This window comes from Parasteatoda tepidariorum, chromosome 11 (genome assembly GCF_982258835.1).
Source record: "Parasteatoda tepidariorum strain Cologne lab strain chromosome 11, Ptep-v5.0, whole genome shotgun sequence".
In the NCBI taxonomy this organism is placed as follows: Eukaryota; Metazoa; Arthropoda; class Arachnida; order Araneae; family Theridiidae; genus Parasteatoda; species Parasteatoda tepidariorum.
In genome coordinates this window covers 86,773,790-86,837,503 of record NC_141765.1, presented here as the reverse complement: position 1 = coordinate 86,837,503, position 63,714 = coordinate 86,773,790, and the positions used below count along the sequence as shown (strand labels likewise).

General features: G+C 29.6%; 2 protein-coding genes across 4 annotated transcripts; one reads left to right on the top strand and one right to left on the bottom strand.

Moving 5' to 3' along the window:
• Window positions 1-18,707: 18,707 nt before the first annotated feature.
• LOC107450480 (flavin-containing monooxygenase 5) lies at window positions 18,708-60,416 on the top strand. 3 transcript variants are annotated; one of them, XM_043040649.3, is made up of 4 exons: window positions 18,708-18,882; window positions 21,658-21,718; window positions 54,186-54,857; window positions 58,802-60,416. In XM_043040649.3, exons 3-4 carry the CDS (start codon window positions 54,204-54,206, stop codon window positions 59,711-59,713), a joined length of 1,566 nt encoding a protein of 521 aa, XP_042896583.2. In that variant the 5' UTR covers window positions 18,708-18,882; window positions 21,658-21,718; window positions 54,186-54,203; the 3' UTR covers window positions 59,714-60,416. The 3 variants fall into 3 exon arrangements, with proteins under 3 accessions (XP_042896583.2, XP_042896582.2, XP_071043407.2); XM_043040648.3 differs by lacking the exon at window positions 21,658-21,718 and having other exon boundaries at window positions 18,709-18,882; XM_071187306.2 differs by lacking the exons at window positions 18,708-18,882; window positions 21,658-21,718 and adding an exon at window positions 32,686-32,854.
• Window positions 38,965-42,288, bottom strand: LOC122269090 (uncharacterized). The gene is made up of 4 exons (XM_087154519.1): window positions 41,307-42,288; window positions 41,096-41,214; window positions 39,684-40,897; window positions 38,965-39,583 (listed from the first exon to the last, which is right to left on the bottom strand). The coding sequence occupies exons 1-4, from the start codon at window positions 42,286-42,288 to the stop codon at window positions 38,965-38,967; spliced, it is 2,934 nt and encodes a 977-aa protein (XP_087010645.1).
• Window positions 60,417-63,714: the final 3,298 nt, after the last annotated feature.

Here is a 63,714-nt window from a genome sequence, read left to right as displayed (position 1 = left end):
CCTTTAATAAATATTTTTAGCATTCATCTCTAATAAAGAAATTAAAAAACTGTGCACATATAAAACATCAAAAATCATGAAAGCAAGGGAAAAAGATTATCAGATTAAAAAATTTTGAAGTAGTCGGAATTTAAGACATTAAAACCGTTTGGATTGTCGCTTAAAGTTTGAAAATATTTCTATTAATCGCATTTCAACTTCTCTCCAACAATCAAATTAGTTTTTGATGTTTTTAATCTCGCTTTCGGCCTGGTTTTGAACTAGGTAAGTTTTAGATGACGAGCAGTGCAGTCCTATGACCTTATGCTCAGTGCTTTTTTGTTCAGGCCTCCTCAATCAATTTGTGCTGCTTCATATTTATGCGTGACTCATAGCCTTGTGCCAATGAGTCCACATTGCTTAGTACACTGACAATAGCCTACTGCCCTGACAACAGATTTTTAAGAGCATGTGAATGGGTTTAAGAGCTTGGGGTGCTTAAGTTTAATCTCCTTTCTTTTTACAATCCCATAGTTTTTTACTACTTTTAATCTCGTCTTCAGTTAATTTTAGCCAGGCCGCCTGCGGATGCCGACCTGTAGCTTTGGGCTCAGTACTTTTATGCAATCAGGCCTTCTTTACTACTCAATCAATTTGTACTCTTCAATCAATTATCCTTGCGTAACTCGAGGCGTTGTGCTAATGAATGCACATTGCTTGATGCCTGCTTGTAGGCTACTGTCATAGCGGCAGGTTTTCAAGAAGCAGCGAATGGACCTTACGAGCTTGGGGTAATTAAGATTATATCAATTACCTTAACCCGAGCCGCGATGGCTCAAGGGATAAAGCGTTCGCCTTCCAATGATGTAAACCAAATTCGAATCCCAGTGATGGCTGGTCGATACGAATCCGTGTCAGGTTTGCACCGACCACAGTGCTGACGTGAAATATCCTCAGTGGTAGGCGGATCATGGGTTAGAGTCCCTTTGCCATTAGGTTAACTGAGGGAGATTCTCGTGGTCTTCCTCTCCATGTAACACAAATGCGGGTTAGCTCCATCAAAAAGTCCTCCACGAAGGCAAATTTCCCATTACTTGATCCAGGAGTTCCCTTGTCTTCCGGATTGGATTCAAAATTACAAGGCTACGGAGTTGAACATTAGTAGTCGTAAACCCAAAAATTGGGTCGGCTGTTCAACGACGGTTATAAAATTATAAAATAAAATTGCCTTAACCTCACCTTCAACACCGGCGATACGTCAATATTTGATGCCGGTTGTCTTTTTAGATTATCATTTACGATCTCTTACTTTATGACGATGATTACTGTGTACATTTTCTATTTCATGACCTTGTGTTGAATAAAATTTAACAAACTTTATTACCCAAATTTGACTATACGTCACGAACCAATATTCGTTTAGTTAATAAAATCATAGCCTAAGTGTTGAATCCAGAATGTGGTAAAATTTACAGTGTTTCTGGCTCTATGGGAATACCAAAAAGCTCGGTAAATTTTACCAAAGCTCAGATTTTGGTAAAATAAACAATAAAATATGGTTTTTTAATATACCTTAAAGCGTGGCATAAAAGCCATTTATTCGGTTAAATTTACTTTTAGTTCTGTATCTTTTTTAAATTTTTGGTAGTGAGAACCATAATTTCGAAAAATAAAATTTCTGATAAACCGTTACTATATGAACGGAAAAATTACCAAAGGAATGATTTAAATACCCTATATTTAGGTACTATTAAACAGAATTATGGATTTCTTTCTACCAGAAATGTCATTACTATGAAGTACGTTAATTTTAACAGAATTTTTTTCTTCTTGTAGAGGTCAGATACTAGAATATTTTGAAGTAGCGAAATGAATATTTATTTGTCACCACATCAGCTGACATTTACATGATTTTAAATTCCTACAAATTAATTTTAATACTTCGTAACGTTTGGTAACAGAAAATTCACTTAAGACAATTTTAAATACGTAAAGAAAATTAATAATTATTTGAACTAACGTTTAAACGAACTTTTTCAAAAATTATCCCCTTTTCACTAGAATCACGTTTTAAAGAAGTGAAATTCAAATTCTTATAGTTAATTGTAAAATAATTTAAAGTATTGCGCTATAGTTAAACCTAAAATAATTGAAAGAACTTTTATTGCACATGTAAAAAATTTCAGGTAAACTTTAAGTAGTATATGGTAAAGAAATTTCTGGTTTAAAAAAAATTCTTATTGATGAAACAAAAATACATGGTTTTCCAAACAATCCTTGGCAATTTTTACGTTTATATTGTAACGGTTTACTGGAAATTCTGATTTACAAAATGATAATTATATTTGCTACATATTTGGTAGAGAATGCGAAACTGAAAAGTAAATTTTACCGAATAAAGGTTTTTTGTGACATGCTCTAAAATACCATCATAAAATTACCAAACTTATCTCATTTTATAAAACCATATTTTATTATTAATTTTTCCAAAATCGTTACCAAAGTGCATCGGAAAAAATTATCAAGCTTTTTGGAGTACCAGAAATACGGTAACCATATTCTGGTAGTTTTGACCATAATTTTTTTCTCAGTGTGTAATTAGAACAAAGGACAACATTTAAGACTTAAATTTAATGAGCAGTGAAAATTTATTTCTATATTTCTTTTAAGCTTGACTGTTACATCAGTGAACTGCTACAGCAATTAACTGTAAATCATATATGCTATTTTTGGAGAAAATGAGCATTTATACATCACTGAGCAAAATAACTTCTGAAAACAAATTATGACTTTACTAAAATGTACAACATCAATAGTAAACAATTTGAACAGGAATCTCGATTTCAAATCATAATCATATGAATAATAATCACATGAAAATATTAATTTCATTTTCTCCGATCTGAATCGATAATAAAAATTTAAAAAAAAATTTTGAATTCAAGTTGCATATCAACAAACTACACATTGTTTATGATTTATTAAACATATACCACAATGGGTGACTTATCAGTGATTCACCTTCAGAAAAAATATTTATCGTTATCAATAATGCTCTCAGTTTTATTATGAAGTTTTAGTTATTTTATGCAATAAGTATTTAAAACAATAAGGCCCAAATTTAAATATGATAAATCTTTCATGGACTTTATATTTCAGTTTTCAGTTTTAATTAAGATACAAAAATATAATAATTTCATATAAACACCAAAAGTGTCTTCGTTCTTATCAAAATTACAGTATTCTCGGAAACTGGCAATTGATAATACGTTTTGCTGATACCTCTATAAATGAAATATTATTATTGATACGAGCTGTTTGTTTTGGAGGCTGTAAAACTAAATAAATCTTATCTTATTTGTTTTAGACAGTGAAATCGAAAATTGCGACAAAAACTGATTATTACATAAAGCAACTAAAATAATTTTTCATTTTGATGGTGATTGTATTTCGAATGCTGATTTCAAATATGAAATCAGAGTAGTTTATCTTGATTACTTTTGAATCTTTTATGCAGATATTTCATATAATATATCTCACTGTACAACTAGTTCATATTTTATAACAAAAGTAGTAACTATAGGAAATTGCGGAAAGTTGAGTTTATAGTTAAAAGATGTTTTCAAATTCGAACCAAGACTTTGAAATCATCCTAACCAGTTTAAAATAATTTATTACAAATTGAAATAAAGCAATTTTTCTCGTCATGTGATTTTAAAGATATTTTTGTGGGCATATGTGACGGCATGTTATTTGTCTTCGACAATTTAGACGCATACTTAGTCGAAAAGAACTGCCTAACACTCAAAATATTCTCTCAAATTAGCGCAAACAGAAAAAATGCTGGTAAAATTCCTATACTGTACGGTAATGACATTTCCAATAAAAAAATCAAAATAAACATAATTCAGGTCATGAAACCAAAATATACGGTATTTAAACCATTCATTTAGTAATATGCACGGTAACGGTTCACCGGAAATTCTGAATTTCAAAATTGTAGTTTTTATTACCGCACATACAAACTGAAAAGTAAATTTTACCAAATAGATGGTTTTTATGCAGCGCTCAAAGGTACCAGGATAAAATTACTAAATTTTACCACATTTACCAAATTTTATCACATATTATAAAGGCATATTTTATAATTAAATTTAACAAAATCATTACCAAAGTGTTTCAGTAGAAACTGCCGAGCTATTGAATATTTCCATAGAGCCAGAAGCACGGTAAATTTTATCATATTCTACTTATTTTGACCATGCTTTTTTTCGCAATGCGGAAAATATCATTTGCTGATAAAATAGTTTGATAAGAATGACACGGAAGTTAATTTTGCACAGAATATAATTAATTTTGCACTAAGAAGAATTAATAAAAGTTAAGTTTGAATTACATACAATAAAAGCAAGAACAAATTAATTAAGTAAAATTAAAAGCAAAAATAGTTGGACAAAGTAATAATAAGGTATGTTTGAAACTAGAATTTTTGAATAAGAGGATTGAAAGAAAAAACCTATTACTTTACAGCTATTGATTTTTTTTTTCTTTTTTAAATTTTTTTGTCAAGAAATTTTTGTGAAAATATTGTTCATAAATGGTTCAAATTTTATATCTATAAAATAATGTCTTTCACTAGAATAATTTCAAATTTTTTTCTCAAGCTGTGAAAAACCACAACGAAAAATGTACTTAGTGCCTTAATATTCCCTACCTTGTAAAAAATACACATAACCATAATAATATTATATCCGCAATAATATGATTAGTCAACTCCAATCATTTATTTCTAGAGGAATTTCTAGAATCATTTGTTTCTATCAATAAAATATACTCCTGACAGAAACGCCCCGTAATTACCAACTCATCAAAAGAATTGTCTTAAATCAACAATCGTTATCCTTGCCAAAATCGTTAAGGATTCATTCACACATTCGTTGTTCCGTAATTCATGTGGAAGGTGGATGAACGGTAAATTTTGTGCAACTAAAGCGGAAACAGGTCTCGTGAGTCATTTTATATCATTTGTTGTTTCTTATTCTCTCAATTGTAACAGAAAAACGTGATCTACTATTTTTAGCATGGTACTTTATAAATATAAGAAGGGATGTCAATGAAAGAAATATGTTTGTAAAAAATTGGTCTGTAGTATCATTCGAGAGAAAAATGAAACTTGCAGTTTATGATTATTAGAAACACAAAGAAAAATGATTGATAAGTGTTAATGTAAAAGGCGTTCGCTCCCTTGTCTAATAAAGCACGTTAACTTCCCTATAAATAAAGTTTTTTCTTCTTCTTAAACTGAGTAACCTGTGAGAAAGGAAACGTAGAGAATCGCTTTATTAACTAACTAATACAGATTTTAGCTTGAATTAATTTAAAAAATTCAAACTGCGGGTCTCGTGCATGGTTTATAGACTATATCATACGTGGTTTCTTATTGTGCGTGCATTCTTTTAACGTGAAAGAATTGAAAAAAAAATTTCGCAATTGATACATATCACCGGTACATATTAATTAATTAATTTATACAATAAAACGCGTCTTAAAAATAAAAAGTTCAGATTTGGAGCTAAATACAATCTGAAGAAAACAGTATTTTTTTTCCTTTCATTTTGAATCTAATTTTACGAATTTATTCAATTCTACTACTTCTATCGAACAAATTAAAAGGTAAAACTTAAGTCGTATCTAATTCTGAGTATCATGCTTCTTTTTTAACTGGTATATAAAAATAATTAATTTAATTAATAAAACGCTTTTTAAAAATCAAAATTTAAACTTTGAAACTAAATATAGTTTTAATATGACTGCAATATTTATTTAAATCTGCATTCGCTAATAAATAAAGCAATTCTCTACATTTCTTTCCTCACAGGAAACGTGCTCCACAATTTGTGGCAAGGTTCATGGCCTTTTCTATAAATATGGGTGAGATATCAACGAAGGTAATATCATGTGTCTGCGAATAATTGAGGTATAATATTATATATAGTACTTGCAGCTTATAATTATTAGTAATTCAAAGAAAAATAATAAGTGCTAATGCAAAAGGCATTCTCGTGTCTAACTAATAAAGCACTTTGACTCAACCTTAATCAAGTTTTCTTTTCTTCTTAAAATGAGTAACCTGTTAGTTCCTTAAATCCAGTGAATACTTCTGTATTTCTGAATATTGCTAAAAGATGGCGCAACTAGTCCCTTATTTCTTCACAATTTACTCAGAAATTTCCTGCCTTGAATTAAAATCAAAATCTTTTTGTATTTTCTGTAATTTCGTTTTCATTAGTGTTACCGTTGCATGTCAAAATACTTATGATGCACGCAGAGAGTGAGTCCGAGGACAGTGATTGCTAAGCTGTTTTAACGGTCGAGTTGGAAAATTAATTTCCAAAATATTATTTACTTAATTTTAATAATTATTTTATGCAGATACTTACTTAAACACCTTAAAACAATATAGTTAATAATTTTATCGCACTACTAGCTGACAAAAATATGTTGCATTTTCGTATTTAGGGTAGAACGCATATTAACTTTCAGCAATAAAAAAAAAGCTTTTTTTGGGTCGGAAATTCGAAAAAAAAATCCGACAAACAAGAGATTAAACATACCTTTAACATAAAATATAATTGCATGTATGGTATTGGTGTGTCTTTAAATGACGTCTATCAGCTCCTAGTTAACCTCTCGTCCATAGAAAGTCCTACAAGCTCGATAGAAACATAGTTTGTCTATGGTAAGAACTCCCCCCACCACAAAGTCTGAGGCCGTGTACTGCTATGGAAACAAGCAATAGCGCATTTCAAAAACGGGAGTTTCTTTCTCTCCTGATTCCCCCAAAGCCAAAACCTGTCTTAAATATGACTCCACATCCCTACTTGAAATTGCTATACCTCGTTACAATAGTCACCTCCATGGGTCCAGACAAATGGCTAGGGGAGCTCTTACTTTAGACAAACTATACACCCCAGTAAATAAAATGGAAATAATTTAAAGTTCCTTTGACCCGGACCATCGTCAGAGATGCCAACTGCTCCGGACACGCCGAAATAATTAGAAATGCGGTAAATAACTACGATGTAAATTTTGCAAATATTTGACTATTTTTGCTTGCTTCTCAAGAGGCATGACATAAGTACAATAAAGTGGTGATACATATAAGCCTACGAATTATTTAGAAATAGCGGTGGATAAAAATCTACTTAATTGAATTTATTAAATCAAGAATCACAAATATGATAAACTACCACTTTAAAATATATATTTGCTCTCCGGAGCAAGTTGGCATCTCTGCATCTGATCTATGAACCGGCACTGGTCCGCGGCCCTGTGGTTGGAGATTACTGCCCTAAGCCACCACCGTTCTCTGATGGATGGTTTTATTTAATTTTGTAACCGGCATTGAACAGCTGGCCCAATTATGAGTTTACAACTATCAATGTTCAACTCCGTAGGCTTGTAATTTTGAGCCCATTCAAAAAAAAAGGGAACTCCTGGATGAAGCATCGAAAGAAATTTCCCTTCGTGGACGACTTTTTGATCGAAATAACCCACATTCGCATTACATGGCGAGAAAAGCCCAGAAAACCTCCCACGGCTATCCCAACAGCAAGGAGACTCTAACCCATGATCCGCCTTCCACTGGGGATATTTTTACGTCAGCACTGTGGTCAGTGCCAGTCGAGTCGATCAGCTATAGCTGGGTTTCGAACCTGAGTCACCTTGTGATGGATGGTCGTTATAACTGCAGTCGACAAGATTGAAGGCGATGTATGCTCAACCCATGATAGATGAATTCCAGAACTACATCACTACTGCCCTAGTTAAGGAAGGCTTTTTGTCATGAATTCCTAGTATCTAATTTAATTACATGTCATTAAATCTTTTCATAACTCTTCCTTTACCATGTATGGTTTTTAATAACGGCATTAACTCCTAAGAACACGAATTGACAAATAACAACAAATCATTATACAAATTTTTTATTCTTCCGCTATGATGAATGAAGAGTTCATATTTTACAATTCCGAAATCATCTCTCCTCAATTTGTTTTTATATGAATCACTGTAAAGTTGACATTTGCCGTCACTGACCTTGATTAACCTTTCTGTGACTCAGGCATTAAGTGACGATGACACAGATGAAACTAGTAAATGTCTATTGTATTTATCTAGCATCTTCCGCTTTCTATGAAATATTGCCCGGATTTCATTTTCTTTTCCTTTACATTTGTGAAATTGTAGGATGTTTAAAATTCCCTGCGTGATTTCACTTCGCCTATGAACCAGTTTTCAAAAATTTATTTCAATCAAAATGCTCCGGAAATATTAGATAGTCGAATTAGAATCTCGTATTAACTCGAGTTAGAATTAATTTTTAAAAAGTCCGAACGAATTATGAAAACTTCTTGACTATAGTTGTTGATGATAACATTTTTCAACACTTATTACACTCAAATAAGTGCAATAAATCTGGAAAAAAATGCAATTTGTATTGAAATAAATTTCAAAAAAAAAAAAAAACACTGAATAAACTCATGAATACCTTACATCAACTTTTTAACACTGTTCTAAGCTACAGGGAATTTTTTTTTCGATGTAAATTAGTTTTAAGTATTTAAATTTTACAAAGTTTATCCATAATCACTTTGGGTTGATTATGTAGATTTTCGCAATGTCTAGAAAAAAAGTATTTCCCTTGTATATTCCTATTTATTAAATATTTTTCATTCATTTTTTTCTTAATTAAGACAAGTCCCGCAGTGGACTGATCGTAAAGACACGGTTCCCAGTAGAACACCGAAGTCAAAAATCTCTGACTACAGTCAGTAAGCGGGTGGGTGACCACTTTGATCAGCCTGCGTAGGGACCAAGGGTGTGCGGTATCTGTCCTCGTTAAACTGTTCTACCATAAAGTGCTTGACTTCGCGTACAGGTCGTCGGACTACCGAAGCAGGGCAGCTATCCCCTCTGCAGAGGATCAAAATTTGCGATGGCATGTCTTCGGATCCTCCTCAGGGATGTTTCCCAGATCGTCGCCAATAGCCCATTGTGCAGCTCTAGTGCGACGTAAATAAAATACCTACCTTCCTTATTTAAGAGAATAAAAGAATTTTTAAGCATATAGAATGTTTTGCTGCGAAATATATATACAAGGCAGCTATAAAGCACATACAAACACGCAAATATTAAAAGTTTATTAATGTAATCATTTTAAAGTATTTATGGTAGAACACAAAGTTTTTATTTAATTATATACCATGAAAGTTTTGAATATGCCCTGTTGCACTTTATAAAACAGGATCCAAGAAAGTTTAAACTCTTTAAGATCCCAAAACTCATATTAAACATTTGTGTGGACTAATTTTGAAGTTTATGAAGAATGTTTGAGAGAATATTGAATTATAAGTCTTTCGTTAAATCAGGAAAATTCATGAGCTTCAAGTTTTTGTATGAAAATATTAAATCACGCACGTGGTTTCTTCATTTACATAATTTCGAATATTTTTAAATAGCAATAAATTCAATGCTATAGTTTTGTAGCAGTAGTTTGATTTTTTCATTTTAGAGTTATCGTAAGCAAAAATTTAATTTATTTTTATTTCTGAATCCAACTAAAAATGAGAGTTTGGTAACGAAAATAATTCAACCCACAATTTATAGAAAAATATTTATCTTATTATTTATTTATTTATTTTTTGTATATGCCATGTAATTATTCTTTTAAGTACTTAAAAAAGTTGACAATACAGGTTCAAAAGAGAAAAGTTGCCAAATACAGTCCTTTCCAACATTTATTTTACGCATTTTATTTGTATGAACAGATTAATATGCTTTTCTAAGATAGTAAAAAAAATATTTTTCTTTTTCCGAAAAAAATTTTCATTTTTAATAAAACTTCTGGATAGATAGACATAATTTTTTTTCAGAAATCCATTGTGTTTTTTAATTGAATTTCTTCTCAATATACTTTTAAAAATAGCTATGGGTTAAAGTACTTTCATTTACTTTATTTATAAAAAATTGGGCACCTGGGCCGGGCTGCGGCCCCTATCCCATACATCTAGAAATTCACATAAGTTTAAAGTGATAACATTTTGAATTTAGCAGTCGATGTGGTTGCTAATACAAAATTACAAGCACTTTGCTTGGTTAAATAAACATTTGAATATCGAAACTAAATTTACACATATAAATATAAGCTTATAAATATAAACATAATTTGAAATATATATACATAGGTTGACATAGATAAATATAATAGATATAACATTTGAATATCGAATCTAAATTGACATCTGTTGACATATATAAATATAAGTGAAATATTGTTCATTAAATACAATAGAATTTGCAAAAGAGTTTAACGTGCATAAGTTGATAAATATATATGCATAAATTAGCTATATTATCAGAAAATAACATTTGATGTAATTTAATTTAACATAAGTAAAAGTCTGCTGTGAAAAGCTCAGTGAATTTGGGTTAAAGTACGAACACTTAAGCAGACACTCCATAAGACTTCTGCGAATTATTTTTTACAGTGGTAGGTAAACTAAAGTAGATTTTTTTTAAAAAATTAAATAAAATTTAAAAAAAAAAACTTTATTCGAGCTTAAGTAAAGCATTAATCTCTTTGACCCATCATGTATTTGTTAAAATTATTTGTGCTTAGTGTTGGATAAATTCTTTAAATTCTAAATTATTAAAATATCAATACATTGTACTTGCTACCACTAGGAAAAATATTTTTTGAAACTACGGCAATTCTGTAGTAGTTAGAGTGTCTGCTTAAAGTCAGATGTCAATTCTACGACGGAGCGGAAAAATAAAAATTATAGTTTTAGACAGGTATTTCATGAATATGAATAAAATTCTTTTTATATATTCACATTTGACACTTAGCTACTTCTTACATAAATACATATTTACGAAATGCTATTTTATTTTATAACTGCCGTTGTGTGTGAACAACCAACCCAATTCTGAGTTTACAACTATCAATGTTCAATTTCATAGCCTTGTAATTGTGAACCCAACCCAGAAGACAAGGGAAAAACTGGTTCAAGCATTTTGAGAAACTAACCATCGTGGAGGAATTTTTGATGGAACTAAACGGCATTTGTGTTACATGGGAAGGAAAACCTCGAAAATCTCCGACGCTGTTAGCCCGATTGGAAAGAGACTCTAACCCATGAATCGTCCACCAATGGGAATATTTTACGTCAGCACTGTGACCAGTGAGATCCAGGTGCGAAATTCATATCGACCAGACATCACTGGGATTCGAACCTAGGACAACTATTTGTCAGACGGGAGCTCTATCCCTAAGTCACCAATTCATATATATTTATTTATTTATTTCGAGAAATATATAATTAATTTAATCCCTCACGTACAGAACAATATGGTGGAACCGCCGAATACACAGTACAGATTTTGAACAGTACAGGTAAAACTCCAAGTTCAAAACAAAAAAGTAACGATTTTTAAGCACACTTTAAGAAAATTGGAAATAATAATATAAACTTAACAGTTTAATATGAACTTTTATCAAATCAATGTGAGAACAAAAATTAAAATATTTCTTGACTTAATGTTTAAAAATTTCTCGTTATTTATAATTCTTAATATTTAAATAAGCAAGAAAGTAATTTCAGTTTTTTAGTGGTAAATAAAACTTAATTTTTTCTATACAAAAAATATATTTTAAACAATCAAATATCTTTCATTATGCTTGATAACATTTAGCAATTTCTCTGGTAACTTCATGACCCCGCAGTTATAGAACTTAAGATTCTTATCCGCAAGAAACTCAACTAAGTTTGAGATTTTTGGTGTTACTGAAATTTTTACCATTTTAAAAGCTTTTTTAATAATGAAATAAATGATAATCTAATATAGCAATGTCGGGACTGTATGGGGGATCACAAATCGGACAAGAATCGTGTTCCATCTCCAATGCGATGTCTCACACATTTTTAACAAAACATACGAAAGTATTGTAGCTTGGTTGAAAGGTAATAACGCATGCGCCATATAGCTCCGACCATTGGAATATTATTTATTTCAAAATTTGCAAAACTTTTTAAATGGTAAAAAGTTCGGTAATAATAATGTCCTGAAATTGAATTTGCTTGAGTTTCTTGCTGATAAGGACCAGGAGTTCTATAAGCGAGAGATCACGAAGTTCCCAGAAAGATGGAAAAAATTCATGGAACAGAAAGTAGAATACTTGACTAATTAAAGTTCATTTTTTTGTAAAGAAAAAAGTTGAGTTTATTTCACACCAAAAAAACAGAAATTACTTTCGTTATATTGATAACTAAGTATTTAGCAAAATTATTGCATTTAAAAAAATAACCTAACATGCTGTGTGAACTTCTAAGGACATGTTTTGCGGCGTTAAATAAAAGTTCAGCACACTGCGAAAAAAAAGTATGGTCAAATCTACCAGAATATAATAAAATTTATCATGTTTCTGGCTCTAAGGGAACACCAAAAAGATCGGTATTTTTTCCTAAGTGCTTTTCGGTAAAATTAACACTAAAATATGGTTTTATAATACGTCATAAATTTTAGTAACCTTATCATGATACCCTTGATCATGGCTATAAAATCATCGATTCAGTCAAATTTACTTCTCAAATTTGAATTCTTTACTAAATATGCGGTTATAAGAACTATGATTTTGAAATATTGGCAGATTGGTCAAAAATTTGTTACTTGTTTCGCAGAAGTGGTCCTTCGAAACCAGCTGTTCTGTCGAAATGGTTGGCCAAGTTAGAAATCAAAGAATGTGTATTGAAAAATTATGCTGAAAAGAAATTTTTTACATTTAATGCTATAACTGTATATTGCGCTTTAATCGATATGAGAGCTGCGTTGGTGCAGGGTATATCCATGAGTTGATCCAGGTTCATATCCCAGGGATAGGTTTTCGATATAAATTCTACTCTGGACTCACATCGACCACGGTACTGAATAAAAATATCATGAGTGGTAGCCAGCTCATAGATTAAAATTTCCTTGCAGTCAGGCTAACCGTTTCAGGTTTTCCACTCCATTTAACGCAAATACTGATTACTTTCATCAAAATGTCTTCAAAAATGCTAGTTTCTCCTAATGTTTGATACATGGTTTAATTTGCCTTTAGAGTAGGGTTCAAAATTTCCAGGTTATGTAGTTGAACTTTGTAAGTCGTAAACCCAAAATAGGTCTGCTGTTCAGCATCAGCAATGAAATAAAATAAAGTGAAATGTAAGCAATATGAATTATCTACGAAATAGTCACGTTTGCACAGCTGCGTCGAGAAGATAGTTAATCGATTTAATTTTCCTTTCAATAACAATTTTGTATATATATATATACCATATATATATATATATATATATATATATATATATATATATATATATATATATATATATATATATATATATATATATATATATATATATATATATAGATAGATAGATAGATAGATAGATAGATAGATAGATAGATAGATAGATAGATACATTTATGTGTATTACAAATAACTAGTGGAAGCAGCCACTTGTTATTTGGCATTTCTCGCTACGTTCGATTAAGAATTAAGATTATGACTTCTTTAATAATGTTATAAATTTAAGAAAAATTTTTTTACTCCATAAATATGCACCAAATCTATCATCATAATAATCAGCTTTATCAACTCATGCTATTTCGCGCCAATTTATCTGACGTGAATGTAGTGCTAATGATGTCACTACAAAGTATTTTCAGTTCGAGATAGAAACGCTATTTGACGTCATAACTCTATCCGATAAACGATATCCACTGTGATGATGCGTTTAAATGTGAATTATGAACCATAAACAATTTTATTTTCATAAGATTTAACAATAAAACATTTTTAGATGATTAGTATACTGTATATATTACTTCAATGGAATCTAATTTTCTCCATATTAATTGTAGAAAACAGTATATTGAATTTAAATTTGTTTTCAGAATACCATAATTTAAACATCGATACACATTTATTTTTAAATACAAGGAAAAAATTTCAGTTTAATTTTTAATGAAATAATTAGTTTGATGTTTAATAATTGATAAATTTAAACTACTGTCTCCTTTTGAAATTCAGACAATGCTTCAACACGTGGTTTTAGACGTAGACCGCTTTTTGTCTGCACATACATTGCGTAAAATTCTATAATAAATAAACAAAAACAAAGTAAAAATTTATTACTAAAAAATTTTATGATTTTAAAAATGAATACACCACATAGAGACTGGTAAACCAGGGCCAAAGCCTTTGATTTTAGCTAGCAAAATGCTAATCTCTACTTATGTTACAAATGTGTATCTCACATATACTACAACAGTTCCACATATGTAGTGCATAATGGGACAGTTAATATACATGTATGGAGCTGTTGATTTATATTTGCATATTCGTAATACATTTTATTATGAGCATAAAATGAGCACTGAGCAATACTATATATTATAATATATATTATATCTATGCTATATGTATACATATTAAATATTATAATATCTATGTTATATATATAAATTATAAATTAAAATATGAGCATATTTATAATATATAGTTGATAAATATTAAATAATGAATTATCTATATGGAGCTGTTGTATGTTGTATATATGTATATATATATATATATATTAAAATAGATTAAAAATATTTACTGCGACTTTGGGTTAGTAGTTATCATTAAATTTATCACCCAACTAAGTTAGTCGCAAAATTAAACAACATTATGGTTAAGGATGATGAGATAATTATTGTTAATAATTTATAAACAGTCGTAAAATAAATACACATATCGTTATTTTTGCTGAGTACAACGAGTTAGTTGTTCATTAAAATGACGTTATTTTTCATCTTTGCACATGACGCAATTAAAAGATTTCTAACTAATAAATATTATTTTTAAAAGCACTTAACATGGTCTCCAAAGGTGTATGTACTAAATAATAATTATAATAATAAGCAATCTATAAACCACGTAATCGTTTTAGTACACTTTTACATAAATTAATCAGTATTTCCATTTTTTTAAAATTTAAATTTTGAATTTAAAATTAACTGACTGAATGCATCACAAAATGATTGCCACAAAAAATGATTGAATATATCACTGCATCACAAAATATTTTGAACTATTTTTTTAATTCCTTATAAATAAAAGAATAATTACAATTTAACTTTAAAAATATCTTCACCTGTGAACACTAAACTACTCAAAGAAAAATGTAGTGCTAAATAGCTTTCAAAGCTCGCATTTTAATATAAAATAGTCTTATGTTTTTATAGAATAAATGCAGCACTCGTAGGATTCATTTCAAAACGTTATTGTCTAATAGAAATGAATAATGCGCCATAGATTTTTAATAGAATTCATAATTAACATTTTCAACTTATAAACCTGCTTATGCTGATTTTAGATCCTTAATGACTGTACGCGTAGGAAAAAAATCTGGTAAAATTACCATATTGTATGGTAATAACATTTCCGCTAAAAGAAATTACCATATTACTAGTTAATATAACTAAAATATATAATTAAGCCTTCATTTGGTAAGTTTTCCTTTCAAACGATAACGGTTTACTGGAAATTAGGATTCTCAAAATTGCAGTCTCTTATAGCCACTCATTTATTAAAAAATACAAAACTGAAAAGTAAATTTAACCGAGAGAATAGTTTGTTTGCCTGTCTAAGTAATAAAATTACCAATTTTACAACAAATACCTAATTTTATCACACATTATTAGACCGTATTTTATTATTACTTTAACCAAAAACATGACCAAAGCGCTTCGGTAAAAACTATTGAGCTCTTTGGTGTTTTCTTAGTGCCAGAAGCACGATAAATTTTACTATATTCTGATAGTTTTGATCATGCTTTTTCTCTCAGTATACTTTAAATAAGCAGTTAATGGTATAAATTTATGAAGCATATTACAATATTTTTTAAATTTTTTTACCGTTATTTATTTTATGTAATGTACTGTGCAACACATAATTTTTGCAACGTATCAATAACATTAACAGACTGAAAAAAATTCCAATTAATTATCAATGCTACGTCAAAACAATACTTGGCGTTAAGAATTAAATAGACACGACATTTTTCATCGCGTGCTTTTTATTTATAAGATTGACTAAGCGTATACAATTACTTTGTGCAATTCAAATACATTAAAAACACCCATTTATTCATTTATCTGAGCAGTTATTTGCCCAGGTGTTTTCGTTATCTTTTAGACTTAAGACAAAAGTTGATAAAATAAGTTTAACATACTCGACAACTCCAATAAACTTTGTTTTTTTATTATAAAGTTCGGTTCTTTAACTAAAACAGTTTTTTTTAAGAAAAAAAAAGATGCCTGTTTCTTTTGAAATAATGATATTTTTCCAAAAAATTTTGAGAAAAGTAAAAAAATTTATATATGTTCACGATTTTTGAATTTTTACATTCCATTTTTTTTAAAAGTTTTTTTGTGGAAGTTACATTTTCTCGTGTCAGCTGGGCTCATAACTCGGGAAAATCTTCATCGCTTGACATCTTTTCATATTTAAACTATAAATTTAAAATTACAATCTTTACAGAAGTATGTTACATTCTTTGCAGAATCATGTATGATTGTTAAATTATTTACAGAAGTATGTAGTTATGATGTATTCTTTACAGAAATAAGTAAGATTGTTACGTTCTTTGCAGAAGCATAAAGGATTGCTAATTATTTACATAAGCACGCAGTTATGATGTATTCTTTACAGAAATAACTAAGATTGTTACATTCTTTGCAGAAGCATAAAGGATTGTTACATTATTTACAGAAGTATGTAGGACTGTTATATTCTTTTCAGAAATATGTAAGATTGCTACATTCTTTGCAGAAGTAAGCAGGATTACGATTATTAAATTGCATTCTTTACATAAACATGGCATAGGTGAGACCGGCTCGTGTCCGAGCCCGAAACCTGGGCCCAGCGATTACTCAAATAAACTATTAGAAAAAAAAACTTGAATGCTTGCTGTTCTTGACAATTCTTCGACATTTCTTTTCCCATTCGATTCTAGATTTTCTCTTCGCTTTTTGCTTCACTGACTAGAAAATATGTTTCGTTGACTAATTTCTTATTTTAGACATCAAATTCCGAGAGGCACACCGCAAAATTAGAGCTTTATGTGACGCATCTGGTGCTTGGATTAAAATTCTTCGGGCTTTTTGATAGAACTAACCCGCATTTGTGTTACATGGAGAGTAAAACCACAAAATTCTCCCACAGTAAAAAATTAAGATGTTTTTTAATCAACAGAGAAAAAACAAATTCATTGTACTATTTTATATTAATGATATTGATATATACAGCCCTTCGCAAACTATTTTATTTTATCTTATAATCGTTGTTGAACAGCCGAACCGATTTTGGGCTTACGGCTACTAATGTTCAACTCCGTAGCCTTGTAATTTTGAACCCAATCCAGAAGACAAGGAACTCCAGGATCAAGTATTGGGAGAAATTAGCGTTCAGGATGGATTTTTTGATGGAATTAACCCACATTTGCGTTACATGAAGCAAAACCTCCCACAGTTAGCCTTAGAGCAAGGAGACTCTAGTCCATGATCCGTCTACCACTGAGGATATTTTCCGTCAGCACTGCGATCTATTGTTGTTGTTGTAGTTCCTTTACGTCGCACTAGAGCTGCACAATGGGCTATTGGCGACGGTCTGGGAAGCATCCTGAAGGATGATCCGAAAACATGCCATCACAATTTTGATCCTCTGCTGAGGGGATGCCACCCCCGCTTCGGTAGCCCAACGACCAAGTGATCACCCACACACACACTGACCGCAGCGCAGCCAGTGATGCTTGAATTCGGTGATCTGCTGGGAATCATGTCTTGGCGATCATCCCACTGTGGTCGATGCGAGCCGGTTGCGGAAAAATTGATTATATAATAAAATATCGACATAACCCGAAGATCAACCGTCGTTTTAAAATATCCATATCACCCAGCATTAATTACTGCAATACCACACACGCCACCCCGTGAAATAAACATTCATTATTTGATGTTTCATTCCATCTAGATCTAGTGAAAACTCCAGTTCTCTGAAAAACAAGATGTTCAATTTATTAGAAAGGAAATAGAAATTGTAATAATCTAAAAAAAAACTGTAATAATTTAATAAAAACATGCAATATTTGTAATGGCAAGAAATAAAAAAAATAAATGAAAGAAAAAAAAACTTGCGTTATAACTCTAACGACCATTACATTTCGTAAAGACTTTACTTTAAATGCTTAGTTTTTTAACGAAAGAAATTTGAAAAATAATTTTGAGATTAAAAAAGAAATAATAATTCCTGATTAGAATAAAATACATTCTGTGTCAATGTTTTAGGGCGGAAAAAAAGGTAAATTGCACTAATTTAAAAACACAATTATAATTATCTTTGACGTAATAAATTCATATAACATTGTCTATTAGTCATTCTTAATTGATTTACAGAAATTTTCCTTCTGTAAGTGAGAATTTTCAGTGTTTATCTCATTTCATCGATCAAATAAAACTAGCACGATGAGTCACACTTAAGTGACGCAATCATAATTCCAAATAATGTGAACTTCGGTTCTTCCTTCCGCTTTTATTTACTAAATAAAAGGATGAGTTATTTTGATTTATTATATCCCTCTAGATGGCAGCACAGTCGATTTTAAAAGTTAGACTTGGAAATTGTTTAGTTGTCAAAGTTCGGTATCGTCTGACTAACTTAGTGCACTTGTCCTTTGCAGCAGTTATGAATTAACTTCCTCCGTGAAAGCATGTGTTAATTCGGCGTTGTGATTCACTATTTGTTTTATCATTTCGGTAAGTGAACCTTCTCAATATTAACAATATTTTTTCCCCTCTTTTTTTTTTCAAAATATAAATTAAAACTTTGTGATCATTGTTCAACGAAGAATCTTGTTTAGAATCTTATTTTTAAAAAAAAAAAAAAAACTTGCGGAACATGTTTATATTTATGTTATTCGATTTTTCGCCAATTATTTCCTGACGTTGATTTGTGGTGATTCTTGTCATTTTCGCAGAAAATATTACTGCTGAAAAAAAAAGAATTCTAATGCTTAAAATTTGATATAAAATATAAATAATTATGTTCTGCCTGTCAAATCAATATATATATATATATATATATATATATATATATTGAAATTTTCTTTATTAAACTTTACGAATTGTTTATAAAATTTTACAAACTTCTTTTGTCACCCGACCAAGCTGTAACTTCCAAAATTTTTAATAAGTACTAAGCATATTATACTGTTTTTTTATATTTCATTCACCTACTGAATTGTTGTGAATTTTAAATCAAGTATCAGAAAATGTCAATTTATTATAGACCACTTTAACATTTACGTTCTGTTGAAAGTACAAAGATCTGTCAAAAAAATTTTTCTTTTTTTAACATGTTATGATTGTATGTTTATAACAATTTCAAACTGGAAATGAGCATTACATTTAATTCAAATTCCAAAGATTAAAAAAAATAATGGAAAACGTTTCTAAAATTAATCGTTTGCATATATTTTTTTATTTAAGCTTATTGTTTACTAAAAAGATTGGCAAGATTTTCAAAAATTAGATTAATCTTAGTATCTTTATTTATTGTACCTAAATCTGGGAATAAATCACCTAGCACCTTTTTAAATATGTCACATTCACGTTTAACTTTACCTGTTATTTGTTATGGTGTTGAAAGTTATATTTTCCCCCTTTCCTTTTTTGTTTTATCAATTAAAGATTCAGTCCTTTTTCCCCTTTATAAAAGTTAAATCAAGAAAATCAAATATTTCAAGCATATTGTTCTGTGTGATCTTATTCTGATAAATCCAGTAACTCATCAATGATTAATCACATTTTTTTTTTCTTTCTGCGTTTGTTTTATATATATCCTCTGACTGTAAAGACAAGAGTTAAACAATAATACTCTGAAAGTTACAGTTGTATGTGTTATCTACGTAATTAAAAGCAAAAGTTTTAAAATTGTTCTAATAGTTGGCAAACTAATATCAAATTTATAAATAAAATAACAAAATAGCCTAGATAGATGACAGACTAAAATGAAATTTCTAAATAAAATAACAAAATAGTCTAGATAGCTAGGAGACTAAATGTAAATTTATTAATAGCAAAATGTTCAGTCTTCTCTCCCTATCAATGTACTTATTATAAGCTAACAATGCTTTAAAATTAGTCTATTTTCCTTACTTCTTTTATATTTGAAAATTAGCTTAATTTTTCATTCTAATGACAATCTTTTTGTTTTAGCCGACAGATTATGTAAACAAATTATTAAAATATCAGCTTTTACATGTTTCGGCCTGTAGACTAAGAATAAAATTTTTTACATTTCATAGAATAATTAACACCATAATATGTAAGCTTATATTCTACTGTTACAAAGAGTTTGTATATTGCCTAATTTTTGATATAATAATAATAACTTTAAATATTGTCTAACTTTTTATGATGAATTTCTGATTTTAGCGAAAATGCCTCGGTTATTAACATTAGGTTAATGAACAAGATACTCTTAACTTTAACTTTCAAAAAGAGATGTATAATAATTGAAAATAGATGTTAGTCGAAATCTCCGTAGTTTTTTTTTTAAAATTTCAAAACAACTTTTGCTAATATTAGCATAGGAATTTCAATGCTAATTTTTTTTTATAAAAAAAGTCTTATTTCTATCGCTTATTTAGTTGAAAAGCTCCTTGTAGCATTAATTAAATTTTTCTACACATTATCAAAACTTTGAAATTGTATGTTCTAAATTGGTAATTTAAAAAAAAAAATTTGGAATTAAAGGTTATACATGGGCCTGAAAATTTCTGAAAACTGTATAACTACTTCTGTACAACATATGAGGATTATAGAATATGCAGATTTCCACAAATAAAAATTAAGAAAATTATTTTGATTCGAACTCGAAGAACCAGTAAAATATTTCAATCTTTTATCGCGGACCGGTAAAGTTAATTTTCACAGATACAAAATTGTGCTTTTTAAACAATTTTTTTGACCAGTTTGTTTTTGATCATTCACTTACTCTCTGCAATGAATAATATTTTGAGACTAAACCTGTTAAATAATAATTAAAATTTTTATTAATTCTAATACAAATAAAACAGAACTTGAAAGTGTAAATGCGATTTAGTGGTAATCATAATTCAGGCAATTCTCATGTCAGATTATTATGAGTCTTTTATTCGTTTAAATATACTTAAAAAAAAAAAAGAAAAGAAAATTCTATGACTTAATCGGAGTGTAATCGGTTAACTTTAAGTGGCTTCGGTTTTTCTCAGAATAAATTTTTTCTCAAAACCAAAAGAATACCTAGTCAAGAATGCTCCTAGTAAACATACTGACGTAATAAAGGTTTTTAAAAAAATTAAAAAGGCTAAGCTTATTTCATTCTCAACCAAAACTTTCGGAAGAGTTCATTTTAAATTATTAAACTATGCGCTAAAATTACAAATAATTTAAAAAAAAATTTGCTTAGAAAGTGTTTCATTGAAATTATCTTTTTTCCCATTAAATTCACTTTATCCTTTTTTCTGAAAATAGAACTTGAAATTTCAGAAAGGGTGATATACACCCGGAAACCACCCCATGCGGACTTTAGAAACGATACCATATCCTGGTAAGCGACTTTGTTAGATAAACGCATTTATAATTACTTTTATGAAACAATTATTTTTGTAGATTCTTAAATGTTTATATATTGAATCTTTGTAATCGATTTAATTTTCGAAATAACTTTTAATTCACCCTGAAAAAAAAATCCGAAAATTTCACGTATTTTTGTAATAAAAATTAATAATGCAAAACATAATTTTTTTGATAGGAAAATAAATCTTAGGAACATTTATCAGCATCTAAAAAATTTTCTGCCCAACAGAATACATTAGATGACATTTTTATTTGCATAATTTCTATACATCTTACACCACGGTGCCAATCATGTCAACTATTTGCATCCGATTCGAATGGCCTATTTTCCTCTCTCATTGTTTAGACTTCATGCTTATGTAGGTCTACCATTTGTTTGAGAATCGCTTTATCCTCTATACGTTAAGGTCACAGTTTAAATTGCTTCCCCACCTTCTCGGGATAATCCCTAAAATTAACGAAGTGTGTTTAAATGAGGTTTACTGGTAATTAGTTACAAACAATATGTAAACATCTCTTTTATTTCTTCATTATACCATAAGTGTGACCGCAAAATTAAAATTTATTAAGATTTAAATAAAGGTAGTTCCCGGAAATTGTGGTTTGTGGTCACTCCCACAGAATTCTTTAATTGTCCGTCATGCTACTCTATATTACCTAGAACTTTCTAACCAGATAAAAGTTGATTTCGATAAAAAAAGGGGGGGGGGTCCTTACTTATCACCAAATTTTGTTTTCTAATCAAGGAATTTCGATAGGCTTTCATAGAAGAAAAAAGTAAAACATTCATCGAGGGATCTTCTATTATTCAAAACGCAAACATTAGGAAGTCAAATTTCTCAAAAGCAGTGGTCGATCTATTTCCCCTTCTGAGAGTATTTGTTAAATATATGGGTGAATTTTTTATCTTTGAAACTGGACAAAATGCATGTTTAGGAAAATAAACATAGTTTGCAAAAATGAATACAGTTCAAAATGAGTCTTTGAAAAAATTGCCAATAAATAGTTATTCTCTATTTACATTAAAACTGCTGAACTATAAAATGGATTGATTTTTTAAAAGATTCAATTATCCCAAAAAAATTAGAAATGCATAAACAAAACTTGAAAAGTCCACTCTTTTCATGGGTTGCCCAAAAATCCTAAAATTTATCATTGTTAGTAAATGTGTTTAATACTAATTGGGAAATTTCTTTTTCTGAGAAACAAGCGTTTGGATTGATAAGAAAACAAAGAATTATCCTACAAACATATTTTTTTGTTAAAAAAAAAGAATTTAAAAATAAATTGAAATAACATTTTATTTCCATTTTTACTTTTGAAAATTTGTGAGATCCGTTAAATCCTATGTCATTTAATTCAATAATTAAAAGCATTGAAAAATGCATTTTTAATTGCGGTTGATCATATATTTTTCTGTAATATTCACTAATTACTCGTTACATATTATTGCTAGATTGCAAAACCAAATGTAATAAAAGAAAGTTATTAAACACAAAAAAAATCTTATTTTGAATAGAAACAATACTGTATACTCAACTAAAATACGATAAATTAGTTTAGTTGTATTCATGATAATGTCTCATCAATTTCTGCAAGTTTTTTAATTCATTCTAACTTGTTTATTCTCCGTAAGACTTCTCCATTTTTATTCTTATTTCGGTTCTTCGAAATTTCTTTTTCCATTTTGGTATTTTTTGATTTATTCCAATGGTTGACACTAGTATGGAATCGATAAACAGTATTATTAGTCCCAGCTTATTACGAATGCAATTTTCAATTTATTTTTTTCTCCTTAATAAATATGCAATTTTGATAGTGGTATTATTTCTTTACCGGCAATAATTTAATAGTCCTTGTAGCGTGACCTAAATTTATTTTTTGAGTGAGTACATTGTTGCGTATCCAAACATAAAATGTTTACACTACGTTCACCTTCACCATTATCAAGATTTCCTGAGAATATTTACTTCCTAGATTATTGTCTGCTTTGATACTCGTCGGAAAATAAACTTTTTTATGCATTCCGCCTGATCATCGTGTTCTAAATTTTGCCTTATAATGTTCTTTTAATGGCTTCTAATTGTTTGTGTTTATAAAAACCCAATTGACGCATTACGTCTGATCATCGGGTTCAAAATCTGTATTATGATGTACATTTTATAGTTTCTAATTGTTTATATTATTTATAAAAACCCAATAAACGCATTCCGCCTACTCATCGAGTTAAAAATTTGTATTATAATGGACTTTTAATGGCTTCTCATTGTTTATATTACTTATAAAACCCAATTATTTCTACTGATTGAAATTGTGCTTATAATTACCGAAACCAATATTGTGAAAAAGGACTTAAATTGATCTCTAGAATACTCTCTAGTGGCAACAGAATTTCTGAAATGGCTTTGTTCTCAACCAGGGTATTTTAGGCTTAAGTAGAATTTTCGTTTTTGTGAATTTTACTCATAATTTTGTGGATATGAAAATAAAGTCTTGTTTTTGTGTGAAAAAAAATACTTAAAAAAACAATGTGTATTTCAAAGAATTTTAGTTTTAAAACTGTAAATTAAAGACGTCATTAACTCCGTTTTTTAAAAGAAAAGTTTTGTAAAAGGTCTGTTTTCTCGATCCTGTGAACAATCCGTTTTAACGATAAGCAATTTTGTGAGGCGTCGATTTTAACGATACATTTAATCTAGAATGGCCTCTGTCCAGTAATAAGACATTGCCTAAAATAACGATTTCATGCAGCTGTTAAATAAAATCCAAGCAACAAATACCCTCTTAGAAGATTTACCATCTTCTGGTAAATACCAATTTTCACATCCACAATGTACCCATTTGTTCTTCCTTCTATTTGTTATAAAATTCATATTTGAATGTAACTTAGTTTCAAATCCTTTTGATTTAGTAAAATTTAGTGTATTATAGTCGCTTCTGGCTCCTTTGCCTTAAGTCTCCATTCAACCTACCTACTGTTAATGACTTATAGATTTCGAAAAATTTTTCCAATATTTTTTGAGCCATCTCAAAAAAGTTTATATCAAAATAAAATCTTTAAATTTTTTAACTGAGTCCTATCAAAAACGTTAGTCTAATTAATGGAATGAAATTTCACAAAAAAAAATTATTATGGTGCTTTTTTTTAGAAAAGACCAAATACTAAAAATGTTTTTGATTTGTCAAAACATCAAAGTCAAGTTAGTGGGACATATGACTAAACATTTAAACATTCCCTGAGATATATCTATTACAATGTTACATTTTATCATTTAAGCATTGATATCTTTTAAATCGTCATATCTCAAAAAGTATTGAACATGCATATTGGCTATTTAGACTTGTAATAAGGATGGCACGATTCACCCCCCCCCCCAAAAAAAAGCGTATTGAACTGGCTAATTCCGCTATTGTTTCAAGATAATCTTAGTCTTCTATCTAGGTTGGTAAGTTGGATCACTATACCTAATTTTTAACAAATATTACCGAAGTTCAAGTTTTATAATACTTATTTAAAGTCTATTATAGTTCAGTTGCTCTAAACCTTGAACTGAAATAAGTACGTTAAAAAATTATTCGCCAATTAATTTTTTTTTCTTTACCAACGTTATCTGTGCAAGAGATTGGTTTAATCCATTATTCAGCATCCCTTAACTTAGCTACTTTGTTCCCGCTAAACTAACATTCAATTCTATGTTTAACATTGTTAAACCATAAATTGGATTTTACGTGTGATATACGATGTAAAATTTAAACATCTGTTTGGAAGTTAATAAATGTCTGCTCTACTTCTTGCCATAGTTCAAAACAGCTTTTAAACAAAAAAAAAATAAAGATGCAGCATTGTTTTGATACGTTGTTTTGTTTATCATTGTTCAATGGCGTTTGACCTTTTTACGCTTGAAGTAGTAAGTTTTAAATTAGTTTAGAAACCCATGAACAGTTTCAATATTTAGTTTTTCTATTTCAAAATATGCAAAATTAAAAATCAGTTAATGTTTATAATTATATCTTTCTTTTCATTAAAAAGAACTTTCTTTTCTTTAAAAAAATCTTATTTGAATATATCTGTAATTATTTTCAATTTAAAACCTATTTAGAGGGAAATAAATTTTTTTGGTTTGTATATATAAGCAGGATTGATTTCCATTTTATTTTGTCCCGCAATAGACTAATCGTAAAGATACGGCACAGAGTAAAACACCGAAGTCAAGCATCACTGGATATGGTTAGTAAGCGGGTGGGTGACCACTTTGATCAGCCTGCGTAAGGACCAAGGATGCACGGTATCGGTCCTCGTGAAACTGTTCTACCGTAACGTGCTTGACTTCGCGTGCAGGTCGTCGAGCTACCAAAGCAGAGGAGCCATCCCCTCTGCCGAGGATCAAAAAAAGAGGGCATGTCTTCGGATCTTCCCCAAGGATGTTTCCCAGACGGTCGCCAATAGCCCATCGTGCAGCCCTAGTGTGACGTAAATAAAATACCTACCTGCATCTTTTTCATTTATTATTTTTTGGTTACTAATTGTGGTCAAAAGTATACCTCTCTCTAATGTGTTTATAAACTCTACATTTAATCGAATTTTAAAGGTATTAGAAGATTAATTTCTTTCCCCAGTAGGATAAGGGTTCCGTAATGTTGTTGAAATGTCATAATACGATTAAACAAAGTGCTTCATAAGGGCTTGTATTAATATACATTTTAGAACATTTCATAAAAATGAAGATAGAAAAGCATACGTATTGAGGAAGAGGTCGCAAATTAATATTTAAACTAGTAAAACAAATATCCTATCGAAATCTGGTCCATCAGAATTCAAGACCGATATACTAAAGCTAGCTTGATTGTTGTGCGAAACAGAGGAATTGAAAAGAAATTATTTGAAATACCATCAAGCCTCAACGGACAATTAAACAGGAATTTGATGTTCTGTTCTACCTCCTTCCTTAATTATCATTTTCAAGATTTCGATGACGTTTGTGCTTTATTCCCGTTAAAATATTAATTTGAGAAGACCACTGTGTGTGCTTTCTTTTCATCTTAAAGAGGATTCTAAAAATATATATCAAAGGTGGGCGTTCTTGACAGTATTTCTGTATTAGTTTGCTTCCAATGTCATTCTAATGAAATTTTATATTCTTTTAACGGTTAGTTAAGTAAAGAAACAAGGTTCAAAGTAGTTGCCAGGAATCGCTACAAACTATTTATTTCTTCCCTCCCGATTCTTTACGAATGCATTTATTGACTCGGTCGTCTTGAAAAGTGTAAAGAACGTTTTTTTTTTCTTTTTTAAAATTTCATCCATGTAATTTTTGATTTGTAAAAAAATAATCTTCAATTGATAGTGTTTTTGAATTGTAAACATTAGTCTGAAGAGGTTAAGAATTCTTTTTTTGAAATCTTCGAATATTTGATTGATTGTTGTTGCGTTTGAAGTTAAAATTAGAAAACTCAATGAGGTAAAGAAAAATACCAGGAAATGTAATACTTTTTGCCTGGCTTGTTTGCTAAATGCTTTCAAAGGGGGTGCCGTTATCCTTTTTAAGGTAAGATTAAGGAAATAAGTACATGCTTTTAAAATAACTCTAACTGAATACAATATGTTCGTGACTATTAGTGTATTTGATTATACCCAATTAACATTTCCCAAATTGCATATCTTTTTTGTCTTTAATTTTTCAACCTATGCTATTTAGAAATTCTGGTTTATTTCTTTGCTTTATTTATTAATATTATTATATTTTTTTTGAATGGAACACATTTTAAAGACTAACATTTTTTGCTTTATTAGGTTTTTTAGAGCCTTTTTAATATTTTATAATTTCAGATGAAGAACTAATATTTATTAGAATTCAATATCCATTTTAAAAAGGCTTGTATAACATTTTTTTATTCAACGAATTAATTTGATAACTCAAAATAAAATTGTAGACCTCCAGGGAAAAAAACAATAGCTAGTAAAAGCGTTTAGACATAAACAGAATGCATTTCTCTAAAATATTTATTGTTATATATTTTAAATTGTAAAGTGCTAAACTATTCTTAAATAGAATGAAAGTTCTCGTTTGCTATAATTATTTACGGTAGGGAAATTAAATTTTTTTGAGATACTGGTTATTACTTTTTATTTAAGCTTTCAATTATAAACTTTTTCAAGGTTTATTTATAACTCAATTATAAGCATTGTTTCAAACTTTTTACGTACTGCAACTCATTATATACAAAAGATTTTTTATTTATATTTAACTTAAGGAATTCATTATTCTAACTCTGATTTTTTTTTCTTTTATTTATTTGAACTTCGAATAAATTTAAATCACCCCTGCAATATTTAGTTTAATTGCAATTCAAACAAATATATATGACTATTAAGATAAATCTTAAAATGTATTTAATATCAAAAGCATCGATAGTTCGAACCTTGACTTGATAAATGCTATTTAGGTGATAAAATGTATGCATTTATAGATCGGATACTAGTTGTAGGTCAACAAAACAACCATTAAAATCGTCTAACCTCGAAATGTTTTTTCCTTTTAATTTTTAATATTAGTATTTTTTTTAATAATTTGCCTTAAATAAATATTAGTGTTTGGCGCTTACCCGTTAAAAAAGTAGAAAATGTCCTGTCAAAATGTGAGAAAAAAATATTTTAATGAATGCATTTTGTATTGTATTTAGCTGTAACCAAATACAAGAAAATAATTTTAAACTGAATTTAGAATTATTTTCAAATGTAGAAATCCAAAGTATCAAATTTCTTTATTGTAAAATAAATATGTATTAAAAAAAAGCAAGTAGATGAGGAAAAATGTAATTTGACTTAAATAATAAGAAATTAATACAATAGGGAAAATCGATGTTCTTTATTATATTCGAACCAGTATATTTGTCTTTATTATTATATTTCATTATTGATTCCTATTTGTGGAATTTCTACTGCTTTGAATTTATTAGTTTCTTTTTTATTTTATGAAAATATCTAAATATTGGTTAGCTATTTATTTTCTTATAACTTTAACTTTTAATTAAAATTAACTATCACTTTAACTTTTACTTTAAATATTGAAGAAATATTTAAAAGAGTTATTAATTGCTAAGATCTTTTGCAACGAAAGTTTCCCCCAGCCTTTGGTGGGTCAGATGACCCTAATTTATGATATTCCGTAAAATTTGAATTTAAATTTTTCCGGAAGGGGAATTATTATTATTTTTTTTTTAAAGCTTCAAAAATTTGATTTCGGAACAATAACCTTTTTGAGGTCGACTTTTAACAATCCATGTCCTTTCAAGACTTGTGGGTAGTGTTTGGTCATTTTAAATCTTGTTCGTCTTTATCTTATTCTTAATTCACCTGTCTTCCTACGATGTTCTTTGACCCCGGAAGTTTCGGTACTTATATCAATCAATTGTAAGTATCTGTTTCGAGTCTCGTTTTCATTAAATATTTTCACTAAATTTGGATATAAATATGGTATTTCCAATAAGAATTATGGCATAAATTTTCAATGCATAATACGCGAAGTTAAAAAAAAAAATGATTATATCAAAGAAATAAATTTAAAAAAAAATGTAATCCATCAATTCAAAAGTCTTCTGAATTTTAAATAGAAAGTAGGAAGGCTGATCTCTTGATGAAGTTAAATTTAAAGAAAGTAAATGAAGATAAATTCAAGTAAATTAGGCTCATCGCAAATCGTATGGAATTTGAAAATTTTTGTACATTTTGTAAACAATTTAATTTGACATAATACATATCATCCTGATCTAAAGTCTACATAAACAAAATGTCCGAAAGTCCACAATTATTGAGGAGCAGTAAGTTGTAGTTTACTATAACTCTACATGCTGTTTTTTTTTTTTACTTAATTTACAAGTATGTAATTGTTAAAGATACCATTTAGTTTAACATTTTTTTTTTTAAAAACTTGCATTTCTTCTGTTACGTGGTGGAAAGACCTAGTGTTCAACTTTCATAACTTATACCTAACCTTTCAGAGGGTAAGTGGTTTTAAAACACGCCTATGATCAACCCTTCTTCTATATAATTTTCTTTTTTTTATGTTTTCTTAAAGACTTGGTTTAAATCACCGTGTGATATTATTTACCTTGAGTTCTCGTTTGAGATTAGCGCCTCCAGTTTTCGAGATGTTAACTTGATCCAGTTTCAGAGTCTAATAATCACGCTTTAGTTTACGTTATGCATCTAGAAATTCAGTTAAAAATGTTCTTTGAACTTAATATTAATGCAGTGAATTTCGATTTTTACCTTATTATAATATATCTTTGCGTCACTAAAATAACTTTCTCGTGAGTAAGTATGATTTCTTCTCTCTTTCGAAAGTATGGCCTAAACTTCAAATATTCAAATCAGGTTTTTCTCTACGTTCGTATCTAATTATTTACCGACTTCCTGAAGCAAATGCAAGATGCGGCCAAGGTGAAGTCAAACATTTTCGAAGTATGCGTCATTTGGGTGAATCAAAATTGATATTATGAATTTGTATGCATATTGAGAAGTTTTTAAAAAAGTCATTCATTTCTTAATATTTATTTCTGAAACCTCACTTTTGAGTAGCGTTCTAATGTTTTAGGATTAAACATTTTCTGAGGAAAAATTAATTCGTAGCAGTTTATATTTTGAAAAAGAATTTTAATTAAAGCTTTTTTTTTTTTAAAAAAAAAAACTTTTAAGCAAATTTAGTTATTTTAAAATATTTATGAAATGGTAATTTCAAAAGTTTGTTTCATGAAAATTTTATTTTTTCCTTTAATCCCTTAACAGTGACATATTTTAGAAAAATGGACAAAAAATGGAAAATTTTTTGACTGTTTAATTTTGTTCTTTATATTATTATAAAAGTTAGAAAATGGTTTTTTATTACAGAACTAAAATTTTAAATGCAATAACTACTGTATTTATAATTTTTACATACACATAAAAAAGTAATGGATTACACACACATCTTTATCAATTAGAGCAAATTAAAAAAATTTTTGTAGCTAAATAAAATATTACTAGTAAAATATAATATAAAAACACAACAATATGATTTTCACTACATGCATTTTACAAATCTTTTACAGTATGGTATATCCCAAAACCCCCCCCACATTTCCCTCCCATCTCGCAGTGGACTGATCGTTAAGACGCGGTTCCCAGCAGATCACCGAAGTCAAGCATCACTGGCTGCGGTCAGTGTGCGGGTGGGTGACCACTTGGATCAGCCTGCGTAGGGACCGAGGGTGTGCGGTATTGGTCCTCGTTAAACTGTTCTACCGTAAAGTGCTCGACTTCACGTGCAGGTCGTCGGGCTACCGAAGCTGGGGTGCCATCCCCTCTGCAGAGGATCAAAATTGTGATGGCATGTCTTCGGATCATCCTCAGGGATGTTTCCCAGACCGTCGCCAATACCCCATTGTGCAGCTCTAGTGCGACGTAAATGAACAAACAAACAAGCAAACATTTCCCTCCCTCGACTGAAGTCGTAATCGGTGAAAAACTAAGACCACTAATGCCATCTATTAGGAAAATAGTAAATTAAGTATCCTAAAAGGCAGAAACGAACCCAGCTCGGGCTTCACAAAATAGAAAGGTTAATTTTGCTCCTGCCCGAAGTCAGTTCGGGCATCACAAATAATGCACGTAGTAGTTGCTCGAAATGGATTCCGGCGACCCTGGCAAGGGGTTAAACAAAATTCATTTATTAAAAAGTAAATAAAATTTGATGCGGCACAGATGTAGACAAACATTGCAGTCATTTAGGAGAATCAAAAATGCTCTGGTGAATTAGTTTGCATACTAGAAAGTCTTTACAAAAAAGTTACTCGTACCTTTTACATTTATTTCTAAATTATAACCTTATTTGAAGTTTAATGAATCAAAATTGTTAGCGAAGCAATCATTCGGACTGGTTTAAATATTGTTAATGGTTTTTTGTAAAGATTTTTTTACAAGAGCTTGAATACAAATTTTTAGAGATTTAAAATGTTGGTTAAATGATAATTTCAAATACTAAAATTGCATCATACACATATTCATAAATTAAAACATATGAAGAGTTGGAAAAAAACTAATTTTATATCACTATTAAGTTAAAAGCGATTGCATCAAATATTTGTAACGAAATATTTAATGAAATATTGTATTTTTATGTTATTTTATAAGGACGCCGGTAATTGAGTGGTTGCGCTTAAGTGCCACAGGTCCTAGGTTCAATCCTTACACGGGGCTAGGTTGACTCAGTCTTTCATCCCTTCAGCGGGTCGATAAAATGAGTACCAAGCATGAAGGGGCATGAAACCCTGGGTGTCCCGAATTCGGCTGACCACCCAATCGAAACATCTGAGTCCTAGAGCCCAATGTCAAGAAAACTGGGGTGGACACATAGGTCTTGGTCCTTCACGGGCTGTAGCGCCAGCGAGCTTTTGAAAAGAAAATATCTCCTAAAAAGACAAACTTCTGAGTTTATACTCAAAATATTTAAATTAATCTATGCAGGAAATTGGTTCGCTTATTAAGTCTTTAAAAAGTAATGTTTTTTGCATTTATTTTTTAAAACCTCACTGTTTCGAAACGTTCGAACGTTTTATGATGACAATTTTTAGAGAAGAGGTAATTCAGACTGACTTCAGACACAGAAATTCAGATATTAAGAATTTTGAAAAATGTATCTGAAATTACAATTATTAAACATTTTTATCCAAGTATTTTTATACAAATATTTAGTTAAACCTTTTATTATTAAGGTCTGCAAAACGAAACTACCTCCTATAAAATATCGAGCAATTGAAGTTGGTAAACAAAACAGTAGCTCTGCTTTAACCTAGGGTGACTAATCTTTCATAAAGAGATAAGTTCATTGAATTATCATGTGATATCCGGAACCTTGTGACAAATTTCATCGTACCACCGTTTCCTCAATAACTTGATATGAAGTAGATGTGTTTAAAATTAGTAAAGTGTTCTTTAAATATATTAGTATCTGGTTATTTTTTCAATGTTTTTTCAAAATTTATTTTATTGGTATCTTATTTGTTTCCTTAAATAGTTTGTTGTTAAAATTTAATATGATTAGATTTCAATATCAGAATTTTTGAAAAGCAAGTAAGTAAAATTTTATTTGAATACTAGATTGCTTTGAAATTACCGAAATTAAAAGATAAGAGCGTAGAATAAGTTCTGATTTAAAATGTTTTAGGTCTTTCGACCGTAAAATTTATAAAAGCTATGATTCAATTTTGTGTATCATACTGCAACTTGATCTAATTGCCTTGAATTTAAAGCATTTGAAAGAATTTGAGGGAATGTTCAATCAGTGCATTTGATTTTTTAAAAAATTGAAAATTTATAAATACTAAAATCTCTTTTAATAGACAAGCGTAGATAAAAGGGCCGGGTTTGCTATGGTAGGAAAAGTTACAGCAGTAAAATGTTTTTACAAAAAGTTTTTTTTTTTTTTTTTTTTGTAACTTTTATACTTTCATTTTTTATAAGTATTTTAAACACTTTTATTTCTCCCAGACTAGATAAACTTAGAAGTTTCAATTTCATCAAAACTTGGTCGTATAGATTTTTTTTCACTGTACCCTATTAAAAATGAACAGAGAGCTAAATAAAAAAAACGTACTCCTTTAATCAAATGGTCGGATTATCCCGCACTAAGAACACAATATTAAAGGACCAAACCTTAAAAATGCGCATTAATTTGAGCTAATAAGGATAGTTTAAGTTATGAATTCAGGCGCAAAAAACTACTCTCTCTGAATCAACATATCTTCTTTTTTCCCCCAACATATTAAAATTCTTGAAATTCAAAATATGGTAGTCGCAATCTGGAAAGTATGGTCTCAATAGTTTAGGCAAGAAAACTGGTTAAAGCTGAGTCCCCTTCATGATAGTTTTACTTTTTGCATATTTTACCATATCTCTTGAAATTAAATTAAAAAACTTTTGCAAGGAATTATAAAATTTGTAACTCGAAAAAAAATATTTATTTTAAAATTTTTATAATTTAATTTAATTTACTAATGGACAAAAAAAATTTAATAGCAAGAGATACAAATTTTTAAATGGTTAATCTGCGTAATTTTATTTGATAAAATGTACATTTTGAAAGGAATCGGTCGACTTGCTCTTAAATAAAATTTAAAAATTGGCGAAATACGCAAAGAAAATGAACCATTATTATAGTTTTTAAAGAACTGTTAGGGTAGTAATATGTAGCTATCGAAAGCGTTGTACGAGCTATTCTTTTCTATGATTGACAGAAATTTTTCCTTTTTTTTCCTTTTAAACCCTTAATAAAATTAAACTTTGCTTTTAATGTGCTCCAATTATTTATTGACAATCCTTTTATTATTGACATTTGGTTAAATATTCTTATAGTTCCCTTTTTCAAAAAAATTCTTCCGAATTTCATTCCATTGCTTTCATTACTCAGTATAGAAAAAAGTTTCATTTAAGTTCCTTTATACATAGCTTTGAACAACAGAATCATTTTTAAATAGTAATCGATAAAATAATTCAGGGTACTTTAATAAGAAGTTTTTATACATTTCTAATATAGACCGAGAACAATGTATCGCCATTTGTAGTTAGAACCAGTTTGGGTTCAAGGAATTTTGTGATCTGATTACTTTCTGAAATTGTCTACAATAGTTTGCAAAGAGCAGTAATGGCTCAGGTGATAGAGCGTTCGCCTCCCAATAAGGTGAACTGGGTTCGAATCGCAGCGCTGGCTGATTGATACGAACTCCGCACCAGTCTCGCACCTACCAAAGTCATTGCTGACGCAAATTATCCTCAGTAGAAGACGAATCATGGGGTAGAGTCCTCTTGCCGTCAGGGAGGGTTTCGTAGTTTTCTTCTCCTTGTTACGCAAATGCGGGTAAGTGGCATCAAACAATCCTCCATGAAGACAAATTTCTCCCAATACTTGATCCCGCAGTTCCTTGTCTTCTGGATTGGGTTCAAAATTACAAAGCTATGGAGTTGAACATTAGTAGTCGTAAGCCCAAAATCGGGTCGGCTGTTCAACAACGGTTATAAAATGAAATAAAATAGTTTGCAAAGGGCTGCATTTATCAATATCATTAATATAAAAGAGTGAAATGAATTTATTTTTCTCTCTGTTGTTTAAAAAGCATCTCAATTTTATTTAAAATAAATTTTTAGTCATCTAACCTTTAAAAAATTATCTTTCGGAAAAAGTTTTTAGTTTCGTAAATATATAGTGTGTCCTAAGTCGTAGTGCACTTTTGATGTGTGGCCGGTTTAAAAGTGCAACATGATTTTATGGGCATATTGTATACATAATCACGTGGATCACTCTTTTAGGGTATCCGGTTTCTATTTATTATTATAGGTTACTATTATGGTTTTACTATTATAGCATAACTATTATAGTATTACTATTATGGTTTAGGCAAGTTTTGATACTTAATTTGAGCTATAGTTAGTAGTGTTACGTTATTAGCTATTGTGATAAAGATAATAGATTCATAAGGTATTTCATAATTTTACTAATTAATAAACTACAGATATTAATCAGATTAATTTGTTCAGTTGATTTTTTCAATCCAAATCGGATATCCAGTAACAAATGGGCAATTAAACTTAAATTTTTGTACTATATATATATATATATATATATATATATATATATATATATATATATATATATATATATATATATATATATATATATATAAATTTTTTTTTTGCTTATTACAACTGAAGTGATAATAAATTATTTTAAGCCCTAAAATGTTACTTTCATAAAGAAAAGTTTACAAATTTATTGATACATAACATACTCAATATTGGCGAATACGATATTTATGTACAGCCCCTAACAGTTCTTCAAAGCAATGTCTGACTAATGATGGATAATTACAAATATCTGACCGCTTTTTGCTTCAAAAGAAAGAAAGGGTCAGAAACCGGTGACTTCGATTTTGACTGATCGTTTAACCAGTTCTACTGCTTTTATTCAAATCTACAGGAGTAAAAGAACTTGAAATTTATAGTTTTCATCAACTATGATCTTGGTATTGTTTTCTTTGCTGTGTTAACAAGACCAAATGCTGCGAACATTTTATTCATCACTTGGTTCTTTGTTTTGGCTTTGTCCTTTTTAATTTATTAATAAAAAACATAGAAGCACGTTTTAATATTAAAAAAATGGGAATTTAGTGTTTAAAAGCTACTTTATGGTTATTTTTAACAAGACGACATAATTGTTTTTTCATACAATACAAATTTTCATTACTTACGAAAGCATTAATTTTTGAGACTCATTGCTAAGTAGATATTACGATGCTATTAAGCTATTAGGAACATATGCTAATATAAAATAAGTAACGTAAAAACAAATCTTAGACTAAAGTAAGGGTTAATGATTCCTAATGATATATTTTGCAATAAATAAAGCAAGCCTTTCAGCATTATGCAACAAATTTAACATTGTTGGCAAAAGCAGTTTAATTTTTCTTTACTTGAAGCTTGTTTTTTTTCTCCCAGAGCCCCAAAAAGTTTCGAGGCTTTTAAAATTAAAAATAAGTCATGAATTTATTTAAATTGATGTTTTTCTAATGTATATTTCAAAAAGAAAATTAAATGTAACAAAAAAATGAATTTAATGTTCAATAAAAGTAAAAATAATGTTGTTGAAAGAACTCAAAAGTATATTGAAAGATATTAGCTGTTTATTGATTTAAAAAAAAATGAAATATCTTTGCTACTTACTGGGAATGAGTACAAAAATTCTCTTTTTTTAAAAAAAGAAAAAAACTTTCTATAAGAAGGGAAGAAAAAATGGAGGAACGCTGTCTCCTGATGAATTTATAATAAATATATATTCATATATTTTGAAACAGTAAGTTTCAAGTAAGTGAGTACAATATCATTTGAAAAGTAAGTTTCTGCTCTGTTAAATTTTTATTATTAGAATATTAAAATTATTTATTTATTGGAAAGAAAAAGAAACATTTAAAATAATTTAAGGAAAGTATTCTATATTTAATAAAATATCATGGGTAAAATATCATAAATTCATAGTGCATGAAACTTTTAGATTTGACATTTAGATAGGTTAATCAGAAGATAATTAGCAAAAAAATTAAATTTAGTTCGAATCAGATAATTATATAATTTCTACTTCTATTTCATTGTAAATGAAGGTGCAAATAATTACCACCTCTGTTTCCTCCATAGTTATCTTCTAAAAATATTTTTAACGTATTAAACTTAAGTTGAACCACGATGTTTCAAATTAAGGCACAGTGTGAAGGATCAAGGTTATGCCCCTGGCGGAGGTGTGATGCCCCCCCCCCAAAAGCTTCAGATCGATAGGTACCAGTAGTTAAATATGTATAGGCTTGCCTGGGAAGTAAAGGTGGTTAATGCGCAATGCTGACCACAAAATAGTGCTGCGGTCACGAAATTGTCGAGTTTTAACCTTCATAACACTCCTAGATTATGCTATACTTTAATTATAATCAGAGAAACGGAGTCAGAGCTGTATTTTTCAGGGAATTAGGGACGGAGCTGGAGCTTAAAATTTTTTCATCCACCAGTTCATTGTATTTAAGACATTTAAAACGTTTTTCGCATTCTATTGGCATATCTCGTTAGCAAACTTGCTGTGGAAAGATTATTCTATAATATATATATAGATATATAAATATATATATAGATTATTCTATATATATATATATATATATATATATATATATATATATATATATATATATATTATATGTGTGTGTGTGTTTTTTTAGCGCAAATCCAACTTACTTCAATAAGTTGGACTTGCTTGCGCACATGAAAAAAAAAACTACCAAATTGTTTAAAATCACTGCATTGTTTGAATACTTTTTCAAATAATGTTGCCCAAAGTTGATAAGGTTGTCATTGAATTCAAAAGAAAAAGAATTCCTATTATTTCATTTAAGGAATCATTTAATACATTGGCACTTGTAAATCATTCAGGTTTGGCTCTTCCTCAAACTATAAATACTAGTAACTTCTGCGAATCCTGCTAACCTTAATTTAACTAAAATGAATAAAAAATTTGCATTGGCTATTTGCCCAAATTACATCGAAGAGCTGCGAGACGAGGCATTTCACACTAGCGCCAAATATTTCCAGAAAACTTTAAAATTAAACTTTAAAATTTAAGCATAGATTAAAAGGGAATAAAACTATTTTTTTTAATGCTAAAATAAATGCATAAAATAAATAGAGTTCTGATTTGGTTTCTTAAAGTAGATTTATAAATCCCAAATAAACTTTTTATTAAACTTTTCTTTCCAATAATAAATAAAGCAAATTTATTCTACATACTAACTGTATACTTGAAATTGTAAAAAGACGGACCAGGTAAAATTAATTACCAAAATAAAAAAAGAGAAAGAAAAAAATATATATTGTAAAATTTAAACCCTGACAAATTAAGAATCTTAAGAACATTTTATTCTGCTTAATAATATATTGAACAATTAACAATACTGGAAATTGATTTCACAAAAAATAAACTTAAATTAAATTTTTAACAGTAAACAAGTTGAAAATAAGATAGCAGCAAATTATTTAGTTAATTAAACATGAAAACGATTTCAGACAGTTCAGCACAACCAATGACAACAAAACATAAAAATGACTCACCTCGAAATTAATATAGCTAATAACTATCGATAAATAACAATTTTGAACGTATCATCGTAATATCTTTGGGAGCTGGTCCCGAAAAGAAAAATTATAACCATCTACAACACATCGAATTCGTATATAATATTTGCTCCGTGGCGAAAAACAAAGTAAAGGTTCGAAAATGAAACTTACTACTGCGCAGACTCAAACAAAAATTGTGCTGACATCTCTGAATTTGAATTAAACAAAAAATAATGATATTTAATGAATTGATGCTGCTAGCGTTTAAAGTTACAATTAAGAATTAAAAAATATTATATTAAAATTTAAAATTAAATATTAATGAATAATATTTCTTTAAAAGTAAACATCCTGCCGGCCAAGGCGGTGGAGGAGTCAGTTCTTGGGTAATGGGCAGATTTTTGTAATGGGTCTGGTGAATTGTCCATTAGAAGTCTTGACTTCCACGACCCGAACCAGTCCGGCACTGCCAGGAAAAGTCCTTACTATTCGGGCTGAAGTCCATTTTAAAGGTGTGGAGATCGAGTCATTTTTTAAGAGAACTAAGTCCCCAACGGCAACATTCGTTGATGTTCCAGTCCACTTAGATTTAGTTTGTAGTGTGTGTAAGTATTCGTTGCTCCACTTGTTCCAAAATTTAGCACGAAGTTTTGAATTAAAGACCATCTAGACTTGAGACACATGGATGGTGATGGGTCTCTCTCAGGCAATGAAAGAAGTGGAGCACCCACAATAAAATGTCCAGGGGTAAGAGCCTCTAGATCACTTATTTCTGAGGTTAAGGGACATAACGGTCGAGAATTTAGGCAAGCCTCAATTTGGCACAAGAGCGTAGCCAGTTCTTCGAAATTTAGTATAGCTGAGCCGCATACTTTTAGCAGGTGTCTCTTGGTTGATTTAATATTAGACTCCCAGAGTCCGCCAAAATGAGGTGTTGCAGGAGGAATAAAGTGCCAAGAGATTTGAAGATTGCTGGAAAAATCTTGAACTGAATTGTCTCGAACAATTTTGTACAGAGACTTCAAATAGTTACTGGCTCCTTTAAAATTTGTGGCGTTATCACTGTATACATCAGATGGCAACTCTCGTCTAGCAATAAATCGACGAAAGGATGCTAGGAAGGTTTCTGTTGACAAATCAGACAAGTTCCAAGTGGACAGCCTTCGTAGCAAAACAAATGAAAAGTGCAATGTACGACTTTAAGGTGACTTTAGATCTTGGTAAATTTGGTTTGGTTGAAATTGGACCTGCAAAGTCCAACCCAACACGTTGGAAAGGTTTAGATGGAATAACTCGATCACGAGGCAAATCGGCCATGAGCTGGCTTGAAGAAACAGCATTTTCCTTTAAACAAGTTATACAGCCTCTGAGGATCTTTCTTACTGTGTTTCTCCCAGCTGGAAACCAAAATTTTTGCCGAATTAAAGATAAAACTACAGAAATGCCAGAATGTAACGAAAGCTTATGATAATAGTCTATAATAAGCGTGACAAAATGATGACTTTTCGGCAAAAGAATAGGATGTTTAGCCGACAGTGACAGATTTGAATTTTTGAGTCTCCCACCAATTCTTAAGACCTTGTCAGAATCTAGAAAAGGTGAAAGGGTTATTATTTTAGAGTTTCTTGGAACACAGCCTTTATTTTTGATTGACTTAATTTCAGCACTGAATTCCACCCTTTGAATTTCCTTAATAATTGCGATAGGAGCATTATCCAGTTCACAAACTTGAAGGCAACCGTTTATCCGATTTTCCGAATTTCTCGAGTTGAACACGAATCTTTTACACCAAGCAATCACTCTTATTAATTTGCTGAATGATGAATATTTTTGAGTTAACTCTTGCATCGAATTACTTTCAACTGCTGAGGCATGTATTAAAGTGTCAGGGTTGGGAGTGTGAACAGAGTTTGGTTTAACCTCTTCGGTGAATGCTGAATTTGCATTAGATAGCCACTCCGGGCCCTGCCACCAAAGTTGTAAGTCCATAAGCTTCTTTGTAAAAATTCCTCGAGAGGCGCAGTCGGCAGGATTGGTAACACCAGCCACATGGTTCCAGTCGCCAATATTAATAAGTGATGTTATGGCTGCAACTCTATTTTTTACGAACTGATCCTTTAAAGAGTCTGATCGAATCCAACTCAGAACGATTTCTGAATCCGACCATAAGAACACTTGCTTCCAAAATTGATCTATCGAAATTTGAAGATTACTATACAATTTTGCTAGCAAATGAGCTGCACACAGTTCGAGGCGAGGTAATGATACTGTTTTCAAAGGGGCGACCCTGGTTTTTGCTGCCACTATGTTCACTGAAGCTCTATTTTCGTTATCCACTACTTTCAAATAAAAAACAGCTGAATATGCTTTGAGTGAGGCGTCGCAAAATCCGTGTAACTGGGCATCAATGATTATATTATTTACAGACACCAGTCTTCTTTGAATTGCTATTTCCTTTAAAGCCTGTTTTTTAGCCTGGAAGGTTTTCCAGACACATAAGAGTTCTTCGGTTAAAGGTTCGTCCCAAGTTAATTTATTTTTCCATAGGCTTTGCATCAAAATTTTTAAGATGATTGTGGCAGGTGAAAGAAAGCCCAGGGGATCAAAAATCTTAGCTATGACAGAAAGCAGTTCTCTTTTTGATGTAACTATCTCTGGAAATGAAATGTTCACCTGAAAAGTATCTTGCTGTGTATTCCAATACAGTCCTAAGACCTTCTGACATTGATTTCCTTCTATAGTAACGTTGTGCTGCTGTGCAAGAGAGTCTTTGGAAAGATCTGATAGAACCTCTAGACAGTTAGTCTGAGATTGAAACCTCCTCGTTGCAAAAGTGATTTTAAGTTTGAAACTAGATTTTTAGCATTGGAGATGGAATCTGTACCTGATAACAGATCATCAACATAAAATTCTTCCTTAAGAACTCTTGAAGCATCAGGAAAAGCTTTCTCTTTGTCCTTAGCAAGTTGTTGAAGCGTTTTTACAGCAAGATAGGGAGCACAGGCTGTCCCATAGGTGACAGTTAATAATCTGTATATCTGGATTTCTTCATCAGGTTTGAACCTCCAGAGTATTCGTTGGTAATCAGTATCCTCTTCATGAATACGAATTTGGCGAAACATTTTCTCGATGTCAGCAGTAAATGCAACTTTGAAAGTTCGAAATTTTAGTAATAGAGAAAATAATTCGGGCTGCAAACGAGGACCTGCATGCAATGCATTGTTGAGAGAATTCCCTGAAGAATCCTTAGCTGACGCATCGAAGACCACTCTTAGTTTGGTTGTGTTGCTGTCTTCTTTAATAACGAAATGATGAGGTAGATAAAATGTTGATTCCTTAATCAGTTCGTCGGAAGGAACCCTTTCCATATGACCTAGTTGAAGATGTTCCGACATGAAAGTTGTGTACTGATGCTCAAGTTCATTATTCTTACTTAGTTTTCTTTCAATGTAGTTGAATCTTTTACTTGCTTGAGTAGCTGAGTCACCAAATTCTATAGAATGTTTGAAAGGTATTCTCACAATATACCGTCCAGATGGATCTCTAGCAACCGTTTTTTCGTAAAATGCTTCACAATCTGTATCATTCTTTGATTTCAGTTCAGCTTGAGGTAAAGATTCGAGCTCCCAGAATTTAGCCAACTGACAATCCAAAGATGAGGTAAGATGACAGTTCACAAAGGAGTTTTCCTTATTGGAGTTTGAGAACACTCTTCCTGATAATAGCCAGCCTAGATGAGAATTGAGTGCAGCTGGAGTACCTTTCTTCCCTAAAATTGATTCTCCAATTAGCAAGTCAGCGTATAAGTCGGCTCCTAACAGAATGTCTATTGGACCTGTAGCATGAAATGTTGGATCTGCAAGCATTAGACCATGCAGGTGTGGCCAGTTGCATGAAGAAAATGTGAAGTTCGGTAAATCACTTGTTATGCAGTCTACAATTAAAGCTTTACAGCAAAAATTTTTCTCATTAAAATGTGGAGAAAAGACCAAAGATACTTCAGATAAAGAAGATTTTACTAGCGTATTATTAATTCCTGAAATCGAATGATTTGTAACAGTCTTTGATAATTGCAGTCTTTTAACACAGTTTTTGCTCACTAGAGATTTATGACTGCCGTTGTCAATCAGCGCTCGGCAATTAACGAAATGTCCCTTAGCATTTTTAACCTTTATTAAAGCTGTTGATAATAAAGTATGTTCCTCACTTTTAAAGTTTTGTTGACAAGTTGTGCTGAGCTGAATATTATCCCTAGCTTCAACTAAATTTTCAGATCTGGCTGCAGTATTAGCAAATGAATTTGAATTTTGCCTAACTGAATTGTAAACATTAGAATTTATAGGGTAAAATCGATGCAGTGAAGTGTGATGTCTTTTTTGACAAGATTTACAAGTAAAGTTCGAAGGACAAGAATTCGGAAAATGACCCTTCCTTAAACAATTTGCACAAATTTTGTGGCTTTTTATGAGATTCCACCTGTCATCGATGGTCATTTTACCATAAATAGGACATTTAAAAATTGGATGACTTTCACTGCATGTAAAACATGAATTTTCTTTTTTATTCACAACAATATTGTTAACGAATGCTTTCTTAGGAATCGAATTTCGTTTTATTTCCGTTTGCATTCCATCTTTACAAGATAAACCTTTCGCCTGTTGTTCTAAAAATTTAGCCAAATCAGAAAATTTTGGAAAATCTTGATTTGTCAAACTTAGTTCCCATCTTTGCCTAAGTGTTTCGTCTAATTTTCCCAAAATAAAATGAATTAAAATTAAATCGACAAACGAGTTTACTTCTAAACCTAAAGTTAATAAAATTCGCGTAACTTCGTTACAAGTGTCTAAAATTTCGAAGATAGACTTAGCTGAATTCGGTTTCATAGACTTCAATCGAAATAATTTGGAAATTTGAGCAAACGTTAATTCTCTTTTATTATCAAATCTTGAATTTAAAGTTTCCCAGGCATGTTTATAATTTTCTTCAGTAAGTGAAAAACCTGAAATTAGTTTAAGAGCAGATCCCTTTACGCTAGCGTATAAATACTGAAATTTCTGAAGTTCCGTTAAATCAGAATTTTTATCGATAGACGTCAAAAATAATTCTTTAAATGACAATCATTTCTCGCTTTCACCAAAAAACGTTGGTAATTCAAATTTTGGGAGTTTTAAACAAGTTTCCGAAAGTTTCGATTTATTATCACTAACATAAGCGGCATTATTACTACATACTTCCGTTTTACTCTTTGAAAATTCACGAGCAATTTTGATTTTTAATAAATCAATTTTAGATGCGATTTCATCCAATTCATTTGAATTCGTTTCAAATTCATCTTCTTTACATTGTAACATAATATCGTTATGTATGCTGTTTAATTCAGACCAAATTTCGTTAATTTGTTCTTTAAATACTTCTAATTCTGCGACATCAATAGAAACAAGATCAAATTTCGGATGAAGAATGTTTGAAATTCTAGTAATTTTCCCCTTTAACACACTACGCTTCTTTTTTAACATATCCATATCGAAAATACGAATACTAATCAAAACAAACAAAAGAATCAGCGTCGTTTCCGGTACGAAATCAAAAGCACGAAAATGCTAATTCTCACGACAAAACAATAGCTCAGTGGCTGTCTCCCGTCTCGACGAGACCAAAAAATGTATACTTGAAATTGTAAAACGACGGACCAGGTAAAATTAATTACCAAAATAAAAAAAGAAAAATAAAAAAATATATATTGTAAAATTTAAACCCTGACAAATTAAGAATCTTAAGAACATTTTATTCTGCTTAATAATATATTGAACAATTAACAATACTGGAAATTGATTTCACAAAAAATAAACTTAAATTAAATTTTTAACAGTAAACAAGTTGAAAATAAGATAGCAGCAAATTATTTAGTTAATTAAACATGAAAACGATTTCAGACAGTTCAGCACAACCAATGACAACAAAACATAAAAATGACTCACCTCGAAATTAATATAGCTAATAACTATCGATAAATAACAATTTTGAACGTATCATCGTAATATCTTTGGGAGCTGGTCCCGAAAAGAAAAATTATAACCATCTACAACACATCGAATTCGTATATAATATTTGCTCCGTGGCGAAAAACAAAGTAAAGGTTCGAAAATGAAACTTACTACTGCGCAGACTCAAACAAAAATTGTGCTGACATCTCTGAATTTGAATTAAACAAAAAATAATGATATTTAATGAATTGATGCTGCTAGCGTTTAAAGTTACAATTAAGAATTAAAAAATATTATATTAAAATTTAAAATTAAATATTAATGAATAATATATTTTAAAACTAAACACTAACAATAAACTTGTTAATAAAATTAATCGTGAAGTAATCATGCATTTGGGCTATTATTTAAGACTTAGGAGTTATTTGTAAATAGCAGCAATCTTCAGTATTTATATTCAATTTACTTGAAAATTTAACAGCCTGTGTATGATTTAGTTTTTGTTGTTAATTCGAATTTTTTAAGGACAGAATACTGGCATACACCCTAAAAATCAGACTTCATATTTAACTAGTAAAAATATTTATAGAATCGAAGAAATCCCATTGGGTATGTATATATAAGCTCAAATTTACTAATATATCATAATATATCTTATACCATAAATATTTTAAGAGCATTTTTTATGCAAACATGAAAATTTGGTTTCAAACTGCGACCAGTGGGGCTTCCGACTGTTTGTTTCGACAGCCCCCGGATTTCTAAATCATGCCCAGCTCTTATCAGCAATCTCGTCGAATACAACCATAAGATAGTTATACTAAAAATGTTCTTATATGTGTAACCAGGGAGACAAAGGAGATTCCGGTTCCTCTGTCATTAAGTTGCTTTCCTATCGATGAAACCCTATTGTTCCACGAAGCACTTTTTGGAAACCACTGTACTAGACATATTGTACAATATTAATGTACTCTGCATTGCGTTGTAAATAAAAAATTAAGTTTATTACTCTGGCTTTTTTTTAAAAAAAAAATCACTTAGTGAAGGGAAAAAATTAACTAAGGTACGGCACCCAGCTTCCTTAATATTTTTATTTTCGAGTCAGACTTAATTTCCGATAGTTTGATTTCGTTACATTGAATAGGTAATGGCGTTTATATTTGACGCCGTATAGGAGCTTCCGACTTTTGTGCCATTAAACTGTATTTGACTAACCAAATGCTATAATGTGTAAATGCTATAAAAGAATATATTCCGTAATCTATTTCCGTGAGCCAAGACCCTGACAGACTAAGTTATGAGAGACAAATCTTGATTCGAGTTATCGTTGGCGTGCCTCAGTGGACTGATCGTTAAGACACTGTTCCCATCAGATTACCGAAGTAAAGCAGCACTGGCTGCGGTCAGTGTGCGGGTGGTTGACCACTTGGATCAGTCTGCATAGGGACCGTGGGTGTGCGGTATTGGTCCTCGTTACCGTAAAGTGTTCGACTTCGTGTGTAAGTAGTTGGGCTACAGAAGCGGGGCGCCATCCCCTCTGCAGAGGATCAAAATTGTGATGGAATGTCTTCGGATCATCCTCAGGGATGTTTCCCAGGCCGTCGCCAATAGCCCATTGTGCAGCTCTAGTGCGACGTAAATGAACAACAACAAGTTATCGTTGGGCTAACTGAATTTATTTTAATGTAATTTAAATTTAATTTAATCACATTTCAGTCAAATTCCTTCTTTCGGAACTATTTTTCAAAAATAAAGTTTAGTTTCCCTCATATTGCATTTAAAAAAATTAAATTCTCTCAAATTTAGATACAATAAATTAACTCATTTCAAACCAGTATTTTAAAAAATTGTTTTAATGACTAGCGCAGCCAATAAAGACGCACCCGCTTCGAGGTTGTTTTGGGCACTAGATTATATAAGTGTATGCTTACATTCGTTTTAAAATTTCTACAAAATTTTAAATTTCTGATCCTTTCTCCACAATTAAGGAAAACTTTAAGAAATTGGATTAATCCAGTTAAAATTCTATTCACTAACTGGTGCTAATGAACTCTACTAAGTATTAATTCTTGTCGAATGTTATCTATTCCTTCGTGACGTGCGTGCCTATTTTTTTCTCTTGAGAGAAAAATGAATGACACAGAATTTGCTAATGATACAAGCTTTGTTTTCGCAAACAATTCATAAATCCTCAATGAAAGCTATTGTCTGTGCTCAGCGATGGATAAAACTATATTCTTACTATCAGTTTTCTACATCCCTAAAACATTCGAATGAAAGTGACCAACGAAATTTTTCACCAATTATATTAAAGATAAACTCGCAATTTCTGACGTATTAAGAACAACTGCACAATGTTTTTACAAATGATGACGCAGTGACAATGAAACAGTCGGCGAAATGTTTAATTTTCTATTCTGCGATTGAAATTGCCGGATCATCATCACCACCCTTACCGAGCTTGGCGATAATAAATAAAAGTACTGGTAGAAAGTACTCTCAATTTTATTTTCTGGTGCGGAACCCTAAATGATAAATTTTCTTTTCGCGGTTCATCAGCAATAACCAGTGTAAACATTAGCTAAAAAAATTAATAATTATTTTGAAAATATTTAATAAGAAGAATATTTCTCATCGTTTTATCAAAAATAGTTTATGAATTCGCAGGCATGAAGCGGTTAACTAAACAGATTAGTTCTACATTTGTTTTAGCTGTATACAAAACTTGAAAATAATATTAAATAAATACTAAGCTTAAAGTGATATTTAGATAAACTCAATTTTAGCTTTTGTGATAGGTAAACAAAAGTGAATTATAAACGCTGAGAATGATCAATTTTGTTTAAATGTATATTGGTTTTCATAATTCATTCAATACATTGTTTGTATACCTATCTATAATATTAATTTTGCTATTTTTTTCACTAGCATTTTACTAATATTTCATAAAATGAACCGTAAAATTAAATGAATTATTGATCTGGACATAATTAGATATCAAAAATCATTTTTAATTGAAAAAAATCTAAATTCGGAACCTTTCCAAGAAACCCTATTTTTCCACGGAACACTTTTTGGGAACCACTGAACTAGACATCGAGCACAACATTAATTTACTTTGTTCTGCGTTGTAAATAAAAACTGAATTTAGTACTCCGGCTTTTTTTTTAAATGATTTAGTAAGGGGGAAAAGGTATCACCCAGCATTCTCAATATTTTTATTTTTTCGACAGACTTAATTTCCAATAGTTTGATTTCGTTACATCCAATAGGTAGTGCCGTTTATATTTGACTCCGTATAGGGGCTTCTGGCTAATATTGTGCCATTAAACTGTATTCGACAAACCAAATGCTATAATGTAGAATGCATTCCGTAACTGATTTGAGTGAGCCAAAACCCTGACATAACCAGTGAGAGACAAATCTTGGTTGTTTAGAGATATCGTTGAGCTAACTGGCTTTCATGAAATTTAAATTTGACTTAATCTCATTTCAGTTAAGTTAGTACTTTTGGAACTCCTTTCAAAAATCATTGTTTGAAAAACTTTCTAAATATGGTAAACAAGTATAGAACTTTTAAGAAGTTGTCAAAAAATGCTGATCTTATTTAATTAGCTTCGATAATAAAGGATAATACTAACTAGATAATGTACTATCAATTTATATTCAGAGATATGTTTCACATCTTAATAAAATATTCATCTCTCAACACAAGTTATAAAAACGCATAAGGGTAATTTTTATTTTAGTTTCTTTCTGCAATATTTTCTCCAATATTTACATATTTCTTAAGATGTTTAATTACGCCTTAAATATTTTTGCCTTAATGTATAGAAGCGTGATATTTTTGATGTGTGAATGTAATGTATAAAAATTATAAACTTAAAAAAAAAAGAAAAACTAATCTATCCTGTACCATTAGATAAACAATGAACTAAAAATTTAAAACGTGTTTATTATAATTTCTAATATTTGAATAGTTTTCTTCTTTCTCTTTTATTTAATTTTTATGGTAATTTGCGCTAAAAAAATAACACAAAAATTCTATTACCCTCTCTTTTTCAGAGTAAGAGACTTTAGTTTGGAAATTGTCCATTCAAAAATGCTCCTTTTGTCCAAACTACAAAACTCTTAGATCGTGGCTTGAGTCATAACATTTCGTACCAAAAAAAAAATCCGTTTCAAATTTCGCTAACGTTTTAAATCTAAAAATTATTTAAATCATTTTTTCGTTTACTTTCCATTGTATACAACACATCCCAAATAAGTAGTAACTAACAAATGTGTCATTCATTGTAAAAGCAATGTAACTCTTTCTTTTTTTTCTTTGTTGCTAAGTTGCATATCTTTAATGATTAAAGTGAAGCAACTCCAATAATTGCATTAAAAATCAATAAAAAATAACATTAACTGAATACTTTTATTTGATTTCTTACTCATAAGGTTGCAAAAAGTTCGTTAAGTTAAATTTAATTTACAAGGAGATACATGAATGATCTAAAGATTTTAAAAATAAGCTTTATCTAGGACCTTAATCTAATTAGCCAAAACGGGCGAAACAATTGCTTGAGCTTTCGGTTTCTTTCAAACCTATATGTACGAAAATAAGTGTTATTTGAATATATTAAAAATGTAAGAAGTTTCGAGCAATTTTCTATCTAGTTTTTGTACTTTTAAAAATAAAGCTCAAAATGATCAGGAGTTTATTTTCAATTTTTTCTTGTAGTATTGCAAATGACACTACTTTATAACAAAATAAAATTACAAAATAAATTGAATACCAAATAAATACAAAATAAATGAATAAATGGAAAATAAATTAAATTCCAAAAAAATTAAATATAAAATAAATTAAATGCAAAATAAAATTCGTGGAAAACCCACTGATCATTTTTAGCTGTATTTTAAAACAAAATCTACATAGAAAAATTGATCGAAACTTCTTACGTTTTTAAGATATTCAAATAAGACTTTCATTAGTTGTCAAATACGATCCACTACAAGAATATGGAGGAAAAAAAAAAACTTTTTTTTCGAGCATGCGCAGTACTAAAGAACTACTTGAAATACTTACATCTTGCGTAATTTTAATCTAATATTTTTCAAATTTTAAAACAACAGTTTTGTATTGAATTTTAAATAGCCCAAAAAATTTTATTTAATGTTAATGAATGTTTTTAAAGTTATAGCAAAAAAGTAGGGCAAAAAAATTTTTTTTTTTATAAAAATGTCGATATTTCTATAAATAATTAAGGTAGAATTGCGAAATTTTATGCAGTAACTGCAAATAACATCCAAAGTAATCGATAAAAATTACAAGCTTATTGCTTGATTTTCTGGCATAGGGTGTTTAAAAATACTAGTTTTTTTTTCGTAATTTACTTGTCGGCCCCTAAAACCCCCTGAAAGCTTTAAATCTTATTCCAAAGTATGAAAAATCGTATGAACAACTCTTTAAGTTACAAAATAATCCTCGGAGTATTTCTTGAGAAATTTAAGAAAATGTCAAAAAGTGAAAGTGTCTTCCATTATTGTAGGGTAGTGTTATATACTTTTTTTTATCTTCATATTTAATTTCTATCGGAAACTTAAAAAAAAAAAAAAATTCATTTTGTAAGCAACAGGCATTTGTCTCTCAACAAATGCCTGCAAATTATTAAGATAGTGCCTATGAAAATATATTCTCTTAGTCAATATCAACTGACCACAAAAAGTGTTCACGCTGTTATCAAAAATTATGTACAAGTCAGCGAACGAAACTTATTGTGTTTTCTATGACACGACAAGCAGCTGTTTCGAACTGCTTATTCGACAAAATTATCTAGGGTTTATTTTTATTGTACTTTAGTTTTGATAAGAATAAAAGCAGTGGAAAACTTACTGTCTTGTTTACTTGTGATACGTGATGCTTTTTATTCCTTGTTGTCGACCAATTATTATATAAATTACATTGTTGATTCTTAAAATATTATATGACTAAGAAATAGCTAATGCATTCAAACAGTGTTAATATTGTTCTTTGATATAGTAGTATTCAGTAAATTGATCATTATTCAGTAAATTATTTTGTTATGCTTGTATTTTTAAGGATTTCCCGTACCTTAATATTCAGGTCTTCCAACTTTCTACGCCTTTAGGCTTAATATTTTCTAGTGGTAGCTAAATTTGTTTTAATTTATGATTCTTTGTTTTATAAATTTGATTTAAAGTTCTTTTTCACATCAGTACATATTTACATGTGCAATACATGTAAATGATTCAAAAGTTAATATGAAACGCCCCTCTCTCGTAGAGAGGCTTTAAAATAGTGGCAAAATTAGCAAAAATTCTGTAAGTTTTAGTTTTTAATTGTCTACCACTCTAAAATATTTGCAGAATGCGTAGTAGTTGACAGTCTTGAATGTTTAATTATTTTTTTTTTTAAATTTTAATTAGCATCTTAAATTTTATTTTGATCTATTCACTTGATCCGCTCAGAATAAATGGCGTTGTGTTACAATAAAAATACGTCCTATTTTAAAAACTGAACTTATTGTTTGCTGGTTCATTCTCAGTTTATTCCTCAGTTAGAGTTGTCCTACTGATCTTTTTTCCTTTTCTTTTTTTAAAAGTCAGGCGTAATTTACAACTCCAATAGATTTTGTAACCTTGAGTGCATAGAGTAAGATTTTACCTTACCTTCCTTAAGTAAGGTGCAAGTATATCCGCATTTGGCTCTTACGCCATATAACCCTAAAAGTCAATCTGTTAAGTAGCCATTCATTATCTGCAAGTTAGAGCATGTAGAGCTTCTCCAGAAAAGTAATAAGTTTAGTGCATCTCTTTTTGCATAAGGTATTAATTAAGAACCTCAGCATTTTCATAATTCGTATACATTTGTATAGAAGTATGTGTCATAGTTTCCTATAGAATAATTCTTTTTTTTTTTAATGAGTACTATTAAAATATGTTAAAATATAAATCTGCAAAACACTTAATTTTTATGGGCACATTTAAAACTGCAATGTTTGTGAAGGGAGTTATAGTTAACAAAACTTTTCGTAAGACTTATCCCTAAAAAGGGCTTTTGACGTACGTACATCACTTTGACACTCACCAATTAAATTGCTTACCAAAATAATGTAAGTTAAAATTAGAGATACAGATAGTTTCGGTACTAAAAAGCAGCATAATTGTCGAGACACAGAATGATGATGCTTGTCTTATGGTACCATTGTCTACAGGGCCGTCTTAATAGCAAGCAGAATAATAGCGTCTTAATAGCCCCCTTGGGCACAGAAATGTTTTGGGTCCCTATAACATATCATACTGTTTAAAATCAAACTAAAAAAAACTTTACATACATTTTTTAAGATATGCAATAATTCTAACACACTTAAACACATTTTTATTATCCCCAAAACTCAATGCAAATAAAATAAAACATTCTTAAACTGCGAATAATTTTTTTAAAAAAATTGAGATGCTAACTAGTTGCGATTCACAAATAAAATTTTCAAAACTAAGAAGCTAATTAAAATAATTAAATTTAAAAAAAAACAGGGTATAACGAATAGAAAAAAATCAAAAGGTATGAATTATTTCGTCAAACTTTTTAAGTCAGTTTTTAAAATATCTTTCAGTGCACATCAGACATAACCAGTTTAAAAGCTGCTGTCAGATAGCGTTGTGCAATTCTAAACATAATTGGTGGAGGTCAAGCATAATCAGAAATATTATGACTTAGAGTTGAATACCTAAAAACTTCATTTTAACGAAGAAAAATAGATTTTGGTTGACTTTTTAAGTTTACTTGGTGATAAACTATTCAAATTTTTGGTGTTGTTGTTGCTTATCCTCACTGTCTGACGGAGTCAGACAAGATCTACGAGTTCGTTGACTGAAAGGAAGTCGAAGACTAGGAGAGGATTGCGAAAGAGATCCTCCTTAGAGAGTCCCATGCAATCCAAGAGGTGCTCAGGAGAAGCCTGATGAATTTGGCACTTGGTGTAGGTTACGAAGGTTTTCCTGCCCTCCTTGAAAGTGAGGCACTTGATGTGACCGCTAGCAAGCCTTGATAGAACAGTCCGGGTACGTCTGTCACACGGGAGGTCAAACCCGGGTTTGATCCCTTGTACCAGTTGTGGGTGTTTTCCACTCCTCCGAGATTTTTGATTTTTCCAGAGAGTATAACTCCAAAAAAGTAAGTGTGGAAGAGGGAGTTATTGTAATCATGCTGTCCTCCTTAGCAAGAATATCGGCCATTCCATTCCCGTGGAGATTCACATGGGAAAAAAACGATGATGGGATTTTTGGTGTTTGCATGATAATCAATCACTATTTGTAGAAAAAAATGTCCACTTTTTCAACGAGAATATATTGATTTTAAAAAATATATAATGCAATGTTTATTCTTATTTTTTTTTAATACAATTTATGAAAAGTAAGATTCTCAAGGGCCGCCTGATTGCTTGGGGCCTCAGGGCACTGCCCGGGTGTGTCTATGCGTAAAGACGGTACAAATTGTCTATCATTTAGAGAGAGATAGTGGTACCGAAACCATTGTTACTCTAAACTTTTGTTTGAGCTGATTTTATTTCTATATAATTTTATCTACCAACTCAAAAAGAACCCTACTTTTATATATATAAAAATTGCTAAAGTTTAACACTAAACGTGCCATAACCGACCGGTCAAATGACGGTTTAAGAACTTTTGCATCGAAAATGCGCTTATCATCTTATCGTTTTTGCACATTTGACTTCATGACTTTTTCTAACAATTATATACAGTTAATATTTCATTATTAGTATTATTACTTTTTTGTATTTTGTTCGTTTCGAATAATACTTGTCGTATACCCATTTCTACCACAACCGGTCATTTGACCGGGTGAACTATTTATTGCTTTATAAGGTTATCGGATCAGAAATTACTATGTAATGCGAGTTCAACGTATTGCATTCAATTAGTCGCAAATTTCTACAATGACTGTTGCGTAGTTGGTTCAATCAGAATAACTGTGAATTCAAATTTCAAGAAAGTACCTAAAATTTTAGATTGGGATTTTTGTGTAAGAAAAAGTGACAAAAATTAAATGTTTAGGTAAGTAGTTTAGATTTTATTTTGATAGCTTTACTTCATTTCTAACTAACTGTTAGTTTTTACCCAGAAAAATGTCGAAACAATCAAGACAGCACAAGTTCTTAGAAGAAATAATATTAATTATAAGAATATTTATAGGAATTATAATTTTTATATATTCTTATAATTATAAGAATAATATTTTGCAAATTATAAGAATAAGAATAATATTTTGTAAATTATAAGAATAATTATAAGAATAAGAATAATATTTTGTAAATTATAAGAATAATTATAAGAATAATATTTTGTAAATTATAAGAATAATTATAAGAATTATAGATATAATAATTAGAAGAAATATTGTTTGCTGAAAATGTACAATGGAAACACCCTGTATATGTAAAAATGTGTTGAGTAATGAATTAAAAATTCTTATTCTTTGTGTTTGTAATACACAAAAATTGGCAATACACAATTTTGTTTAATTATAATAAAGTTTTTTTTTAGTTTATTTCCTTCCTAACATCCATATTTCATACATTCAATCAAGAAACTTGAAGTCCAGTCATTTGACCGGCTATGGTAGAAATAGGAATATATTAAGTGTTGGTATGTTTAGTGTTAAAGATAGAAGAAATGTAGGAAATACTCATTACTTGCACTACATTCAAATTATTACTCAGTACTAGCTCATTTTTTCCTTTCATTTTCAGGTGTTCCAAGAAAGAAACATGTCATTAAGTAATAAATCTACTTCTCAAGCTAAACTTGTTGCAGTGATAGGAGCTGGTGCAAGTGGACTGACAACCATTAAGAGTTTAAAAGAGGAAGGATTTTACGTTGTATGCTACGAAAAAACAGATGATTTGGGTGGACTATGGAAATATAGAGATGAGGAAATAGAAGGAGTAGCTTCTATTATGAAAAACACAGTATCCAATATTAGTAAAGAACTTATGGCATTTAGCGACTTTCCTCCACCAAAAGCTTTCCCAAATTTTATGTCACACAAATATGTTTTGAAATATTTAGAAAAATATGCTGAAGCTTTCGATCTTTTACGCCATATAAAGTATCGACATGAAGTGATTAGGGTATTACCTACAGCTGATAATTACAGAACAGGACGATGGGAAGTTACTATTAAAGATAATGCCAAAAATAGAATTTTAGTCGAAGTTTTTGATGGTGTTGCAGTTTGCGTAGGACGATATGGATTTCCTAAAATTCCGAATTTTAATTCTTTGGAAACGTTTAAAGGTAAAGTTCTCCATACGCACAACATCAAAAGTTTCGAACAATTTAAAGATCAAAAAGTGCTCATTATTGGTTCTGGAAATTCTGGAGCAGATGCTGCTGTGAATCTGTCAGCAGTTGCAGACGAGGTAAGTTTACTTATCCAAGCTTATTTCTATTAGCGATCACAACGCTCGAATACACCCCATCTGGGAAAGAAGACCGATTCCATGTCGTGACCCTCCCTCCTTCTCTTCTCAATTGTATAGGAATGTACTACGATATTTTCCAATTTCTTAATATTTTTCGTATTTAACTTTCAAAAACATTTTTTAAAAACTACCACGACGCTTTCTTTTAGAACTATGTTCAATGTTTTCAGTTCCATATACTTTCCAAACTAAAAAGTTTTTAATCTATTTGAAAATCATGACAAAAACTAACGTACTTCCTTCTTCTATGACTCTCCACATGCGAAAGGTGAAAGCATGCGAAGTGTTGTCATATGTAAAGTGTTCTGCTCTACGCCACCTGTAGCCTATTTCAGTATACAATAAACAGAAATGCCAAAAAAATTAAAAAAATTTAGTTAATAATTTATTAAAAAAATAAGTTATAAAATAATTTATTATTAAATAAATTATTTTATATATTTGCATTGGTTAATATATCCAATAATTCCACAAAATTTCGTAAGCCTAGCTTAAATATTTATGGAAATATCTGCATTTTAATATATAATTAATTTTTTTTACGTTTTTTTTAGCTATAACTTTAAATATATTCAGTAAAATTAAGCAACATTTTTAGAGCAATTTAAAATTAATTACAAAATCTTTGTTTTAAAATTTGAAAAAAAAAATTGCTTAAAACTGTGCAATATGGATGGCGTTTTCTACATTAGGGTGCACTGGGAGCTCTTGATACTTCTGGGTTACTGTTTCCTGTGTAGTTTATTGCCATTTGACTCAACATGATCCTTGTGATTTGAGACTCTCTTCAGTAGTATTTCTTGCAGACGTGTATTTTTTACCCGATTTATTATTTATGTTTAAAAAAAAAAAAAGGAATCGTTACAAGAATCGTCATTTGAAGACGTAGGAATCATCATTTGAAAAAAAAAAATCGTTAAAAAGCACTTATTACTTTGTCAAATATATATCAAATTCAAATATAAATGATAATTTGTAAACTGAACTTAATCTCGCTGCTCGAACAATATGCTAACACTAACGTATGATGGTGCCAGCTTGCAACAAGAACAAATATTAATAAACAAGTAAAAAGTTGCCAAATCTGGACTGCCAAAAAAGTGAGTTCTTTCTTAATCTAGCAACCATGTCTTTTTAAACAATACATTTATAAATAACTAAAACAAATTTTCACTTCAAACTCCCCAGAATTACTGAAAATCATTCAGATCTTATGAATTACAGCAGATTTGAGCTCAGAAATTATATCATTTATTATTTTATAAAAAAATAAATGATCTGTTTGATAGTATCGCCTGGCAGAATAAGTTGAAATAAACAGTTGTATACTTTCTAATCGGAAGTAAAGCAGGTCATTAGTACGAGATTGTTGTTGTTTACATTTATATTGAAAACACCATCCATAAAAGAACTACTTTAATTACTCATAGTCATATCTTGCCAAATATTAAACGAATTTTTATCCAATTTTAAAGCAACAATTTGGAAATTAATTTTAAATTGCTCCAAAAATTTTGTTTCATTTTATTGAATATTTTTAAAGTTATAGCAAAAACACGTAAGACAAAGTTTTTTTTATAAAAATTTTCATAAATATTTAAGCTAGGCTTACGATTTTTTTTAAATTATTGCATATAACCAAAATAATTATCAACAGTTTCAGATCTATTGCCACAGTTTTTGACACAGAGGGTGTTCAAAAACATTATTTTCCGTTTGTAATTTATTGTCGGTCCCTCAAACCTCTAAAAGCTTAACTTCATTGATATGTATGAGAAATCGCATGATCTAAAAACTTCTGTAATTATAAAATAATTCTTTTATTATTTCTAGAGAAATATAAAACATGTATTAATATAGATGCGTTTCCATTATTTTGTCCACCCCTTGTATTTATATGGGTAAGTATGTGTCCACATGTATGTGTATATATGTAGGCATGGGAGTATGTATATGTGTGTAAATATATGAAAATGTGTATATATAATAGATGAATAAAAGGCATAAAGAATAAATAATAGATAAGAAAAAATTTAAATGAAAAATTAAGAATTTAAGATTGTTTTCTTGGCTTTTTTATATAATATATTTGTACTTGAAAGTGTTTTACTTATGCTCGTCTCATAAAGAAAAATCATGCAAATAATCTAAAATCAAGAAGAAAAAAATTCATGCGAGGATTGACATTGAATAATGAAAACTACCCTCACTCATTACTCAGCAAAAGCTTTATTTAAGAAGTAAGAGGGAGAGAAAAAAAAAACTTATTTGAATGAGTTTCAAAGATATAAAAAGTTCTAATTTTGGGGTACACACAAAAAAAACTGTTTTTATGAACTTGACAGAATTTGGTGAGAATGATAAAAAGTTTATACCAGCTGAAGTTAAAAAGCAGCTACTAAAGATTTAGTCCTTCATAAAATTTTTGTAATTACTAACATTACTACATTTAAATGGAATAACATACAGAAACATGTAAAAAAAATGTCATTTAGCTTTTTTTTAAATTATTAAATAGCTTAGTGTTATAACTATTTGCAAAAATTTGTTGTTTTTTCTTTTTATTCACTGTAGTATAAGAAAAAGTAATTCGCTCTAGTATTTTGGAAATAAGTTTTTCTCTTCTCTTAAATTGGTGGCGATGCATTTTTAAATATTTTTCACACTTGTGCAAAACCCTTCAGATTATGCTTGACTTGACTTTTTAATATGAATAAGAGTTCAATGTATCCGTTGTACTTTTCCTCATCTCCCTTTCGTTTTTGAATCAAACATAGTTTGCATCAACCTTGAATTTTACTATTTTTAATAGAAATATTCATTTAAAAATTTTTGCATTGAGTTTGAGTCATTGTAATCGCACGCTCTTGTTGCGTACTATCAATCAAAATTGTACTTTATAACAATTTATTATACGCATACCTTTAAGAAAAGAGTGTTTTCATTTATTAACTATGAGCGTTTTTTAGGTCAATTTGCATCGGTAATGAAGTAACTCTAAGACTGTTTTTCTCAATAGCTCAAAATTTAAATATGATTAATTTGTGAAGAGCATAAGTAAAAGAAGTACTATTAAGTTATCACCGAATTTAAAAAAAAAAAAAAAAAAAACGCACACACATACACACATAAAATTACAGCTTACTTTAACAAATTGTCAGTGAACTTTATATTCTGTACATATATCCATTTTCTTAAACACGTATTTTGGGCTAACTATTTAAAAATATAGATATAACTATTTAAGAATATGGACATAGCATTAGATTCCGATTTTTAAACCTCTCATGCAAATGATTTTTAAAAAAATAATAAATGAAATAATGGATCCAAGGTTGTCATGGGTCCTGTAAATGTATAATAGTGGTATTAAATTGACATTGTGCAAATTCAGATATTTTAAAATCACTTAATCATTTAGTGTTCTGAATACAAAAAGATTCCAGAAAAGTTAAATCTGTAGTATACACAAATACCCCGAAGTCGAGGATTTTTCTCCGTAATGATCATGCCTAATGTCTAAAAAAAAAAATAATAATAAATACGAAATTCCTTGCTTAGCTGTTCAACTTGGATTGAACATTGAAAAGGCGCCTTTTATACTGAGTAAATTTTCTTAAACACGTATTTTGAGCTGTGACCAAAATAAAAAGCTCCCCGACGAAATGCGTATTTTACTCTAACGATTGATATGTTCCAAGAGCCATTTTTTGTATACTGACAACTATGTATATTTAAAAAAAAAAACTAATGTGCATTAAAGTAGCCACTAAAAATAAGGAAAACATCGCAAGCTAAACTTAAACAGTTTATAATTTGCATATAATATGAAAACTTTTATAAAACTTTATATTTACCTTTGCGTTTTTTTTTCTGTTTAGGTGTATTTAAGTTCCAGACAAGGTACGTGGGTTGTACAGAGACCAGGTCCAAAGGGTTTGCCTGCTGATCTAAACTTCAATCGAAGAATAGTCAATGCAGCCTTTCAAAAATTTCCAAAAAAGCTTATATTTTGGTACTTGGAAAAGCAAGTGAACAAAAATTTCAACCACAACACATATTATTTAAAACCTTCTCACAGATTTATGACAAAACGCCCTACGATCAATGATCATCTTGCGAGCAAATTTTTAAGTGGAGATGTTATTTTAAAAGGTTCTGTGAAACATTTTACTGAAAAAGGTGTGGTTTTTCGTGGTGAAAATGAAGTCACAAATTTTGATGTTGTGATTATGGCGACTGGTTACCAACTAAAAGTTCCTTTTTTAAACGATATCATATTTCAAGTTATTGGAGATCATGTACCTTTATACAAACATGTTTTCCCTCCTCATTTATCAATTCCATCCATGGCAGTTATTGGAATGACTCAAGTATTCGGTAGTCTCTTGCCAGTTTCTGAAATGCAAGCACGATGGTTTGCCAACGTACTTAGCAACAAAGTACCTTTTCCAGATAAAGGTGATATTATCAATGACATCACACTTAATTCGGAGAGGGAAACAAGACTCCTTCATTCTAGTGCACGTAATTGCATGCAAGTGTTTTCCATTCCTTATTTAGATGAATTAGCAGAACTAATTGGTGCCAAACCAAATTTTAGAAAAATGTTTCTCAGAGACCCAAAATTATCATGGGAATGTGTAATGGGACCCTGTTTGCCTTATCAATATAGGCTTGAAGGTCCACATCCATGGATAGGAGCTCGAGATGCCATTCTCAATTACAAAGAGAGAATTCTAGCACCTTTGAGAACAAGATATGAAGCACGCCAACCATTCGTAAATACGTAATAAAAAATTCATGTCACCTAATCATTTTAAGAATCGAGCTAATAGTTCTAAACTTTTTTACAACTGTGAACTCTTTGTTAGAGAAAATACATTAGTATCCTTACTTTAAACTGAGCACTAAAATATCTTCTGTGCACACTTAATATTTTTAAACAATGAATTTTAAATTTGATGCTACATTTGTACTATGAGAATATTTTAATTTTTTATATAATATACGTGATTGATGCTAAGATTAGTAGTTTTTTTTTTAAAGAATTTAATGTTTTTTTATATGTTAAAATACTTACATAGTAATTGGTTGAATATTTTTATAATAAATTTTTTAAATCCTTTTATAACTGCTTTAAATTATTTTTTTAAAAAGCTGACAAATTTTCCACTTCACTTTCATGAGTAGTGGCTTTTAAACTATAGCACTCGACTATCAGAATTGTTTTTAATAAGATTAATATTTATATTTTATTAAAATTTATTGTAAATAAATTATATAGTAGCTCTTGTATAATGTTTTCAATTGACATGCATTCAAACGTTCACACATGAACAACAATGCACATTATATGTTTTAACATGTCAGAATATATTTGACATTTAATGTTCCTTTAATTTAGAATTTTGCCTTTTATTTCTTATCAAACTGGACTGTCAAGCTATCTGTGATTTGTTTAATAATGAATAAAAGCATCAGTATTTATTTTTACATTGTGTTGTTCATTTAACAGAAAAGAAAATCAATTAAGTTCAATTCTCTTACGTCAAGCTTCAAAATTTTTTTTGTTCTTTTAAAGAAAGTGACAGTGCAATTTTCTCATGATTAACGTCTTTTAATATGCATAATTTGACTTATAAATAATTCCGAACTGGACAAATTACATTTTATCGACTTGGAACTCTCAATAAAATTTTTAATTTTGATAAATTAACAAAATTGTGATAAATGACCCTCCTCAGCATTAAAAAAGTTAGCATTTTAATTTATTCTCTGCTTCAATTTAAATATTTTTTTCTGAATAGCATCAAAAATTAAAAATAACAAATTTATTGATTATTTAAAATAAACAAAAAATTTTTTTTGTTTCAAAAATAGGACTACTTATGATTTGGTCCATATTTCTTCAGATTTAAATATTTTGTATCACAAGTTTCAAAGGCCTCACTTGTATTTATCTTTTATCTTATATTTCATAGATAACATTTTATTTTGCTGAAATTTTCGCTTATTAATGTTGACAAAAAACATCTTAAAACAAACTGTGTTGATAACAGATGGTTAAAGCATAACTTGAAACAGTTTATTGAATTCTTAAACTCATAATATCCATTTAAAATCATTAGGCTCTTACTATTGATAACACAAGATTACAGCTATTTCCTTAAAAAAAAAAACTGTCTTTATTGGCTTTTTTTTTTATGTCTTGCTATTCATTTCAGACCTCTGTATGTTAATTTATTTGATTAATTACTATTTAGTAAAAATTGAGCTAGAATATTTTATAAAATTAATTTAAAATTATGCTTCATACATGCATACATTATTGCAGCAAGGTGAAATGCCTTACAAGTTGAATAGCTAATGGTTATAATAGACATTAACCATATAATTTGAAAGATATTTTCTTATCTTTGAGTTGTAGATTTTCTTAAAAATTCCCATAAGATATTGCTTTGAGTGATTGATATTTGCTTTCTGATTTCTGTATTCTCATTGAAGCATTTTTTTACTTGTTGAGCTTAGAATAAAATGCACAGAAAACAAAGCAGAAAAATTGGTAAAAATGTTATATTTTAGAAAGTCTTCCATTGATTTGAGATTTTTGTTTTCAGTTTTATAATAAGTACACTAATTTTGTTTTCAATATAAAGTTATTTAGCGTGGATTAACTCTTCTGAAACTGAAATATATTTTGTTCTAAACACTAAAAACAATTTGATACTTAAGAATGTAAATTTGTTCTCATAAGACGAGCAATTAAATTTTAAAGTGGATTTAATTTTTCCGGATCATATTACCGGTCAAAAATGACATTACTATATGTGAGAAAGGAGATGGTATTAGCTGGCATTTGCTTGACTTCAGAGACAGATTTAGTTTTCACATTTAACATGTTAGATTTTATTTTTATATTTAATAAATTTATTCTTAATTTCATTAGTCTCAAGATATGTAACTACATAAAATTTCAAATGTATTTATTAGCCTATTTAAAAAAAAATGGCTGTTCAGTAAAAAAACAATACAATTTACTGATTTTTAAAAAGGCATTGATGACAAGAAAAATAGTTCTACAAGAGTTACGTTTTTATAAGCCATGATAGGTAATTAATACAAATATTGAGACAGTGTTTTGTTTATGTTACAAATGTTTATCATGTATAAAGCGTATGACAAAACAAATTTTTTTTTTAAATGCTTAAAATTGTGCATAATAATAAAAACTATTCACATTTTGTAGAATTTTGTTGTAATTTCTATAAGAATCAAATGTCATAGAAATTATACTTAAGACTGTTATTTCATTTTTATAAATGTTTATGTTAATAAATCCAAACCACATGTGAAAACAAAATCTATCGCCAAAGTCATGGAAATGCCAATACACGTATCTCCCTTTCCTCACGTAGTAATGTCATTTTTGACCAACAGCATTATCCTGCCATTTTAAAATTTAATGGCTCGTCTTATAAGCTATTATTCATAGCCTGATCTTAATTATGACAAGTTTCATCAAATATATATATATTTGCCTCTCAGATTTGTAAAACTTTTCAGTTTATTTAATTTTTGTTTAAAATTTCCTTTAGTGGTTTATAATAAGAGTTATTATTTTAGATTAGGTTGTAAAAACACAAAATTTATGGTAGAGGTGGTTCAACAATATAATTTTAAAAAAAATCATGAGGTATGATTGGTCCCCATTGATTTTTGTATTTAGTTTGAACTTCACAACTGATTTAAAACAATAGAAATACAAAGAGAATGAATTATTAATGCCAATGACAAAATTCTTAGAGTAGATCACTCTATTTAAAATTGTAACACTGTCACATTAAAATTGAAAATTCTCACTGTCAGCATCCATAAAAGGCAAATTATGTTATTGATTAAGAAATGCTTTAAATTATTTAAAAAAAAGTTAGAAACCAAAAATAAGCAAAACAAAATTTTAAAAATATGTATATTAACAAAAACAGCACTTCATCAGGAGACACACCGTCTGCTAACACACTGGAGCCTTTCTGTTAGCAGACAATGTGTCCCCTGATGAAGTGCTGTTTTTGGGAACATATATATTTTTAAAATTTCGTTTTGCTTATTTTTGGTTTCAAACTTTTTATTTAAATTGTTTACATAAGACAAATTTGGTTTTAGCTGCTTTTTAGCACTTTTCCATTTTAACTTATTATTTTAAAGCTTAATAATAAAATTTATTTTAAAATTTGTTTAAATCAATTTCATACTTAGATTGGATGCTTTAAACTCTTTTTAATAACTATTTTGAATGTGTTTATATACTAATGGGAAAAAAACATATAACTGGCTGAATTTAAACATTTGTTGATAAAATCAAATTACACTCTATATTTTCCAAAACAAATAGTCAATCAATAGCTTATTTTTTGGAGCACTTTAATTTTCCCAAGTTATTTTTATACATATTTAAACTCAGTAAAGTTTTAAATTTTACAAAATTAAAAAGATTTGTGAAAGAAAAATGAAATGAATACAATCCATGTGCAAGTTTTTCAAACCATATTTAATATTTTACAAATTTAAGACTTGTAACAGAAATAGAGTAATAATAAATATTAAAAAAAGTAAGTTATATATAAAAGAAAATAGTAAACCTAGAATCAACTTTTGTGCTTTTTTTCGTTACAAAAAAAGTTATTAAAGAAATACTATTTAAAAAGTTTCTACAATGAAGATTTCTCCCCTCTTTAATTCTCTTCATGGTTTTTTTTTTGTCTCTACATTCCTTACTTAAATAATTGAATTA

Bases quoted from the DNA above. Each gene is read 5' to 3' on its own strand.
- LOC107450480 (XM_043040649.3), top strand. From the start codon at position 54,204: ATGTCATTAAGTAATAAATCTACTTCTCAAGCTAAACTTGTTGCAGTG. The intron at 54,858-58,801 runs GTAAGTTTACTT...TTTTCTGTTTAG, and splicing joins TGTCAGCAGTTGCAGACGAG to GTGTATTTAAGTTCCAGACA.
- LOC122269090 (XM_087154519.1), bottom strand. From the start codon at position 42,288: ATGCTTGCAGATCCAACATTTCATGCTACAGGTCCAATAGACATTCTG. The intron at 41,215-41,306 runs GTACAGATTCCA...CTAACTGTCTAG, and splicing joins TGTTGATGATCTGTTATCAG to AGGTTCTATCAGATCTTTCC. The intron at 39,584-39,683 runs GTTGGACTTTGC...TTTGCTACGAAG, and splicing joins AAACCTTTCCAACGTGTTGG to GCTGTCCACTTGGAACTTGT.